Source organism: Strix uralensis, chromosome 1 (genome assembly GCF_047716275.1).
Source record: "Strix uralensis isolate ZFMK-TIS-50842 chromosome 1, bStrUra1, whole genome shotgun sequence".
NCBI classification, from domain to species: Eukaryota; Metazoa; Chordata; class Aves; order Strigiformes; family Strigidae; genus Strix; species Strix uralensis.
This window is the reverse complement of record NC_133972.1, coordinates 138,432,750-138,504,269: the sequence shown is the minus strand read 5'-3', so window position 1 is coordinate 138,504,269 and position 71,520 is coordinate 138,432,750. Positions and strand designations below refer to the sequence as shown.

The 71,520-nt window shown below is 39.6% G+C and overlaps 3 protein-coding genes across 4 annotated transcripts; 2 read left to right on the top strand and 1 right to left on the bottom strand.

Annotated features, from left to right (window-relative positions):
• Positions 1-2,564: 2,564 nt before the first annotated feature.
• On the bottom strand, positions 2,565-14,631 carry XKR9 (XK related 9). The gene is made up of 3 exons (XM_074893914.1): positions 14,201-14,631; positions 4,632-4,855; positions 2,565-3,562 (listed from the first exon to the last, which is right to left on the bottom strand). Exons 1-3 carry the CDS (start codon positions 14,473-14,475, stop codon positions 2,919-2,921), a joined length of 1,143 nt encoding a protein of 380 aa, XP_074750015.1. The 5' UTR covers positions 14,476-14,631; the 3' UTR covers positions 2,565-2,918.
• Positions 14,632-25,236: 10,605 nt separating this feature from the next.
• On the top strand, positions 25,237-41,692 carry LACTB2 (lactamase beta 2). 2 transcript variants are annotated; one of them, XM_074882785.1, is made up of 7 exons: positions 25,237-25,498; positions 26,051-26,214; positions 27,514-27,637; positions 31,658-31,836; positions 36,087-36,235; positions 37,801-37,878; positions 40,531-41,692. In XM_074882785.1, the coding sequence occupies exons 1-7, from the start codon at positions 25,377-25,379 to the stop codon at positions 40,603-40,605; spliced, it is 891 nt and encodes a 296-aa protein (XP_074738886.1). In that variant the 5' UTR covers positions 25,237-25,376; the 3' UTR covers positions 40,606-41,692. The 2 variants fall into 2 exon arrangements, with proteins under 2 accessions (XP_074738886.1, XP_074738878.1); XM_074882777.1 differs by having other exon boundaries at positions 37,801-37,882.
• A 3,951-nt stretch (positions 41,693-45,643) lies between these two features.
• Positions 45,644-68,828, top strand: TRAM1 (translocation associated membrane protein 1). The gene is made up of 11 exons (XM_074882766.1): positions 45,644-45,909; positions 48,922-48,985; positions 49,576-49,697; positions 49,869-49,985; positions 50,906-50,964; positions 51,357-51,441; positions 55,188-55,258; positions 57,452-57,556; positions 58,162-58,305; positions 59,289-59,449; positions 62,600-68,828. Exons 1-11 carry the CDS (start codon positions 45,787-45,789, stop codon positions 62,671-62,673), a joined length of 1,125 nt encoding a protein of 374 aa, XP_074738867.1. The 5' UTR covers positions 45,644-45,786; the 3' UTR covers positions 62,674-68,828.
• The last annotated feature ends 2,692 nt before the right edge of the window (positions 68,829-71,520 follow it).

Genomic DNA, 71,520 nt, shown 5'->3' with positions numbered 1-71,520 from the left:
TCCTTGTCTTCCCTGCTACAGTGATTCTGAGTTAGAATGACCAAATGAATGTGAAGCCATTTTCATAACTATGAAAATCAAGGGAATCAAGTGAAAATCTTGAACTCAAAGTCAAGAAGGAAGGAGGAGGTTAAAGTTAAAAATAAATAAATGTAGACAGAAGACAAGCTAACAGGATTTCCCATCTCTTGAGGCCCTCTGACTGGTGGCAGCAAAATGGAGACATTTACAGTATCTGTGGCAGGACAAGATCCGTTTAAGCTTTAAGAAAAGAATCTGCATGATTTCCCAAAGGATCATTTCCCAGTTTTAGGATATGGCTAAATTTATATCCACTAGGACTTGCAAGCATAATATAGGGATTGAAACTTAAGTAACTGGGTTTGGCGTGTATTTGAATTAGTGTGATACAAATAGCCACCTAGATGCCTTTCTTACCAATTCAACTTCAGTGTAACATTCTTCTCAGTGGCACAGAAGAGGGAACAAGGAGACACAAGGAGAACAGAAGACAGCACAACCTTCTGCTTTTCTCCCACGAAAGAAAATACGTGTTAGGAGTTGGCCAGAGAGATAGCAATGAAAAGGAATTTGTCAGTTCCCTGAAAGGAAAAAAAAAAGAATCACCAAGACAATTTTTTTTTTGTTTCACCAGAAACTAACCTTCCTCCAGAGCAACTCAGGCTCCAGATTTCTGGCAGGATGCAGACTACCTGGAGGCCTCAGGGGTGAACCTCCCACAGCAGGACTTCGCAAAAGCTCATATTTCCCCAGAAATCTGCCTCTCAGATAATGTACAAAGTTTGAGGTCTTCTTCCAAATAATGGTTAAACAAAATTTTGTCATTTTCTGCAAGATGAAATAATATTCTCCCTTTTCCACCCTACCCTTCTCAGGATTTCAGATGAACAAACAATAAAGTGTGGGAAGCAATATGGGGATAGTCTTCACTGTTTAGGATCCTATTTTTTCATAGCAAAGTAAGAGTACATTCAGCCTAAAACCAGGCATACATTTTGCTGCCAAGGGGATCATCACCAGTAATAAATACCCTGTTAGATAAAGGAGACAGAACGTAGGTCAATCATGGTGCATGAAGCAGGATGGAGCCTTGGGCTGCTTCTCTTACCTAAGCAGCTGTTCCAGGGCAAACAGATCTGGAAATCTCTTTTCCAATGTAGAGAGAAGTGAAGGTACTGTTTTATATATTTGTTTTGGGAAAACTATTGCTTAAGTCTCATGGATTGTGCTTTTTTAAGTCTTAACTTCTGGACCCACATTCTAGTTAACCCTAAGTGGAAATGAGGGATTTTAGAAATAAACTCTTCTTACTACGCTGCCTTTTCATGCGTATCCTCAGAGAGGCAGACCATTCAGTCCAAGCTATGCACCTAGAAATTAAATTCCTTGAATAGGATTAAGGAGATGTAAGTAGTTGGCCTGGTAAAAGAAAACTGTGAAAATGGAAGAGGAAAGAAACACATTTAGAAACTTCCCTGAGCTCTGCTGAGGCTGGAAGTATAACAAGAAAAAGGCAGTCTGCAGTCCATGGACTTGACATAAAAGGTGCAACACACAGCTCTTCAGCACCCTAATTATCAGCCAAAGCATCAGCCCTTCCTCCAAAGTTTTAGATGTTTGCTGTCAATCAATAATGCTAACAGATTTGGTTCCTGGCAAAGTTTATCATTTTTTCTTATCTCTGGTCTCTTTTCTCAAACCTTGTTTCCTCCCCTTGCCTGTGGCTACTCTAACTGCAAATGTGAATTATTGGAAGGGGAAAGGAGGGGAGAGAAAGAGCCACAGTTTTCATAATTCAGATTTAAAACACAGCAGATCTGAAAGACTTCCCTTTAGATTTTATTTCAGAAGAAGCTGTGGCTATCAACCTTATTTCCTTTGTTGTTGATTTAGCATTTGAACACAGGACTGAAATGTTGTCTAATTTCACCCTGTCTTCTACCAAAAAATCTTGATGGACAAGCTGGTTATTCCATCATTTCCCAGCCCCTGTGAGTGCAATGCATCAGAACAGTTGCTTCTTTTCTCTTCAGTGACAAAGATAAAAGAATGCACCACTGCATACCTTGCATAGCCTCCTATTTCAGTGGAAATCAGCATTCAAAATATTATATCTTAGAGCTCAAAGGAGAGAAAAGCTTCAAGGAAGACAGTTCTTCCTTTATATGCAAGACTCCTGTTGCCATCCATAAATCACTCAGGCTGCTATTATAATCCAGAACAACAAGCTGGCATCACCCCTAAATACAGAAGGTTGTGTGAAAGATTAGCAGAACAAAAACAATAAAGGAGTCATTAAAACACCTAGAAGATAAAATGCTTGACAATATCTCCCAAATTTCCTTGTGGCAAGACAGTGATTGAGCCATAAATCAAAGCTGTTCTTCTTCAGGGGATATTTAGGGAGAAGCAGTACAGTTTGTAACTATGCACATCTAAAGAACTGCAGCTCATACACTAATGGGGCAAAGCAGATAATGATCACCACCTTCAATTATTTCAAATGCACTCCTCTTTCAGCAACAGAAGAAAAGCAAGCCCTGTTTTTAACAGAATCAACATAAATGAATAGAATATGGTTTTAATGCTAGCTTTCATTTGATTAACTTTTAGCTTTTTGTATGTTTTATTTGCATTGCTGAAAACTACAACAATGAATTGTTTTGGAAAGATAGATTAAATTGCTTCTTTTTCAAAAGTAACTTTGACCAGCACATAGAGAAATATTCATGTTATAAAGGCTTTGTACAGCATCACAGAAAACAATAGTTATTCAGAGCCAATAACTCTGGTCCATTACATACTACTCAGTGATGATACACAAGAAACAATGACAGAGAAATAGACCGTCCAGCAAGTATTTGCTTTGAAGTCTGCACAAAAAAAACCTATACTGTTCATTGCATTATGAAATTTTGAAATCTACCAGTTTTCACTCTATCTTTTTGTCCTGCCTCTCCATCAACTTCATCTGGACATGCCTGTGGTCTGCAATAAGCAGTGGGATGAAAACACCTATAGTAAACAACAAGAAAAATAATACCTAACACTAGACTAAGAACAGTTAGGATGCTCACTATTGTAAAATGTATTTCCTTGATAATGGCAGGTTTCCAGAACATATATAGAAATAAAATACCCAGAGTTACAACAGTGTGAGTAGCATAATAAATAGAAATGCAAACTTTTGTTTTTCTCCCCTTTATGTTAAAAAAGGTAAAAATTAGAATGATTCCAACAACAGTTCTGTACAGATATTCCATCTTCTTAGATTTGCAAAATGTCGTATGTTGTTTCAAAGTCCAGCTGAAGCCACAGATCCAAAGAAATACCAGCAGAATTACAGAACTTCTAACACTTAGTAAAGTGATCAGTGAAATACTGAGTATCCAAGAAGTGATGGTGAGCAGTTTATAGAAAAGATACACTAACTTGGGAAGCACACGAAATTCATCTTTATCAGGCAGAGATTTTCGTAATGATATCTGATAATCAACTGTTGAAAAGGAGATACCACAAAAAGACATAATAATGGCAGCATCTAAACAAAACACAAGGAAGAATGTTAAATTGAAGAAAAATATACTTATTTTACATTATAATTTCTGGATAAACTTTCGGACAAATTAATGCTTTCTCAGCACTTTCTTTATACCAATTTTATATTTCTTCTGTGCTCCTGAACAAGTCACCTTAATTTTAAGGCTCAGTTTAGTTACCTAAATCTAGGCATCTAATGCTGTTTGGTATGCCTATGTTATCCTGCCCGGACTCTGGCTGTTAATGGTCTCACCAAAGTTCTGTGTCATATTTGCCATCTCCATACACAGATGACTTAGTCCCAAAGTATTGCAAATAGCCCATAAAAACTTAAGTTTCAGCAACTAATACTGTCTCTGGGTTGTCTATAATGTAGAAATCTATAACTAAGACTTGACCCTTCGCATGGTCATATCTGAGATTCGTCTGACCATTTTGTCTGAGTACCTATTGACTCCATGGACTATGAAGGAACACTAGACAGCAGTGCAGGTCTCTCCATTTGGTTAGATAAATTCCATCCCTGAGTAAGTCAATGTCTTGCCAATAATCCTACTAGTTTTAGAGCTGAAAATGGTACAGCTGCTGAGGGTTGAATCAGTATCTCTTAATCATACTGCATTCTGTGATGCCGACATATCCTTAGTTTTTTTCTGACTCTGTCATTCATCTGTAACGTGGATGATGGTAGTGACAGCACACAGGGCTGCTCTAAATACATTATTGATTTCAAAATGCCCAGTTAGCAGTTTTAAATGAAACTGTAAGCAAAAAGACATAAAACAAACTACTCTGCAAATTATATACTAATTGTATTCAATACCTTATTTTCAAGTGATGTATCATTATGTTTCTATTAGATATTATGGCTTGTTAGAGTGAAATCTTCCTTCTCATGGATTTAGCAGAACAAACCATCTGCTAGACAGAAATTATAATTAAATGCAGAGTAATTATACAGTGGAGTGTATGTTTTTCAAGGTACATTTAAAATATTATCCAATTACATGAGTTATCCTTTTAGGTAAGATGGTACTCAACTTGCAAATTAACAAGAAAGACAGACTCACATTGACAGAAATTATCTTTGCTATGTTCCATGAGGATGTAAATCTGGACAAAAAGTTGTGGTGTGGTCTCAAGAAAAGTGTTGAATACCCTGAGCATGTTAATATCAGTCACTACATCAATGGCTTGTTTTTGAATGAAGTTGGGAGGGTCAGTTTCTGATGCATCTCCACTGCTTTTTTGTTTAAACGCAGCTTGGCAGCCATACTTCAAAGCAAACCAATACCTATAAAAAAAGGAGACTTGATTAGACAGCGTTGTTTAGAAGCACAACTCAATAAAATCATATTGGGTAACAACGATTTTTCCCATTTCATTCTCCATTCACATTATATTTTTGACTGTAATCCATCACCTTCTACTAAGAGAAAATTTTGTCCAATATCTATCTGGTATCACTGATATCAGATAGTAATTTAAGCCCAGAGATACTGATGCAATGTAAAAACTACTAGAACAGAATGAGACTTGGCTGAATAAAGATTACAAGCTTTATTTTGTTAGGTTCTTATTTCTTTAAAAGTACAGCATTTCTGAAAATTCCCTTAGCATCTCTCCTCAGTTTCTCTTTGAGATACTCATTCACTTTCTTTGGATCTTTTTAAGGGTATTAGTGAATATCCTACATCTATAGGATATTATACTTATATAGGTGTACATCCACATCTATATAAGTATAATATAGATCCATAAGCCCCAACAATAATAGCTGATGAATTGCAAACATACAACAGACTTTTAAAAAAAATCACTACGGTGTTATTTTCTAAATACTCAGGAAGGTATTAATTTCAGAAATTGATTTTCAAGACACATGGATTCCTGGGTTGACAAATTCTATTAATAATCTGAGTGGTTTTACATGAAGAAGCCATTTGCCTTGGCGAATGAGTGCACCTGAATGACTTCTAGAACAGTTCTGGCTTATTTTCAATTAAGCCTAAATGAACACCTCCTCTAAAAGAGCAGTAAATGCAAAGATACATGGAATTAGTTAGTCACGACTGGTGTACATCCTCTGTTGTAAAGAACATGTTCTGTTCAGAATATCTCTAACACTTTGCTTAGAGATAAATAAAACGTAGCTCTTATTCCCATTTTCTAGACCTTTGTCTCAGGCCTGGAGGTGGACATAGCACCTCAGAGGGGAGAGAAAGCATAAGTTTTAATCAATAACAATTCTGATAATTAAGGGAGGAACCTGCTATTGTACACTGTAATCTTTACAGCTCTGTTTGGGAAAACAGGATAGTGGCTACAACCTGATGTAGGACCAGAGCTCCAGCTGCTGGAAGTTACAGTATTTCCACTGTCCCTAATGAACTCACACACACATACATGGCCCTGGTGAATGACCTGACTCATTGCAGTAGTTCTTTGGAAACCAAGCAAGGTAGGTAAGGCTATAATAAATGAAATGAGGCAATTCCAGAGAAGGGGTTTTCACAGCTTAAGACCTCTTTCCAGTTGAACTGTTCAACAGCAAAGAAAAAATCTTTTGGAACTAGTTAACAAATGAAAGCAGGAGAAGTATCCTCGTAAGTATGCATGTAGATCCTATCTTAAAGCAAAGCAGTGCTTGCTCCCTTCTGTTGTTTACTTGATTTCAAGTGGTCAGTAACACTGACTGTGCAGATTGTAGACAATGCCTTGTAATTCTGCAGTACCGTAGTAGGCACCGTAGTAGGCACTGTCGTTGCTAGTAACACAGCATAAGCTTTGCAAGGCCTCAGGACTCAGGCTTGCCAGGCTTGCTCTGTTTGAAGTTTTCATGACCTGTCTGTGACTTTGTTTTACTTGGTTTAGCTTGGATTTTCTACAGAAAAATTGGTGATTTCTTCCAATTGACCAGGTGGTTAATTTGGTTTACTTTTGTTTCTTTTTGTGTGGTACAGCTGTAGTTTTATATAGGTAACAGTAACAAGCAGATATTCTATATTGAATGAGATATTTATGACAGACATGATGTAGAATAGAGAAATATAGTCCTGGTATGATAACAGAGGTCCTGGGATGCGGAGGCACCAGATCCAGTGTAGAAGAGTACATGCATAAGTTGATAAGCAATGGCTTGACACTGGAGACTCCACGGCTATAAACAAATTACCAGTGGTCAGTTATAGAAATGCAGACCTGGAGCTGGATGAAACCAGTTTTAGGGGTAACAAAGAGAAAAAAGAAATAGTATCTAACATGCATAAAAGGCACCATAGATACTAAGTTTGGATGTGATGTGAAGCTGCAGAGAAATGAAGAGAAAGCAAAGTCTAAAAGCATGTTAGAAAACATACAAAAAAGACCCAAAGTGGATCCTAAGGGTGAAGAAAAAGAAACCATCAACATGAACATCATGTTCCTTCCAGCAAGACTCCAGACACTGGTAACACCCGTAACACCCCCACACACCAGAATGAAACTACTGACCTTAAGATCCAGAGGAGCAGAGGAAAGGTGAGCAAAACACAAGGAAAAGGGATAGCAACTAAGAAACACATGTAACAATTTTAACCATATTATTATTACTGAAACTTTTTATGCATAGAAGTATTCTTTCTTTTCCTATAATAAATACATCTACACTAATAATGACTCTTAGAAGTAACTGTTACAATTTCACTTATATTAATAAATTCTTGGTTTTATCAGTATATAAATCCTGTGTGTTTTCTCATAAGCGGGATTTTGAGCATAACAGCCTTCAGACATCACTTTCAAGCCTATTTCTGCCTATTCAGTTCCCAGATGTCTTGAGCTCCCAATATTCTTCTCCAGCAAACCCATTTTGACTCTAACTGGCAGGCAAGGACAGCAAAAACAGTCCCTTTTCAAGAAAACTCACTGTTATTCAGCCAGTTTTTCTCGCATTATAAACATTGCTAAAAGCTTTCCCCCTCAAGAGAAGAATTTAGTCATCTGGATTATGAAGATTACATCATTCATTCAGATCTATTTTCTTGAGAAATCAAGCGGAACACCACAGACCATCACTTGGTTATCTCACACAGCTGTATAAGCCCGCTAACATGCATGCATGAGAAAGGCAAGGTCCTATGCCTTGGCTTGCCTCCTACTTTCATTCCCTAAGGCTGAATCTGAGATGATTTCAAGATTTATGCTAAAGTGCCACAGGTTCCAGATTCCCTGATCATCCACAGGATCATACGCACTACGGACCCCATGAAACCCATGCAGTTTCATTTCCATTACATAGAAAACAGGGGTCACAAAAATCAGGTGTCATTAGACACCCAGATCTCACAGAATTATCTCATCCCAATATGACATTGGAGCACAGTCACCTTCTGCTTACAAAGGGAGCTAGGAAGAATTCCTGGCTCTTCCAGGTGTCCTCACCATCTTTAAAGACCAAATCCTTTGACCACAGGGGAGACAGTATCAGGGGATCTTCCACAGCTACAAGCGAGACAGCCAGGATTTGCAGGTCCTGGGTTAAGTGCATGCTAGAGGAATCATGACTTATTCCCTGGTATGTTAAAGCATGTCAACCATACAAGTGAGAATTGCAACCTGGAAGCATCAGTAGTAGGTGTAGAGCAGCTACGTTACTACTGAGGAGCCTTAGGGGAAGATCCTTTGCTCTTCTCCTTGCAGAGACTCATAGACTGCAGCCCCCATTCAGGCCATACGTTGATTCTGTGAGCTGGCTCTAGATCCATTATTTACTCCCAAAGGAAACTGTTTTCTGCTTTTATGTTTTTGTGTATTTATCTTACTGTTCTTTGAATAATAGCTCATAAGCAAAGAACTGAACTGTTTGGCAAGGCATCTATAACTTTTTCAGTTTATAGAACAATTAGTATTACAAAACATCTGGTTCTTGCATCCAAGATGTAAACAGCTGTAGAGTTTGTAATGTTTCCAAGAAAAAACAATCGGGTAGACTGATCTGTTAGTTGTCCATGGACTCATTCACCAGAGCCTGTGTTTGCCCAAGCAGGAAGAAGTGGAAACCAGCTGCACAAATTTCGAGCAGCAGAGCTCACAGCTGAGAAGGCAAATGACACGCAAGGCAAGAACCAGGAAAACCAAGAACCTAGTAAAGGACTATTTCAGCTGGATGCACACCTGAAATCACTTGTCAGTTTTCAGAAGCATATTCATCTGAGTATGGTATACTAGGTTTATATTGTTGCAGGATGGTATGCTATAGTATTTTTCACTAGTTGTAGCAATTTCAGTTAGTCCACATCTGACTTTGAATATTGTATAAAATACATTGTTTTTTCTAGAAAAGTCCAGATACTTTCATTGCTCTCTGACTATGTATTAGATGAGGTGGTGTTCCCTGAGCTCCACTTGCCTATGTCATTTACTGTAGTTCATGTGACACGTCCTTTATCCCTTAAGAGTATTTTGAGTTTACACTCCCATTCCCATCTGCCCATTTGGCATGCAGTATTCAGACATTTTTGGAAGGGCCCATAGCCAACTTTTAGGCCTAACATTGGACAACTGCATTCACAGCCAAAGGCAAAGTTCAATCTGTACTAAGGGATAGAACAGACTCAAATTTTCTCCTTTATCATGCCCACAGCTCACCTAAACACTGTGCCTGCTATGAATCTATCATAATTATATTCCTATATTAATATATCAATATATCTATTGTCATAGCAGCTCCATGTTTCAGTCTTCATAAACAGAAAAAAAGACTCTAATAAAAATACATTAATTAAAAGTATTGGATTGGTTATGTATTTTAAGTAGACATACATCATTTAAGTAGACACACAAGGTGAAACGGGTATGTGTAGTGCGTCATTGATACAGACAAATGCAGGATTGCCATTTACTTTTTCTCCTTCTAAATTCATTAAAGAGGATATTTTTTTCATTAATCCAAGGTATATAAGCTACTTGGAAGCCAATAGAGTAAAAAAATCACGATTTCTTTACAGCTGGAATTGTCATATGTGAGCAGTAAAGAATTATCAGTGTTTCTAAATATCATATTCACTTTGATGGGAAAAAAAAAGGTTTCTGCCTTTGTAGTGTTGCCTTGTGGAGAACACATATGATAGCACTCCTACTTGTTATAAACAGCTCCACTGTCTCTCTGTTCTTGAGAAGCTCCTACATTTTCATCATTTCATAAGGGTTGAAGTTTGCTTCTGGTCTTCTGTTAAATTAGGAAGGCTTTGGCTCTCCAAGCATGACTGGGAATTCACAGAGGTGACAGATACTTGGTTTTGTTGCTTCACAGCCTTCACATGTCATGGGCAAACTGCCTTGCCAGTGCTTCTGTGTCACCTGCTTCCTCTCAGATTTCTACTGAGGACCTTTCACTACAATCCCAGTACTACATTTCACATCCTGTCTCATCAAACTACACTGATAAAGATTTGGGTGCTGCTTAGAAATTCATGGAGAGAGAGTGTGAGAGAGACCTGGCAGCAGCGAATTCCAAATTCTGGTCATGCAGGCACAGTTTGCAGCATCATATAAATCCTTAATCAAAGGAAAATTATTCTCTGCTGCATGTTAAAATTAATCTTCTAACTATCAAAAGACTTGGATTAAGTCCATGAAACTGATTCAACTAAATAAATACTTAGGACAGTAAATTTATATTAAGAAAATGTGATCAAGCACATATTATTATGTAACCTCTAACTCACTTAAAGTATCATTACAAACTTTCCACTTTTAATTGACTGTACCTCACTGACTTGGTATCTTAAATACCTTTCTATTTATTTTGTCCTGTGGAACTTCTTGTTATACACATAAATTGCTAGAGGCGTGTTGCCAGCTTCGGTCCTTATTTTTGATCCATTCTTGGTTTGGGTGTGACTTAACAGGTGTTAAATCTATACCCATATAAACTGAACATCACCTATCTTGACTAAATTTTTCTCATCACATTTTAAAAACCTGTAATGAAATAGTCCCAGGCTCAGTGAAGCACTCACATTTACTTTGAAGTCTCATGGATTTAGAATTCATCTTTGCAAAAAGTCTTTTTCATCTGCTCTGTAGGAGTCTGAGCCGCGCTGGGAGAAAGTTAGTGCAGACAGAAGAATGCAAGGACGAAGACAAGGCCAGCAAAATAAGGCTGGCAAAAACACACAAGATAGCAGATAAGTGAGAAACACCTGTGGTCAGCAAAAGCACACAAGTCTGAGCAAAACAGGGTATGAGATAAGGGAGTTTTGGCAAGTTTTGGGCTTTACGTGCTAATTGCAATTAACCAATGCAAATGCTTGTAGAGGCGCGTGAACAGCGCGTGTAGATGACCTGTAGCCTATTAGAAGATAGATGAGTGCGTGTACGGAACTTAGTAGAATATAAATGTAACCAGAAAAGGAATAATAAAAAAAAAAGATGGACGACCTGATCATCACATTGGTGTTGCGTCGTTTCTGTTCCCGCATGGAGAAATAAGGACCCCGGCTAATGGTGACCCTGACACTGCTCCTGTTCAAAGGTACAAGGCATCTTGAGCCTACCTTTAAGCATCAAGAGACACAACAGCAGCTGCCAATATCACAATGGCTGCTGCCTGTATGGCCGCCTATTCTGACAGTGAAGGTTATTAACTGCTAAAATTTAGTCTTCCGCAGGTGTCCTTGACTGATGCTGCAAACTGCTACACATCAGTGGACTCCAGAATTCATATGGTGCCCCAGGGAAATGTCCCCTTTTTCCACATTCACTGACTGTATTACTGTCTTAATGTTGACTGTTATGCCACAGTCTGTTCTCAATTCTACCAACATCTGTGTGACCCATTTAAAGGGGTCGGGCTGAAAATAATTTTAGTCACCATAGCTAATATATACTTTACCAACTAAATTTTGCTCCTTGCAGAGAATAACATTTCATATGAAATATAATTACAGGTCTACATTCTTTCCAATGAAAGCCTCATTACATATGAAATAATTTTAAATTCATTTTTTCTCTATTTTTAATAGTTATATGTACATAAGTGTATACGCACATATTATTTCCATATTTATTACTTAGCATTGGCAACTAGACTGATTCCCATTGTGCTGTGCACTGTACAGACATAACAACATGAAGTTGCCTGTTTCAAAGATGGAACAAGAGGTATAAAAGACACAGGAGAGAGGGAAGAAGGAAAGAAAGAAAGGAAGAAATGAAGGAAGATAATTTGGTAGGATGTATTCACATCTTATAATTTCAGGCATCCTACGTTCACTGGTGAAATCATATTTACTGACTAGGCCCCTATTTTCCTCTGTAGTGAATGAAGAATATAGGTTCGTGCCCCAGATGACCTTCTGAAGAAAATCAACAAGTATGACCTGACTCCTGACAACATTTTTATCTATTGACTATAGAGATAAGCCTGAGAGACTCATTGTCTAAATTAACTGGATAAATCAGATGACTAAGAACGAGCACAGGAGGGACTTGTACATGGATACACGTAAAAAAAACGTATATAATAGGGAGTATATAATAGTTGACCACAAAGGTACAAGCCGGATGACAGCTTGCTGTTATCAGTTTATACTTTACAGTATGCATTATCACACTGCTGAATTTTGAGGAGTGGCTGAAAGAACTTTGTAATTTATACATATCAACTTGGAAACTTTTTCTAAGTGTAAGTGGAAGCACAGGAAAGACTATCATTTGTGCAACAGAGAACAGGTGACCAAGTTGACAACACCGTCAGTGCAAAGGGCAAAATCGTGTTTACTAGATAATAAGCCACTCAGAAAAGCTGGCACTAATTCTGGGAAGGAAGCTTTGAAAATTATAGAAATTCATGGTAAGAGGTATTCATTCAAAAGGGTATGAGTTCAGCTAAATCCAAGAGTTTCATGGATTACTTTAGAGTTAAGGTAATCCATTAAGATTTGCCTGTAAAAGCAGCATTTTGAATAGATACAAGAGCTGAGTCAAGATTACAGTATCTAGAGTTGTAGATGATCAGAGCTTGGATCTGAATTCTGAAAGTCTGTGTTGAAAGGTGACTTCTTAGCAGTAGGCACTAATCAGCAGGAAATTTTAGGGGCAATCTGGGAGCATAAAACCAAGCCAAAGGTGAAACCAGAATTACAGTCCTGAACAGATTACAGAGAATGAGGTCATGGAAGAGAGAGGGGAAGAAGGGAGGGTTTTGGCCAGACATTAGAAAAGCGGCTTCTGCCATTCTACACCACAATTACTGGCTTAACATTTATCATCAGTTATCAGAAAGAGAGGTCATGGCTTTAATTTCCTTTGGAAGAAACATACTCAGAGGGGCAGGTTTGTAAGTCATGAATACAAGAATGGCACTTCCAGCCATGCTGAAGATGAAAAGTCTTGGGGACAGACAAAAGGGAGAGTACCACAGTGGTCCCCGAGACATCCCCTCTAAAAGGCAGAACCTGGTAGAGTCCCTGTGGCCAGGTCTTGGGATATCTCACATGAACCAACTCATGTCCATGGATCTGGTTAGCAAATGAGAAACTGTCCAGAGAAATTGAAGATAAATTTTCTTTTTCTTCCAGATGTAGTATTTCTAAGTTTTTCTAATACCTGACACCAGAAAAATTAAACCTGTCAGTAAATAGTCCTCTGTGAAGTCTAAAACTTCAGGATTGTAAGAGGGGAAGAAGGAAAGTAAAGCTGATGAACAAAAGGAAAAAGAATATTGAGAGGCAGAAGTTAATTGTGACACCTAAAAGCTCCATCATTTTGCTTAATCCATGATAACATCAAGTGAATAAAACATGCGTATGAGAGGAATTTTTAAGCTGGTGTAAATATATCTTTCATCACTGTCCATAGCATAATATAGAAAGTTAAAGGAGGCATTTTAAATAAGTATTTTATTCAGTGCGTCTGATAAGTCTATATTCAGTCATGTTTCTTGCAATGTTGCATAGCCAAAATAATTAAAATTCAGGACTTTTTGCCAACATCTTTCACCTCAGTTTTAAAACGGAAATAAAATCTATATAATGATAATTTTATATCAAAGCCACCACCAAACGTTAAGCATATGGTATCTTAAACTATTCCTGGACATATGCCTTTTAGCAAACAAAGGTTCCTGTCACCATTAACTCAAGTCCCTGCAGGAAGTACAGCTGCAAGTATTCTTACTAACTATTCAACCATTCATTTCTCTCCTCAATCTTGGTGGTTTTTCTACATATGGTTAGACTCTCAGGTTCAAAAATAACCTCTTACTGCAGTTGTCTCACCCACTTAGTGTAATCATATTAATTCCCTTCCTAACATCATTTTGAAAACTGACATTTATCAGTTACAACAGTATTATTCCGTAAAGCAAGCATTTTATTAAATAGCCCTATCACAAGGCTGATGAAGCAAACAGAGTTAGGCTGTGAATGATAAAAATTATTACTTACAGTTAAACCGAAAGAAGGTCCACATTTCCATCAAAACCTGACATAATTTACCCTGGGATAAACAGACAAAAGTCCATTTGCTTACACGAGGCAGTAATTGTTAATACCAGAAGTGGTCTTTTCCCTGAAGCCATATTAAGCATTTTTTAATAAACTGTCCTAAAGCAATATGATTTCTCATTTTAAAATAAATCTTTAAATGTGCTTACCTTATAAAAATTCCACACTGAAAGAAATGAACTAGAAAAATCCATTTCAGCTTCCCAGTATCAGTACCTTCCCAGTCATTTTTAAACCACTCATAACTGAATATCTGAGTTATTAATGATGAAAGACCTCTAAAACACAGTATCAATATACTCCAAGAATATTGTCCTTGAGAGAAATATTTACTAGCTACCCAGAAGTCCACTCCAATATCAACTATATAAATTATAATTCCACCAACTAAAAAAATAAAATTCTGCTTAGTAAATTTCATCATGCATTAGACTGTCACTGTTCTCATTCTCTCCTCACTTCATGTAAAGGAAAGTCAGAATTAATCTAAATGCTTTCCTACAATGGAGTCTTTTTCCTGATGATACCACCTTCTCATAGTGTTTTATACAAAAGTAAGTTGGGTTCTGCATTTTTATTATGGCAAAGGGACTCGCATTTTTCTATATTCCTGATTTAAATATTCAATTGACTTCACTGATACATGTCTAATCTGGAAAAGCAAAATGTAAATTGTCTCTAATTGGTGGAGTCATTCTTCATTACTGGTTCCTAAAAAGAAGAAGAAAAAAAGATTAGCAGTAACAATATTTTCTTTTGAAGTATCATACAGCAATTCTCACGACCATCAAACAAGCAAGTACAAAATGCAGAATGTACTGAGATCTCAGTGAACAATCAGCCCAAGAGAAGCTGCACTTCTGAACTTGCTGAGGTCACCCACTCTCCCAACCACCGTAACTCTCCACTTACCAAGCAACTGTTGAGATAACTCCAAATAGTTGCAAAACATTAAGAAACAAGCTTACTTGTTTTTAAAACTAGTTTATGGAATAAAGAAGATTGATTCCTTCCCAGAACTTTCTTAACTTCTGAGCCCTTCTCCCTTACTGTGCACAGCACAAAACACTGAGAAAACTCCTGTCTTGAGTACACACCATTGTATCAGAGTACACATCATTATGTCATTTCCAACTGTGTTACTGCATTTGTGTGCATACATCTAGTGGTCTTATCATTTCTGTGTGTTTTTCCATATGCAGCAAGGAAGTGCTGAATAGGATTGCAGCTCTCCTGTTAAAGAGACTTACTTATAAGGAGCCAGACCTGCACCAGTCTACAACTCTTTGAAAAATGTCTCCCAAGCTGTGTGAGTAGTAGCTACATACAGATGACCTAACCACATAGTCTACTACAAATAGAATTAATTCACAGGCCGAACTACATTTGCATTGCCTAACACTGCAAGGATTCTTGTGACCTCTTTGAGTAGTCCTTACACATCTTTTCTCTGTGGATCTATGGTATTTGCCAGGTGTGATAGAAAAACTGTAAGGCAGTACATTCTTTGCGTCATTCATTTCCATCACTGCAAATCTATAAACATTCAAATTACAAAGGCCCTTATTTCATTTGCATATCTTAGGAAAAAGGTGCTGGCAGCAATCCCAAAGGATGGGATGCAGGACTTGCCAAAGCACTGGGTTTGGGCTGGTGCCACCGCCAAACAGCAGCAGACAATACACAGGGAACAGCTGCGCCAGGGAACTGGGGGCAGGGGAAGGGCATGCGGAGGCAGATCTCCTTTGGATTTTTGTGAATTTAGGCACACTGCCACAGAGGAATGAGACAACTGATTAATATCCCATGAACAAAACTTTTGAAAGGTAATGACTATTCTTCACCTGTGTTGACTGGGCTAGACTATGTTGTGACCCAGGTACAAATCCGAAAAAGAGAATGTAAGCTCTTAATTTCCTAATGAAGACAAGTGGGAACATAACAGCCTAAAAAAGGTGCTGGGTGTCTAAACATTATTTCTTTGGATCTAGGCATTAGCCTCTTGTTCTATCTCCTACTTAGTTTTCATGTCCTGGCCTAGAAGAGGTCAGAAAGATCAGGCAACCTTAGAGCTGGGATAGCTGGAATCCTTTCACTGTGCTTTCCCATCCTCTCCAATAAAATACTAGTAATCTCTTTCAAATCACTAATACAATTTATATCCAATTCACAGTCAGATTCGGGGAAGTGGACTTCAGTACAAAGTCCAGCATAAACTGAACTTCGTGTTTACAAATGTTTCATATCTGAAAACATGTGTATGAACCAACTTAAGAGTTTATTACTATGATTCATTCAAAAAATTTCAAAGGATATTGTATTTACTCTGTCTAAGAATGTCATGTCATTCTGCAGCTTTATGTACACCACCTTTGTCAAGCTGTATCCTTTTTTGTGACAAGAACATCATGCACAGTTTTTAGAACAGATTCAAAAAAACACCCCCCAAAAAAACCAGTCAGATTCACTATTTGGCTGTGGCAGGAAACACAACAGTAAAAGGTAAGTCAATAACTGGTTTCAAACAGAAAGTTCTTTGGATAGGCAATTTATGGCCAAAGTAGGTAGTATACCAAGGTTCACATTTAATGAGTAATACTGTACTAGACATTTGAGAGGCAAGGTGTAGCCTCTAATTTTGTACCTGAAATAAACAGGTAATTGGATTCCTCCCTCTTTACAACCTCCCTACCCTTTCGTATCTGAGCACTTGACAAAGAGGAATTATCTCATTATCATATTATCCCTAATAAGAAATGAAGTTTTACAGGGGATGTCCAGACTCCTCTGAAACAGGATGAAGAGTAGCTGTGACCCAGGTGATTTCTACTTCCGACACGCATACTGTCCAAACTGCTGCCGTGCTGGCAGTCTGCAGAAGCTATCAGGTAAACTGAGATAAATGAGGAGCCACACATTATCAAGAATGTCAGCTTGCTCACAGTCCCATGATTATCTTGAATAAGGAATCTAGTCTTGAAAGAGCCTTGGAATGGCTGGTAAGACTCAGGGTTTACATTTTACTCATGGTAACGTAAAAAATCTATCCAAGACTCACAAATCTGTGTTCCCGAATGTCCAGTGTCTTACTTCCAAGCCCAAGCACAAATGCCTGCTCACAGGTGCACATGAAATCTCTGTTGAAGCTCTCAGCCCTTAATATCCCCTATATTTTATGCACAATAGCAGTCCAAAGAGCACCATGGTCTCATGTACCAGGTACAATTAAGTGCCATGCAAACTAACGTACTTTTACAGAATCATTTTGTGATAAAGCAGAAACAATAAAATGTGATTAGCAAGGCCTTCAGTTCTCACAATACATTTAAAATACCATTACAAAATGCAGACTTACCTTAACACTGGCCATGGATAGAGATTTTTCACTTTAAAAAATTGTAGAATTACATATTCGCATCCATACCTTTACAAGACTTGCAATCCAAGAAAAGTTAAAGGGCTTACTGATATAACAGAAACTGAAACTAAAATCATATGGAAACCAGGTGACACAGTTAATGATTTGCTACCTGTCAAGAACTGTCATTCTTATGAATATATTTTAAAAATTCTATTCTAAAAATTTGGTTTAGAAGTCCCTATCTGTATTTAATACTAAGCTTAATATATTATAAATTTCCTTTCAATAAATTAATTTCACACTTTACTCCATAGAAGTACCATTTTACCTCTGTATGTTTATAATCTGTGTATGCACGTTCAAACTTAGACTTTAGTTTATTAGACCTGTTGAGCAAAAGCCAATTGGTATTTATGGAAACATACGTGTATATGTGTTTGTTTATATGTATATGTTTGTTTATATATATATTCCTTTATTCATTTATATACATATTTATATATCTCAAAGATTTATGAAAAAAGAACAATCCTTTTGGCTATAGTTGAATGCACTTTAAAATATGTACAAAAAGCTTTTCTGTGCAATGATGCATGAAGACACTGCACGCGACCAGGGACAAGTGATTAAAATTGTTTTCCTCTGGTAAAACTACAGGTGTTTGCAAAAGTCTGCTCCAGCTGAGCTGTCAGCACTCAACACAATTTTTATGCATGTTTAAAAGAGCTGCAGGGTACAAAGAGCAGGTGTGTGATTCAGCCTCTGTGACTGTCCTGCACAAGGACATACCCTAAGCCAGAGCAGTCTATAGGTTTTCTAGCTCTTAGGACAGGAGATACACTCCTCTCAAGAGTCTTCATAACAAACATAGTATCAGTGCTTGCCTTTTCTTGTGCTCCTTCCTGATTCCCCCTTATAGGTTAGAACATCCTAATCCTAAGCAGTTCTTGCAGTGCTTGAAATGCCATAATTTTGATGTCATCACTTGAAGAACAGAATCAATGAATCAATTTTCCAAAGCTAAAAAGCAGCATCTGAATCCAAAGCAGTACTGCAGAACTCCTGGTTCAACTGCACATGGCTCATTCCTGCAAGACAACACATTGGGAAGACACCTTAGGACATCAGTGGGGCAAGCATTACCCATAACGGCCTTCTGAACAAATGCAGCAGAAGCTTTTCTGCCTGTGCAGAATCATCTCAGTGATTATTCAAAGATAACAGGCCTACTGCCTGCATGCCCAACAAGCTTTTCATAATGGCTGTGGGCATCATGAATGCACTAATTAAAAATGTTATATTTCTTATAAATAGTTGTATATTGCTCCAAATTAAAATCCTCGTGACTTGAGAGAAGCAGCAGCTCAGCAATTACAATGACACCTGTTCTGTTCTATAAATGATCAAATGAATACAAGCATTTGTATTCTGTTAGAATATAGCTTTTCTGAACAATATTTCTTTCAACGTTGGACTAAGCTACTGTGTGCTCTTGCAGCGAACTGAATATCTGATACCAGCATAAACCTATGTAATCTTTGCCCAGAAAAGAGTGATTCATCTTGTCCATCCTGTCTTGTTTTCCCCTGACTTTGTTCCACTTGCATAAAATCCACTGGAATGGACTGGATCACTGGTTCTTCACAACCTTCACTTCACTGGGACCTCAGTGGATGAGACTGCAAGAGTACCTGCAGTCAAGTCTGGCAAACTGACTGTGGGCTAGACTATCTACATTTAGCAGCTTTTACCAAGACTGCCCCTCTCCATGGATCTGGGCCAGATTTGAAAAGCAACTGCCTTCCAGTACAACACAGATTTCCTTTAAATCCTAAACAGTCTCTATTGATCTTAGTCAATGATTAATATCATGCCTTCATGTATGAAAAATTTTGGTCATCTGAGATATGTTCTCCCTGAATTATAAAAATATACATAATTTAACAGCAGAGCAATAAATACGTTATATACTGAGTTTGGTATATACTTTTAAATTCTTACACCTCCACCCTATCTTTTTAAAAATTGTAATAGGTTTTGCAAACTATTTGCCCAAATAGTGACTAAGCTCCTACAGCTTTAAACGAAGACATCTTAAATCAGCCAAGTCACAAACTCATTGCTGTGACCTTTGTTATTATTTAAAAATGACAAAAACTCTATAGCACAGAGAGAGAGACAAGGTTTCTGTATCTGATTCTTGGAGTGTAAATCAAGCAGTTCATGAGCTAAATTAGTGGCTGGATTATTTATTTGTTTTCTAGTTAGACTTGCCATCAAAGAAAGCACGTCTCTAAATTGTGACAAAACTCCTGTGGCATTCAGTAACTATCTTGTTATTTGGTTCCACATGGGGTAGGAAGGACCTTTTTTCTCTGCTTTGATTAGTGTTAACAGGACATTGGATATTTTATCTTTGGAACAGTGACTTATTCCAGGCAGGAGGAATAAGCTAAGGTCTTCATTAGGACTAGCACAGAAATAATCAGGATGAAGTGCTGACCTGAAAAACCTGGGGATTTCTGAAGATTCATTGTGTAAGTGTCTTTATTTTTGATACTTAAGCTTTGCAATCAATTAATGGTTTTGCCATTGGTATTAATGGAAGTTACAGAAGAAAATGCTTGGCTTGAAGGAGTGTACTGGCCGATGACTTCACCTCAGTGTAACACATTCCCCTGCTTCTTCATGAATTACTCAATATACTTGTACAAGCTGTCAGCAGTTTTCTACCACTGCTGCTACATTGTACCCTGCTACAGCAGAACCCCTGGTCGCCTGTGCAGTGAACCCAGAAGTTGAACTCACATGGAGTATTTATGCTCTGAGCAGCATTAACATACAGAGTTCTAGGAGAATCTCACAGTCACAGAAAGGCTGAGGTGGGAAGGGACCGCTGGAGGTCATCGGGTCCAACCCCCCTGCTCAAGAAGGGCCACCCAGAGCCAGTTGCCCAGGACCGTGTCCAGACGGCTTTTGAATATCTCCAAGGATGGAGACTCCACAACCTCCCTGGGCAACCTGTGCCAGTGCTCGGTCACCCTCACAGTGAAAAAGTGTTTCCTGATGTTCAGAGGGAACTGTGTTTCAGTGTGTGCCCACTGACTCTGGTCCTGACCCCGTGACAGAACCAGAGGCAACAGCCCTGTGACAGAGCCTGGCTCCATCCTCTATGCACCCTCCCCTCAGGTATTTATACACATTGATGAGATCCCCCTGAGCTTTCTCTTCTCCAGGCTGGACAGTCCCAGCTCTCTCAGTCTTTCCTCACAGGAGAGATGTCCCAGTCCCTTCATCATCCCCCTTAATCATCTCCTACAAACCAGCTGATCTGGCTTTCTACATTTCCTACAAAATGCTGCCTCTCAATGTAGAAATCTTGCAGCCTACGTTCCCTCTGCAAAATCTGCTTCACTTCTTTGTGGTTTAAGGTCTCTTTACTTATCTCTGTAACGGGTAACAAACATAAAAACAATGAAATTGAAAGAAAAATTCTGCAAGTACCAATAAATATATGCATATCTTAAAATATGTTTTATAAATAGCAGGTATAATTGTACTAAAATAACATGAAAACCTACCAAGCAAAAATCCTCTCAACAATACTGTCACGTACCAATGTCTATGAAGATAAATATCTCAAGAAATTTTCTATGTACTATTCAACTGTTTCTAATTATCACAGAACTACATGCTTGTGCTTAGATCTATTAAGTTATTACACAGCCACAGTGGAGAGACAATTTATCCTCAACATTTATTCTTAAAATGGGGAAGAAAGCCAAATGCCAGCGCTCAAAGGTTGCTTGAGTGCTAAAAATGCAGTGACCTTGTGGGATTTTCAGAAATACCAAACCGCATTTTATGTATCTCATAGTTGTAGAAAATTAATCCTCCATCATATATCACATTGTATATCATCAGAAATTCCACTTTATGTTTATTGAAACTCTTTTTTTTTTACTGATAGTCTAATATTCCCTGCTTCAGAATATTTTTCCCCTCAAAATTTTGTCTTAACAACGTAAAACAGTCAGTGAACCAAAAGAACTTGGGGCTCCACACTGTGAGAAGCTGAAATGTCCTATGACTGTCTCAAAGCTTGCTTGTGTCTGTGCAGACCTCCAAGAGAAGCTGCTGCGGCCTGTGAATTGGTCTGGGGGATGTCGCGAAGAGAAGTGGGAGTGTATTGAAGGATGCACCCCCCCACTTCTTTGCAGTTGCATTGTCAGACTCCGTAGATAAGCCTCAAAGGGACAGAGGTGTGCTGAGCTGGCCCCATCCTGTAGCCGTTTGTGGCTCTATTGTGTAGGCCAGCCACCATGCCTGCATTGCTAATGAACTGACAAGAGGCAAAGGCTCCTGCCCTGAAGCCAGATGCAACAAAACCTGTGGGACCAGAGAAAAAAAAAAACTGAAGGCGAGCAGATATGTTAATCAGCCGATACGATGAACTTAAAAAGACAGCAGAAAATTTTCTCTGTGTGCATCTACCACTGAAGCTTGATTCGTGTGCACGCACCACCGAAGAACTGAAGACTGAGGACCAACGGGACGCCGCTGGATCCATGGTGGTGACTATTCTTGCAGCCCTATCCCGCATCCTTGCTTTATTTCTGTCTTTTCCTTCTGTCCTATCGCTACCCCTCTTCACTTCTTTAATAATAAAAAAACCTGGTTTGGGTATACGGCATTTGACCTCGTTTGTGTCTTAATCTCGCTCTTGGGATCGTATCGAAACCTCCCCCGACATTGGATCGGGACACACACTCATATTTGTTTGCAGAGTATAATAGAAAGGCTTTCACTACGTCACTATTAACCCCTGTATTGTAAGGGAAACAACAGATGGGTTTGTGCAGGAAATAAAGATGGTAACAGAACCGGTACGTCGTTCTCCAAAGGCACCCACTGCTGCCACCTACAGACGAAACAGATTCACAGCTTCTGCCTAATATTAGAAAATGTATTCCTTTACTACAGGACAGTAACTTCAATAATAAGTATTCCCCGGGAACAAGTCTACAGTTCCCCAAACACTTCTTAATTTAGAAAAGAAAAAAGTATTGTGATGTTCAAAATAACTGGCACCTTACTACTTCTAAGTTATCGATGACATGTAAAACTTCAGGTAAATCATTTCAGAAATTTTCTCTAAACTTTCAGAATTTTCTTAGAAATGAGAAGCCACTGAAATACACAACTTGTCTTTGCTTAAGTAGTACCTTCTAATGACATAGCAACTAAACTTTACCTAAGGACTGAAAATGGGTTGAATGTACTACCAAATAGGTATACACATGTGCTACAAAATTAGCATAGTATGGTACCTCATGATTAGGTAAGTTCAGGTCTAGTCACAGTTTCTTATAAAACAGTATACAGGAAAATGATATGGGAAGGGACTGGAATATTGTGTATAGGGGTGTCTTGCTTACTTCAGCAGCATACCTGCATATAGAAAGGCTTCTTTCCTTTGACCTGAAACATCCTTTCTGTTGGCTGTAGTTCATGCTTTGATGAGCTTGAAAATAAAAAACAAATATAATAGGTTTATATCTCAAATAAGTAAAGTTTTGATTTAACAGTTAATCAAAGAAATTGACTTGAAGGCCTAAATTTAGGATGGCCAGTATCTGTACTGTGGCACAGATTCTGTTTGTGGCTTTTGTGATACCTGGCAATTAACAGCTGCAATCAAAGTCCATGCCCAGGAGCAGATTTTTTTAATTGCTGCCTAATATACGCCAGCACAAAGCACTGCTGTCAAGCCTCTTGTGCATCACAAAGCAAACTTTGGCTGAATGGGTGACGGCAAGTTAATGCATACTGTTTATGTAGCTGAAGGGTTATCTAACACTTTAAGTGTACTAACTGTAGCTAAGTTAGCACTGATGAAACAGCCCAGAGGCAAGCATGCTGTTGCTCCCTGGACAGTGAAGATGCAGCGCTGCTGAAAGGCACCCGTTGTTCTCAGGCCTTGGAGGCTAGCTGAAAATCTGGATTTGTGAGTCAACGCTAGCAAGTGTGGCATGGCTGGGCAGGTAGCAGGGCCCATCCTCTGCCTGGCGCTGCCCAGGAAGCCAAATGCCATCAAGTGGATCTGTGGCAGACCAAGAACCGGCAATAGGGGAAGGACGAAAGACACTACTGTTAGAGTGGGGAACACCAGTTTGTCCATGCATGGCAAGATGCAGAACTTTGTTAGCATGCTGAAGCCTTTAATAGCTCATCTCCCAGCATGTATTGCACGTATTATTTGCCCATGGTAGCATTTAAGCAAACCAAAAAATTTAAACTTTGAAGTTTCATGAAGCTACAAAGCTCTGTTGAAGCCATGAAGTTTCGTTTTTCTGTTCCATGCTGTACTCCGAGTTGTTTGTATCCAACAAGTCTTTTGGAAGTTTGCCTATCAAGATGATATTTGGGGATTTCTGCCCCTTCAGAAGTCTGTTCTGTTTGTCCATGACCATGGATTCTGTTCTGTTTGCCCATGCAAATCCTAGAAATGGCCCCAGATCACATATAAGGGTTGCAACTCTATTTTTGTATCATGAAAAACTATTTAAGCAAAAATTATGCTACCACCAAACACTTTCTTGTGCTTTGTGTTGCTATCAGCACCTTATAAATTTACATTTGTTTGTTACAGGTAATATATAGGATCTTACACAGGTATAAAACAATCAGATAATATTTGAAATTCTAATACTGCTAAAGTTCCCCACAATAATATTACCTGCTTTAATTTCAGGTTAAATTACCTACCTTTATTCTTCATTTATAGGGACTTTAGGGAGAGAACAAGTCTGCCTGAATTTCTCTAACAGTGTCAGTTGAAAGGCAATTAAATGAGGGGTTTCAGAGGGGACACTGCAAAGCCAAACAGGTGAATTTCAGCACCTTGCAGGCTCTAGAATGAATGCTGTTTGCAAACACAGTATTGCTACTTTGATGACAGTGATAAAATTTCACAGAATGGCTGAGGCGGGAAGAGATCACTGGAGGTCATCTGGTCTGCCCTCCCTGCTCAAGCAGGGACATCTAGAGCAGGCTGCCCAGGACTATGCCCACACGACTTTTGAGTATCTCCAAGGATGGAGACTCCACAACCTCCCTGGGCAACCTGTGCCAGTGCTCGGTCACCCTCACAGTGAAAAAGTGTTTCCTGATGTTCAGAGGGAACCTCTTGTGTTTCAGTGTGTGTCCACTGCCTCTGGTCCTGGCACCAGGCCCCATGAGAGGACTGGAGGCAACAGCCCTGTGACAGAGCCTAGCTCCATCCTCTATGCATCTTCTTTTCAGGAATTTATATACATTGATGAAATCTCCCTGAGCCTTCTCTTCTCCAGGCTGGACAGTCCCAGCTTTCAGCATTTCCTCACAGGAGAGATGTTCCTGTCCCTTCATGACTTTAGTGGCCCTTTGCTCCACACTCTCCAGTAAGTCTACAATTTTCTTAAAAATGCTGAATCCTAGATAGCTCCTATATGGCATACAGAAGCATGTATAGCTCCTATATGTGCCGTAAGTGGCCACATTCTCAGAATACACAGCAGATGCAGCTGTCGCTACAACAAATTCCTTCCACCTTTAGGAAGAAGACAGCAGAGCCGGGTCCTACCCCTCAATGCGCAGCAGCGAGGCACCGACCTCTCAAAGGAGAACATCGCCTTTATTCCCCTGAATTACCACAGTTTTCGTTCCTAGAGGCCGAGTTTTAAGCGAAAACCCGCCCGCTCCCCTCCGTAGCCCAGGGGTAGGAGGATCCGCCTCAGTGAGGGCGGCAACTGAGCCGCCTCCCAGCCGCCCCGCCTCCCAGCCGGGCGGAAGGCTGCGCGTCTGGCGCCGGGAGGCGGAGTTGGGGGGAATAGTGGTTTCCGCGTTCGCCTTTCGGCGGTGGTGTGAGGGGAGCGGAGCCGGGCGTGTGGAGTGGGGAAGATTTGCGGGGTGCTGCTGCAGAGATGGTGTCGCTGCTGCCGCGCATCGAGCGGCTTTCGTCGCGAGTGGTGCGAGTATTGGGCTGCAACCCGGGGCCCATGACTCTGCAGGGCACCAACACCTACCTGGTGGGCACCGGGCCCAGGTAACGACCCTCTTCGGCGCCGGGGCCGGCCCCTTCCCCCGTCGCGCTCGGGGCCTGTGCGTTGCCTCCGGCTCGAGAAGCGGCTACCGGGCTGTTCCGAAATCCCTTAATTAGGGTAAAAAAGAGGAGAAAAACTTTAAAAATACGGCATTAAGTTTTCGGGACCGGTGCCCGGAGGCGGCTTGGGCAGGCGGGATGTAGGAGTTCGGCCGGGCGACGGTTCGGCCGAGAATTCCGTGAGGGACGGGGGTGGGTTCGTCGCCTCGGGCCTTGCAGCTCCCCGGCGGTACGAAACGGCAGCTCCTGCGACTTGTCCGGTAGATGGAAATGTGCGGACTCCATTTATTATTTATCCTCCTTTGTAAATTGTTATGCTACGGGGGTAGAATATCAAGGAGGGAAGAGATGGCGTCTGGAATATGGAGGCATCCATTATTACAACATTTCCATGCAATGTTGGGTTCTTTTTTTAGCATTCTTTAACTGTCACGTGAGCACTCTCAATTCTCTCACTGTTTTTTTTTTTCTCGCTTTGGCTTTTTCCATGTGTAGAAGAGTCCTTATTGACACTGGGGAGCCGGCTATTCCTGAATATATCGGCTGTTTAAAGCAGGCGCTGTCAGAATTCAACATCTCAATTCAGGAAATTTTAGTGACACACTGGCATCGTGATCATACTGGTGGAATACCTGGTATCTGCACAAATATCCTTAATGGTAGGCCAGAGATTTCAGATATTGTTGCAAATGTTAGATATTTATCAAGAAAAACTTTTACAGAGTGCTGTGCAAATCAGCTGGATTCTTCTGGAATCTCCATATAAACTATATGTAATTTCATTATACTGTTGCAATGTGTAGAATGAGAGCAGTAAATAATCTGAATATAGTAGTTGTAGTACTAACGTTTTTCTTCAATACCTGTGCATAGCTTCATAGTGAATTTTTCTTACGTGTGAATAATGACAACCTAGATAGCCATCAGCAGTTTGCATGATATTAAGAGATGTGAGAAAAACTTGATACTCATTCCTTTCTATATTGACAGTAATGACAAATTTACTATTATTTTTCCTTGTGTAAAAACAATAAATAACTCAATTTCTGAAAAAGAAACAAGCATAACTTACAGCAGACCATTAGTAATTGCTGACAAATTTGTAGGCCTCAGATCATGAGGAGGAAGAGGGCAGGGCAGTCAGCAGGTACATTCTGATCTAAAAATGTGCATTTTGTGTTGATAAACAGTAAGAGACATTTCTGCTTCAGTATCTGGGAAGAGAATAAGCAGCATGGATATTGCAGTTCTTATCATCATCGGACTTCATCACAAGCTTTGTCACAGGCTTTGTCAGATTTTGTAAAATTGCCAGATGCTTATGTGCAAAGAAGCCTGGCCATGACTGAAAACAACATTGGTGTCTTTGTGAGGATTTTGGTCTTGTCAACCCATGAGTATGGTTGTAAAGACTAGCAAGGGGTATAATTACCTTTATGGGTTGCTATCCATAGCTGTTTCAGCCAAGGCATTTGCAGTTCCTGCACAATTCAGAACGATAGACACTGAGGGAAGTTGCAGGTCAAAAAGCCTCCATCCACTGTTAGGCAAACGTTGAATGGTGCTTCTGTGAATCATAATGCAGAGCATGAGTGCAGAAATCTTAGTGATGTTGTAGAAACTTTTTTTTTTTGGCTCTTGATGAGTCAAGAAGGAACATTTGTAAAATATAATAATTATTGACATTATTAATTTCACTTGTGCTTTTTCGTCTTCAAAATTGCTGCTGGTACAGAGTACAGTATTCAGCTTCAATGGCTTTCACTATTCAGTGTTTGTGGCTCAGAAATAAGGTTGCTTCATAAACATAAAGTTACTGTACAGAATTTCTTGTTTCTTGTTTTTTATTCATACTGTGTAGTAATTAATAGTACTTGTTCAAAAAGTATGCCTTTCTGTGGAATTAGCTTTATTAGTGACAAACTCAAAACATCATTTTCTTTGCTTTCTTTAAATAGAGTCTGAATATCGCATCTGTAAGCTTCCTCGTGTCCCTCACCATGAAGAAATAATAGAAGGAGGACATAAATATTTTTATCTTGAAGAGGGAGATGTGATACAGACAGAGGGAGCCACACTCAGGTAAACACCCATTTCTGCAAGTTTGATTTTTTTCTACAGAATTTTGACACATGTATGTACCCTAACTTCTAATGATTGGCAATCCATACATCTAACCTTTTCAACACTTATGCATGTAGACTTCCTATCATGAACCAGCAGGATATGTTTATATGAAGAAATTGTTTTAATGGATGAAGATTATTGGGAATTAGCCTTTGGTTTTTGGCCTCAGCAGAGAAATTAAGAACAATTCCCTTGAAAAATATTTCCTCTGAGAAAATCAAATAGGACTTTATATACTTTCTCATCACTCTTTGTCATGGTTTAACCTCAGCCGGCAACTAAGTCCCACACAGCCGCTCACTTGCTTTGGGTTACTTGGGAAGACAAGTACCATAATTCCAAACATCCCCCCCTTCCTCCTTCTTCTCCCAGCTTTATATGCCGAGCATGATGTCATATGGTGTGGTATATCCCTTTGGTCAGTTGGGGTCAACTGTCCCGACTGTGTGAGGTGAGGAGAAGAAAAGGCCTTGGCTCTGTGTAAGCACTGCTCAGCAGTAAAAACATCGCTGTATTAGCAACACTGTTTTCAGCACAAATCCAAAACATAGCCTCATACTAGCTACTATGAAAAAAATTAACTCCATCCCAGCCAAAACCAGCACATTCTGCACCCATTAGTCCATACCATTTACATCATGCTCAGGTCCCACACTCTCCAATACAACCTCATTAACCAGCACCCCCTTTCCCATCCTTTGATAGAGTACACAGATATCATTCCCTTAGTCTATGGACCACCCCTGTAAAATGTCCACAAAATGTCCACTGAGTTCATTTAGTCCATGACTTTGGGCTCCATCTGTTACGGTGGTCACTCGGGACAGGAGAGGTGGTGTGTTGCATGGAGTTACTGGACACTAAAGCCCTCTCAGGTCAGGTCGCTGCCGCACTTGGCACTGCTTCTTATAAGACTTGTCCTCCACTGGTTTGGGTGGTTCCTGCTGTAGTAATTCCCAACACATGCAACTCAAATCCCAGCTTACAACAATTTAAAGGTATTTCCATTACAATCTCCACCCTGGTCCCTTTGAGCCATGTTATAGGGTTTAACATTGCAATGAACTCCTCCCCTTGTCCTGCTCTGGCTTGGATTTACCCCCAGATGCAATCCCTTAGGGGTGTACTTGCTCCAAGTGGAGCCTTAACAATCTGCCCTGGTCTCTTCAGGGCTCGCTGCAGTGTAGACTTACACACAGCCACAGTGGCCTTGAGGTGCACCTGTTCCAGCGTGGCTTCTCCATGGGCCACAATGCCTTCAGAGAAATAGCCACTCCAGCCTGTCCCTACCCACAGCCACAGTCCCTTCAGGAGTGAACCTGCTCCAGCATGGCCTTACCCATGGCTGCAGGGATGTGCCTGCTTTCTTGTGGGCTTATCCATGGCCACACACTTTGAGGTGCTCCGGCGTGACCTCATGCACAGCCACAGATGCTTTGAGGGGTACCTGTGCTGGGTGCCAAAAAGGACTGTCGCAGTTTAACCCCAGCTAGCAGCTAAGCCCCACGTGGCTGCTTGCTCACTCCCCCCTGGTGGGATGGGGGAGAGAACTGGAAGGGTAAAAGTGAGAAAACTCATGGGTCGAGACAAAGACAGTTTAATAGGTAAAGCAAAAGCCATACACGCAAGCAAAGCAAAACAAGGAATTCATTCACCACTTCCCCTCAGCAAGCAGGTATTCAGCCACCTCCAGGAAAGCAGGGCTCCATCACACATAACGGTTACTTGGGAAAAAAAACACCATAATTCCAAACATCTCCCCCTTCCTCCTTCTTCCCCCAGCTTTATATGCTGAGCATGACATCATATGGTATGGAATATCCCTTTGGTCAGCTGGGGTCAGCTGTCCTGACTGTGTCCCCTCCCAAATTCTTGTGCACCCCCAGTCTTGTTACTGGTGGGGTGGGGTGAGAAGCAGAAAAGGCCTTGACTGCTCAGCAGTAAGGAAAACATTCCTGTATTAGCAACACTGTTTTCAGCACAAATCCAAAACATAGCCTCATAGTAGCTACTGTGAAGGAAACTAACTCTCTCCCAGCCAAAACCAGCACACTTACTAAAATTGATATATTGGGGAAGTTTATGGTAGTCTGGATGGATTATTTAGCATGCATTTCTTTTTACTTTAAAAATATTTCTCAGACACTAAAACTTTTAATACTTAAGGGTTTAAAGTTTTAACGTTTTAACCTGTCAGGTTCTTTGTAGGGTGCCAATTTGGAAGGGCTTCTTCCGAGAGAGCAGCATGTTGCCTGTCTTGTTAGCTTGAATGAGTCTGAAGCAGAAAGCCACTCTGCCTCACACAAACACACACACAAAGAAAAGATCTGACTGCTCTTTTCCAGAGTTCTGTCATTAACAATGCATTACTCTTCTAAGGACAAATTTTGCTTGTTTTCCTCAGTTTAGATGTGAATTATATCCCACTTGTAGAATATGCCAGCTGGCTGATTGGAAGAAAAAATGTAAAAACAAAGGATATATTTGACCAAAAGCATTTTATTTAAAAAAAAAAACAAACAACATAGAGTAGTGATAGATCTTCATTAGTCAACATAATACTCTCCAAGTGGCCCATGTTTGGACAAAATCAATTTAGACATGGAAAACAACTTGCTAAATTTGAATCCAAGTCAGACAGGGGTGGCACATTTGAAGTTTGGGGTAATGCAGCCGAACTTTATGCTAAAAGCAGGTGTTCTCACCTGGTCAATTCAGTAAGCACCTTAAGGATACTCTTAGATCCACCACTGGTTCCAAAATAGCAGTATCTGCATGTTAAATTTTAGTTAGCGATCTTCAGATTTTCAAGGTGTGCCAGGCAGCGTTGGGTTCTTTTTCCTTTGTTTCTCCATGTTAGTGGTTAAGCTTCCTGGTAATGTTTCATCAAGAACTGGAGGATACCACTTCAGATGAGGGCAAGATGCAACCCATCAGCTTGATTTTTATGTTGCCTCCGCAGGACAATGGCTCACTTGCTTTCTGCTGAATTCCAGTAAGAGCTGAAAGTCATTGCAGGAGATGGTGCTGTGCTTGTGGCCTCCCAGCCCTGCACAGATGTGGCTGGGTGCTGCTTAGCTTGGCCTGTACACCACGCTTGGCACCAGCTCTGTCGGTTCCTGATCGCTGCTTTCATGCATCTGCCTTTAAGAAGAAGATGCTGCTGAATTTCAGCAGGGATGCTGGTCTGAGTTGTGTTACTTTCACTTGGAATCAGCCTCAGCATGAGGCCTTCTGCCTTTCAAAAATCATAGTGAAAGGACACTGTGGTGCAGCTCCTTAGCAACTCAGGTTGCTATGTACATATCAATTATCTGTTCACCCTTCGCTGCGTTGGAATGCAGTACTCCTTCAAGCTGTGGGGTCCTAAGTCCTTACCATTGAGATGTTTAACGATCTGCAGGTAGAACAGCTAAAAGACCATGATTCCTTGTATTTGACAGCTCAGCTGCACTGTGTCGTGGGGCTTTCAAGGAAAAATAAATTTCAGGAGACAGAAATTTATCAAGGTTCAGTCCAAAAGTTTATAGTTAATTTCTAAAAGAATTAGCAACATCATCCTTGCCCTCTTTTGCTAAGTGCAAGGTGTATGTCAAGAACTTCACACGTTTCCATCTGGAGATAACATGTCAATTTTTCTTTTTTAAAACTTCAGAGTGAAGCCCTGTGTAACACAAATGCTACATGACTAGCCAGCTCCCTTAATGCCCTTTTATTATGATGCATCATGTAAGTAAAAGCATGTTAGAGATGGTGAGCAGTGTTCTCTACATAGTATAAGAAAATGGACTGGGATTAGACCAAATGATACCCTGTTTGCATCGACATTTCAGCCTTTTTTGGTCTATTTCTTTCTGGTTCTTGTTGTGGGCTACTTCGTAAGTGTATGATTTTTATCATGTGTTTCTAGCTTCTGAAAATGAAGCATATATGCAGTATGAAAAACATGCTTTTTTGTTGTTGTTCTTTAAACAGAGTGTTATATACGCCTGGACACACTGATGATCATATGGCTTTACATCTAGAAGAAGAAAATGCTCTGTTTTCCGGTGACTGTATTTTAGGGGAAGGAACAACTGTAATTGAAGACCTGTATGATTACATGAAAACTTTGAAAAGGTTGTTACAAATGAAACTAAATTTAATATATCCAGGTAAGTGGTTCTATTTTTAACTGCTCTGTTTTACTATATAATTTTTAATATCTCCTCTAAGAATTTGAGAACTTTTATTAAAATTACTAGTGTAACAATTCACGTTCATTACGTAATATGTGTCTAGTGCTAAGCTAAGATGACTTTATGGCAAGACTTGAAAATTTTTCAATGGTAGATACCTTTCCTTCCTGAGATTTCTCCATTTGAGGGTGAATCTTGTGCTTCTGAGCCCAGAGCATACAGAGGCCAGAATCTTTCACTGTTGGAATCATGCAGCAACTTTGGTTTTCTTATATTACTCTATCCACACACCTTAATGTTACCCTGCAAGCAAAAATAAGAGTTATTCTTTTGGTCCTTTGCATCCCCACATACACTACAGTGTGAGTAACCTAGTAATGTTTTTTGAGGGGTGTCTGTCCTTTGCAGCATAAATCAATCTCAGAAAGCTGCAGAACTGTCAGATGGTTGTCTTAGTTAATGACTTAGCTTAAATTTGAACAAGAACCAAGAGGTCAAACGTCATGTTCTAAAAATAAGTTGCTGATTCATTCAGTCTATGACTTTGCTTTAATTTTTTTCCTCTATCTCCCCCAAACCTTGGGAATGTATTTACTTTTCATATAAAGCACTTATCTGTTTGACAAGACTGGATTTTAAGAATTCATTATGTAGCTAAGGTTTAATCTCCTTATTTGATTTTTCAGAGCTACATCTCAGGATTTTTTCTGATTTATTCTGTTTCATTTTCTTCAACTTATTCTGAGCAACTGTGTCTACATTCTCAGTTCTATCTTCCTCCATTAACCATCTATGTTTAGCCTACATAACCAAATCTCTTTCGTGTTCATTCTTAAGATATGCTTGTTTTGAAGTAGGTGTTCTTTAAGTGCTTTAAGATCTAATCATAAAAATGCTATTTAAGAAAAATACCACTATAGATATTCCAGGGATGTGGAGGCTGACATAGACAGAAATAGTGACTTGCTCATAGTTATTGACTTAACTACTGGTAAAACTAAGAATAGCCTTCAGAATCTCAGTCTCTTGATGAATTAAATGTTCTATTTTATTTCTTAAATACCTACAAAACAAAGTCTGTTGCTCTAATTGAATTTCTGCCTTCCAAAACCCCATATATGCCAAATTCTATTGGGTTTATCAGTTTTATCTGTTGTATTTCCCTCTCTCCCTAATCAATATTTATCTAGATTACACATTCACAAAGGTTGAATATTTGTGCCATTTATCTGTAACTATTTGCTACACTGTTGTAAGTATGTTCATGCTGTAGGTGCCATTAGGAAGCCAGTTGGATATTACGCATTTTCAGTGATGAGTAGCTAAGTATTGAGATGGTTTGGAGCTAATCCATGCATCACAAAATGTGCGTGCAATTGTGTAAAAGATAACTATTGCCCAATCAGAACAATTGTTTATATTATTGGTGTCTATTACAGTAAAATGGTAACTATAGCAGAAGGTGGTTTGCTTTACCAGTTCTGTATAAACTCAGTACTTTGACTTTGTTGCAGTTTTAGGTCTTCATAATTCTTGAACTGTTTGTCTGTTCTCCATCCATGCTTTAGCACTTAAATTGCAGCCTCAGATTAGATGTAGAGGAGCATGAATTTTTGTAACAAGCTGACTGCTGGCTAGGTGTGAGTAGCTGAATTTTGCCCAATCCTTCCCCTTCCATGTTTCTTTTTTATTTTAATGTGAAGATGACTTCAGGCAGGATACTCATGACAGTCTATTTACAGCCGATAGTTGATGAGAATCCTTGGGTCCAGAAAAGGGCATTTTAGTCAGCAGAGGGCTCCCCATCCTGTAATAATAAACGATGCTCCTTGATAATACAGAAAAAATGGTACTGGAGTTAGGAATCTGTGCAAGATTTCATAAGCAAATTATTTTTATCCTTTGAGCTTTAATTTACTGTAAAGTAAGAGAACTCTATATTACTTCACAGGGTGTTATGAGAATAAAAACTTACTGTTTCTGATCATCTGGGCTATACAGAGGTCTGAAATAATATAAAGCTGTCTGATATAAAGTCTAAACTATTGGAAAGGCAGTCATATTTTGAGAGATCTATTTCACAAACTCAGAAACATTTTACATTTATGCAGATATTTATTTATTGGTGAAGTTAATTGTGTTGCTGTCCCTGAAAAATTATGGATGGGAAAGATCCACATGTGGATTTAGTTCCAAGCTTTCTGACATAATTTTAATGTATGCATATGCATACGCAATGGCTGTGGATCAGATGATGTAATGGATATGAAATGTTTTTAACTTTTTAAAACGTGTCTTCCATTCCAGGTACTGACATTGGTCTTGTAGTCTAAGTCAATTAAATCACTTGGAAGAGCAGAGACTGGTTTTAAGACTGCCTTGTGATTCCGTGTGCAGGCCTTAATTTGAATACTTTAATATGACTTCTGTCATTAGAGAATGCAAGAGAATGGACAGTTACCGTTAGAGTCTCTGCTCTATATATCTTGATGTTTTTTTCTAAATTTAAACTTTTGTTTTTCTAAATGGTAACATATGTACTAGAGATACTGTTATATGTGTAATTTATTTTGTAAGGAATAATAGCTTCAAATTAAAGATGTTTGAAACCATTAAATATATGTGCCTATGACAGAATAATTGTATATTTACATGTTACATATCTTTTATTATTATTATACTATCTTTACACTCTATACAAGGTAAGCTTCAGTGTGTATTTAGTAATTTCAAATCTGCTGAAGTGAGTGTATAAGTTGAGATACACATAAATATTTTGACTTGCTGAAGGATAGGTTTCCTTTGACACTTATTTCACAGATAGTCAAAACATGAAAAAGTAGTTGCTCTTTTTCTGTAAGCTGCCTGTCCTCAGGCAGAATAAACTCTAGTTTTAAAAGCCTTAAAACTAAAAATCCATTTAGTCAGTTAACCCAAAAGTACAACTAAAGAATATGATGATTTTTTTTAAATATTCAGAGAACCTCAAAAGAAAATGCCTGATTTGGATGATACCAAATGACTTCTAAGAGAAAGCTATGTTTTTCACAGTAGTTTCTGTTCTCTCATTTTATAAATTATTTGGAGTTTAGACTGGCAGAGCTGGAAGTTTCTGCTGCTACTTCAAGTGAGGTATACAGGCAAAGAAATAGGAAACCTTGCTATAAAAAGCATGATGAATATTCATGTAAGTAAATTTCTCTTATAGGTAAAACATTAAGTTTAATTTCTGTGCATGTAACTCATGTCTGAAAAACATTTTAATTTCATCTGTCATTTTAGCGTATCATGAGGCAGTATTTGATTTTTCCACAAAGCTTAGTGCTTTACCAATTAAGCCTTTTTCTAATTTGATTCAAAGACCTTTCAGTAAGTTGAACATTTCTGATCTGCCACAGTAAGTCCAGGAAAAAACGTGTGTTTTTTTTATTAACCAGCCAGATAAAAAGGTCCACACACAACCTTCCTTGTGCATTGCTTATTTCTGCTCTGACACATTCCTATTGGCTCACTGATTTGTCTTCAATTAATTTTTTTGATCATACTTATGAAAGTATGTTCTTAAGGGTATAAAGTGTGAGTCAGTTTGGAAGATCTGTCCTGGAACATTTATCTGTCGCAATTAAAGATGTTACTTCTGTTGCCCCTGTGTTTGCTAGATAGCCCCACAACAGGACAGTAGTACATGAGTCCTTCACCTCAGCCACTACTGTTCAAAGACCAGTATCAGTTGAAATCATCAGTATCTTTTGGGGAGAGTGAGACAGGGAGACAGAGGTAATATAATAATCTGAATTTCATCTTTAAAATCTGTTCAGCAGTGAACTCCTTTCCTTTTTTTTTTTTTTTTAATAGCCTGAAGTAGTCTTCCCTTGCTTTCCTTATCTCATCTGAAGTATTCCCTCTCCCCATTCACACTTTTCAGATCCCAATGCTTCCTTTCCATTGTAATGCTTTTCAATTTCAGACTGTGGTGCAGAAATTCAAACTTAATTTTAGCCTATTTATATGCAAAAAACCCCAAACCACCAAACCAAAAAACATGCAAAGAGTGTCTTGCCATTTAACATCAAGGTTACTCTAACAGGGTAGTATGTACAGGTGCTGCGCCTTTCTTATGACTTTTAAGTCTACCAGAGTTTACATAAGAATGAATCAATTATTCAATAGCATGCTTAATTCCAAATTTAAGTGACAAGTGCTCTGGTACATGTGTTTTGATTTAGGTCATGGCCCAGTAGTACGTGATGCAAATGCTAGAATCCAAAGCTACATTTCTCACCGAACAGCACGTGAACAGCAAATTCTAAGTGTTTTCCAGAAGAATGCTGGAAAATCATATACATCCTCGGAGCTTGTAAAGATAGTATACAAGGTAATTGTTGATAAAAAGTTTTTAGATCAAACTAAAGAAAATTGAGGTTATGTTCATAAAATTGTATGTAACAGTTTAAGTGTTTGAGCGAAGACCATGGTGGCTTTTTAAAAGAGAAAAAAAAAAATCTGCTTGTTCAGATTTCATAGATGACTGTGCATTTAAATTGTATTGTTTAAGCACTTCATTGGAGTGGGGCCTGGATGATTCTTACAAACTTCTTATTTCACTACCTAGATGGTCCTAAGCACAGTTTCATAGGACCAAGCAAAAATAAAGTTGTAGTGCTTGGTTCTAAGTGAAAAGTATGAGATGACTGTTAATTGTTGATTTGTCAAAGTGTATTTGGAGTCTCCTGAAAGATTGTTTAGAAATTCTAGTTCCTGGTTTATCCATCTGCAGGAGGGTGCAGGAGGACCACAGTTCCACAGAGATGGATATTGTGCTCAGAAGTTGGGTAGCTTGTGTCGTTAGGCAGACATGAGAGTACTTATTTGCTATTTCATCATTCTTCATGTAACCTCAGTAATTTGTACATGTGATATGGGGGTTACCCCTCCTAGCAAGTAGAGATAAAAGTTACAGCATTTGCTTCAGAGGAAGATGTCTAAATTGCCTGTGGCAGTGGCCTGTGAATAGGTCTGTAACAGCTTCACAACTCATTTCTCCTGGTTCTGCTGATCCCCAGTTTCCAAAAGAATTGACTACACCACATTGAACATTTTGCAGTGCTGATGTACCCGTTACCTGTGGCTGTTTAGCTCCTGCAGTTTTCCTGCCTGAACAACAACAGCTTTTAAGTATACAGCCATGCACATGTTCCTCTAAATCACAAACCACTTGTCACTATAGGATAAGAATTTTCTCAGTACTACTAAAGCTTTCATATTAAAAATGAAAGTGTATTCTTTTCAAGCTTTTTAAAGATTCACAATTTATTGAGCTAGTTTTCTAGTGAATTTTCCTGCCAGACTCGTGTTATTTGGAGGAGAACTTTTTTAATTTTCAAAAAGAAGGCTTTACTTTTAGGATGATAGGGCTGGAAAGGAGGATTTTGAGAAATCTAATTGTTTTTTACCTAGTGGGCATTAGAAAATTTTAAGAGACATTTTGTCCTCCTCAAGCTGTTGTATTTTTAAATTGTTCACTCATTTATAGATGCTAATTGTTAAAGGATATTTAAACCCATGCAAATATTGTTGTGGAATAGAAGTGATAGGTATCGGTGGAGAAATGCATCTCTAAATTTGTCTTTAAAAATGCTGACCCAGTGCAGACCAAGCTCAGAAGAGCACAGTCTTAGTGTTGGCCAAAGTTTGCATAATACAAATGGATAATGCAAAAAAACAAGGGAAGTAAACTAAAGTGTGTTTTTAGGCTACTAGTTTAACTGGTGTAAAATTGATTTACTCATTTCAGTTTGTTGTCATTATATAACTAACTGAATGTTCAACATAGCAATTCAGAAGAGGAAGATCTATGTTGAACTATGAGTTCCATATATTGAAAAAAATAATTGGGAGATATTTAAACAAATACAAAATGCGTATTTGTGTTCCCATTAGGAGATCCCTGAAAATTTACTTCCAGCAGCAGAAAATAACCTCCTAGTCCACTTGAAGAAGTTGGAAAAAGAAGGAAAAGTGTGTAAGTTGTGGGTAGAGGGTCATTTTCATTTTGATTTTCTATATACTGTTGTCTCATTATATTTTAGTGCATTATTTCCCAGGGGGAAAAAAAACCTGCAATTAGTTGTAGTAGCTGTCCTTCAGACAACTGAAGTAGAATTATATACAAAAAGCCTCTGGCTATACAGTATTTCCAAACTTTTAGAAAATATTTTATAAAGTACTTGTGACATGCTTAGAGCACAGATTACTGCAATGCATATACCTTTACATTTTCATTTAAAACATACCATGGAATACATTCCTAATGCTAGTGTTTATACATCTGTGTATTATCTGAAATTCATAGCTAAACATGCATGTACATAGCATTTTATGGGATTACATTTTACGTTTCTGCCTTTCCTAAATGCATATTGTTGCATGTATGTGTTCTAGGGATGGTTAAAATCATGCGGTGTAAATTTTTACAATTTCCGATTAGTGCAGTACTGAAGTAGAGCAACTATATTTAGTTTATTGTTTTTACATCGTGCCTTTACTTTTAGTGAACAAGGTGAAGTATTCTGTTTCTGTAATGGCATGCGCATGTGGAGAAGTTATTCAGCCAGAAGCTAAGGAAAATACTTCTGTCTGTACATTACATAACTGCACCCAGGACTGTCTACTTAAATAATTACATGAATATTTACAACTGTTTCAAATTTTCAGCATTTACCGATCTGAATAACAACTTGAAATTAGTGTATTTTTTCCAACTTAGACCTTCTGTTTATTTTAAGGATAAATCAGCTACTACGTACTAATTGTGTGAACAGTTGAGACTTAATTTTTGTAGTAATGATGACCTGCTTCTAGAAAATGTCTAGAGTCGCATGAATAGAGTCATTACTGAAGTTCAGAAAATGATATCTTCAAGTATATTTTGTGCAGAATGCCATGAAGGCTTACCAGGATGACACTTACTGCACCAGCTTTTAAATGTGATCTCAATTTTTGGTTATTAACGTTATTGACCTACACATTTCTCCAGTTTGGCTCCACAAGATTCCTCTGGGGTATCAGATGCTGTTGTCTATTTATCCCTTCCTTTCACTGCCAAAGTAGCTCAAGCAACAGCATTTTCTGTTTAGATGAAGTAGTGGATAAATTAGCTTTCTCTGTAAAGGTAGACTTGCAGTCTTCCCTACAGAAGACTGTGTGTATGCATCTTAAAAGTCCAGGAATTAATTAGAGTGAGCTAGTGACTTTCATCTCTTAAGCCAGGGGGTCTTCCCTTCCCCTTCTCCCAGAACACCTTTCTCATGCTTACTGAACAAAACCAGCTCAGTTTTCCTCAGAAATCACCTTCGGAGACAGCAGATAGGGATCTTCAGGCTGTTCACAAAGTAGCAACTGCTTGAAATTATTAGAAAGTTTAAATAGCTAGAGGAGATACTAATTGGAAGAATTATTGTGACTCTCCTACTCCAGTTGGAGGGCCTTGCTTCAGCTGTGTGCTCCTGCTCTCCATGAAGCACAAGAAACGTGCTTTAAAGTTTTTTGGTTTATTTTGTTTTTTAATCTTCAATTTGAGCTCCCAGAGAGGGAGGAAAGCAATCTCATCAGAACACTTGGGGTTTTTCAGTGCTGGTCTCTGTTGTGTGAAAACAGTTGCTTAATTTCTAAATACAAGCTTAGACCCAGATCTGTGATAAACCCTTAACATCATGTGACCTTTGTCAGTTTTTCAGTTCAAATTAAGGACACCTGGGAAGGAAAATGGATTCTTTTGGTTCTGAGCATGTAGCATACAATGTTTGTGTACCAATAGTAGTTGTTCATTTGGTTTTGATATGATGTCCTTTCCACATAGTCCCGAGTTGCAGTATTTCAAGTATTGTTCTCATTATGGAAGACTCAAGCTGCAGTCATAACACTGTCTGCTTAATTTTCACAAAATATTTTTCCAAAGAACCATGTTGTCAGTATCCGTAACGTAATATGCCTGTCACATTCAACCTTACAAGAGAGTTACTCAGTACAAATTACGGCCATATGCTGTCTGCTGCAGTCATTAATTCACCACTTCATTCTAGAAATTGCAGTTTATGTTGGTACATAACTTTTATAACTTGAATTAGGAGTGATACTGCCTTTACAGATTTGCTTTTCTCACTCAGAAAAATAATGTCTTGAGCATGGTACGATATGGGCATGTAAGCTTTCTCCCATGTTTGGATATAAGTATCTTGGTCATTGTTTCACGTTTTTAAAACACAGCTGATGAAGAGAGAAAAATAATTTGACTGTTCTTAATTTGGCAGCACAAATTTTTTTCCTCTGAAGTTCATAAATTTCAGAAAATGCAACAATTGTTCTGCTACCTCAAATTTCTTAATATCTAGAATTTTTAATATTCTGAACTTTCAATAACTGGGATTATTAAACACTTTTTTATTAATCATTGTTTATATTGCTAGGTTACACTGTGAAACAGTTAATGTTTATCACCTTCCATTAAAACCCAACACTGGCCTGAAGGAAAGTATTCCAGTAGTTTTAATAAAAAATGCCATGTATAGACATGCATATGCATGTACAGGTTAAGTTTGAGATAGTCTATAATGTTTATATATAGCATCTAAGTGTTACTTTGTGACTAATTTGGTCTTTTTTTCTTAACAGCACATGACACGTCTCCCAACTTCAGATGGAGAAACAATTTATAAATTACGCAAGATTGCTCAAGAATATTTTTAATCTGCACAGTTGCTGCATGAAAAAATAGAATGATGAGCTCAGATGATATGTAAAATAAATACTAATTCTTCCTTTTTTTTAAACAGTGGCAACACCATTTCAAACCAATGTTACAGTCAGTTAAATAATGTTTTTCATATTCTTCTTTACAGGAATTTTCAAAATGACCTGATAAGTACTGAGCTAATAAAATGGAATGAGTGTGAAGAACTGAATGTTACCTCTGCTATAAAATATCCAGCTTTATCAGTGGTGGCAGAAAACAAATAGCAGGGTCTTATAAACTTAATATTACAATATTATAAAGCAATATTATAAACTTAGTAAATCAGATATATAAAAAATCTCTAGTAACAAGAATAGAAAAAATGTTATTTTAAACCTGTTTTCATTTGCTTGTGATTTTCAAAAAGTGATTTTCTAACAAGTTATCTGTACATTCTAAAAACCAAGTTATTTTTGTTAACAGATGTAAATACTGGGGTTTATATTCCTTTTCTAATTTAGCTGCCTGTGCATATATTTGCTGGTTGCTCACTGCAATAGGTTTTAACAAACACTGAAAGTAATTCCAGACTTCTCTGTTTTCTGGCGGAAACACCATTTCTGTGGAATTCAAAGTATACATTCATTTTACCTAATCCATGTCAAAAAATGTGCAGAGTTGGAGAAGACGCTTGAATTCTTTACCTTATAAGATTCTGCAAGAATGTGATTAAAAAGCTGTATAAATTGAGATATGTATTACCATATGAAGTTGTTTGTCTATCATTTTGTAACTAACAAGCTGTTAAATCCATTTAAACTACAAATATTTTAACTAAAGGTTGTACTTGGTTGTAAGATACTGTATAGTGTATTAAAATACAATATTTGAAGATTAAACTGCAAGTTCTGTTCTCTGTGTAGCTTAAACTTCCAGAATAGTGTACGAATGTTTGCATTACTTTGTGTATTCGAAGTGTGTGAAGTTTTTATGATGTATACACTTCTTTTAATTCTGGCTCAACCTTAAAAAAAATCAGATGTGAGATGTTTGAAAGTACCAAAGAGAAATATATATCCTTGAAAATCTTCCACTGTTAAATCCTGTACCTTCATTTGTGAGACATCCATATGTTTGGGTATTTAAGGCATGTCTTAATAATTATTAAGCCTAATGGGTTGTTAGGCGTTGGAATGGGCTGCCCAGGGCAGTGGTGGAGTCCCCATCCCTGGAGGTGTTTAAGAGTCAACATAGCGCTGAGGGATATGGTGTAGTTGGGAACTGTCAGTGTTAGGTTAATGGTTGGACTAGATGATCTTCAAGGTCTTTTCCAACCTAGACAATTCTGTGATTCTGTGATTATTTTATGAAGTTATTGACGTTTGTTCTAATCAGCTGAGCCAAATCCAATACAAAAGACTCCCAGGAACAGCAATCCAAAACAGAAATCATACTCTGGAGTAGTAACCAGCCCCCTGAAGAGGGGTAATAGTAACTTATTGCTCTATGAAATAATGCTTTTTGCAAACCGTTGATCAGATTTTTGGCCACGTAATGACTCTTGCTCTCTTTTAACTTTCTGTGCACTGTCATTTTAGGGTCTTTTTCAGGTCTCCTAGTTTTTCTTTTTTATTTTCTGTTTATTTGTATTTTTCCATTTCAGCCACTTTTTTTTTCCTCCTCCCACAAACCTTATTTTTTTTTTTTTATTTCTTTTGGATTGTTTCTCTCTTCATAATTACACAGAAGGTTTCACATGGACTTCATTAATAATTGTTTTCCTGTAACTATTTCATGAATTTATAGTTACTTTTTCCATTATTAGGAATGAAAAGGTAATTATCACTGTTTTCTTTCTTAAAAACTTAATTCACATGCTCCAAATGATGTCATTTTCCTTCAGGAAAACAGAAGGATCAGTGAAATGGCACAATTTTCTGTCGTGAGGTCTGAGAACCAAGCCAGGAGGAAACTGGTATGAAGAGGTGATTGTCTCTCTACCTTTCTGAGCTAAAGAAGAAATCTACCAGCAGGCAAAATGTCACTGAACCATTTTCTTCTGTTTTACTGTACTTCATTTTTAAATACAAAGAAGTGGCTTTAGAATTCATTTAAAAGTATCATTGAAATTTGCAAGCAGCAAAGAAAGTGAGAGGATACAAATTAGAGAATTCCATGTTCTGTGCTGTGCTGCAGCAAACAGCTGACATTCTCAAAAAATGAGGGAAATTGCAGTTTAACCAGAAGGAGTTAATTGTAAATTAATAGTAATGTCATTAATTGTAAGTCAGAAGGAGTGTTTATTTAAAAATAGAGTGGTAATGTAAGCTATATGCCATGTATCTATAAAAAATGAGCATTTTCCTATTTACATCCCTTGTATCAAATACATTCATCTGTGCAAAACGCTTTAAAAGTCAAGAATAAAAACAGAAGGGACAATTTTTGTCTCATCAAGCCAGAAGGGCAAATGTCATTCGATGCATGAACTTTCTAAACAGCTGGGGACAAATTGTATTTCCAGCCTTCCTGCCAGCTAATTCGAAGATCCTGTGCATCGTCATTTATTAGTCTTAAGACCTAGGAAATAAGTTTGATGGTAGTTAGGACCTTTTGGGGGTTTTCAATTCTGTTTCTTGCTAACTTGCTTATTTACACCTCATTTAAAATGTCATTCTTGGTTATATCTTTAAGCATGTTTGATGACGAGGGAATTCAGGAAAGGTTCCCAAATAGGAAGGGCATTGTTCTGTTTGTGTCTGTTACTGCAGGTACAGCACGTCCCCCACAGTCTTGCCACCTGAAACAGTGTATTGGGTTTGCGGGGCAAGGTTTTGGTAGCGGCAAGGGCACAGGGGTGGCTTCTCTGAGAAGGTGCCAGAAGCTTCCCCCATTTCAGACTCTCAGGAACTTCCTTCCTAAATGATGCGATCATTTTGAAGCCTAGTATTTCAAAGTATGGACATCTAGAAAGAAACCTGGCAAACAGACCAGTAACCTATTGGCAGGAAGCAGACAGGGCTGACAGTCTCGGGTGTTGTAGATGATCCCACTTTGCCTGAAGAGCCCTAAGAAACATTGTGTGGCAGAAGAGGAAACTCCAGTAAAAGGAAGGTGTGAAAACTGTTCAGATGAGGCAACAGGTTGCCTTGTTTTCGATTTCAGTACAGCGGTTTGCACAATATCATCAGAACAAACAAAAGTTGAAACCAAGGAGCTCTGTGCCTGCGTGAGAGGACTTCTAGCCAGACACTGGAGGCACGTGCTGACTATAGCGTGAGACAAGGATGTCTTGTCCCAGTTAAGTCCTGTTTGTTATGTCTGTGGAGATGACCTGATTTCTTTTAAGGCTGAGGTGGGAAATAGATGCAAGACTACATTGCAAAAAGGATTCTCATTTTCATCCCAACCCAGTGTACTTCATGGGTTCTGTATGTTACACCCATGACTACACAGTATGCAATCAGGGATATACTTTCACATTGTTGCTGTTGAAATAATGTTCTGCTTAGAGTTAGAAAATATTGGTGTGGCCAGGGGATGAAGAGATTTCCAAGTTATAAAACATCTTGGGACTGAAATATGAATGCTTGTTCTGTTTAAACTTTTATATTTTTAAAAAAATCTCCAGCTGTGAAAGGAAAAATTTCTGTAGGTTTTTCTGTATTTTTAAGTACCCCAGATCATCTCCAGATACCAAATATCCCTGTCTCCTGATTTAATAAATATGTGCAAAACCTCTGAGCATCTTCACAGCTGATGAAAGCATTTCATAGTTGAAAAACCTGGTCATCCACTAATCAGTCTGCTTCATGAGTAGGTCCCCTCAAAAACCTGGTCATACACTATCCACTGCTCTGTATAGTAGCAAGAAACCAACCTATTAAAAAGAGTTCATACAATGTATTTGGTGCACACTCTCAATTCTGGCACAGCCAAGCCATACTGAATAGTTGCATCTTAGTCTCCTACCCTGTATTCATTAGCAAAAGCTGTTCTAACAAGACGAAACCTCAGCCATAAATTACTCCTTTTCTTGATCTTTCTTCTGCATGCATCCACTGAGAGTACCTGTCAGCTAGAAGCTTTAATGAAAGTAGCATGAATTTTGGGGGGTTTGAAGAACAGCTCAATTTGGCCTGGATGTTTTCTGCATCAGTGTTGATTTCTCAGATCTCATCATTCATGTTTTTAACCTGGTAACAGCCTTCTGCGACCGGGCTGGTTTTTTTAATCCCCATCTAGCCTCCCTTTTATTGTCTCTTCTTCCATACTTCCCGGTTAGCTTTTCTTCCCTTCTGCTTTCTTGTCACTGGATTCCTCGTTACTGTTCCTCGGATAACGTGTGTTATTCCTGGCTGCACAGCACCATGGAGGCAGGCGGGCTGGCGGGAGCCTGCTGTCGGCACAGCCAAAGCCGGACCTTGCGGCTGCGCCTCGGCCGGGACCGCAGCGAACCCGCGGAGCGCGGCTCCCCCACGGCACGCTTGGGGGTCCATCGGCGACGACAAAACTCAGCCAGAGCCCCAGGGGGAGGAGCGAAAAATCACAGGTGAACCCGCGTGGCGGGGGGTGCCGGGGAGCGGAGCCTGGCTCGGCTCTGCAAGCACAGACCGCGGCGGGGGGCAGCCCGCTCTGATCGGCCGCCGCCCGGCAGGGCGCGAGCCCCGCCTGCCCCACAGCGCGGCCGCCTCCTCCGCCACCCCGGCGGCCCCCCCGCCCATTCTCCGCCGCCGCCGCTGCCTCGGTGGGAGAAGGAAGCCGAGCCGGCGCCCAGCGCGGGCTCCGGGCTAACGCCAGCGCGTAGCCGGCCGCCGCGGCCGGGCCCGCAGCGCCGCGGCCCAACTCTGCTGAGGGGCCCCGGCTCGCACTGCCGCCGGCGGCCTCCCGGGGGCGGGGAGGCGCCCGCCGCGCCGCCGTTGGTGGGTTTGAACCGCTGGGCGCTGCCCCTCGCCGCCCCCGGGGCCGGGCGGGAGGCGCCCCGCCCGCCGGCCGACAGGGGCGCTGCTGGCGGCGGGGGCTGCTCCCCGCGGCCGGGCCGGGCTGGGCCGGGGCGGGGCGGGGTGAGGCGAAGCGGCGACTGCCATTCCTCGGCTGCGCGGCCGCCTCCTCCCCCTCCGCCTCTTCCTGGCCGCGGCGAGAGGAGCTGTGCTGGCAGCGGGGAGGCGGCGGCGGCGCCCAGCTCCCTGCCCGCCATGGCGATCCGCAAGAAGAGCAACAAGAACCCGCCGGTGCTGAGCCACGAGTTCATCGTGCAGAACCATGCGGACATCGTGTCCTGCATGGCCATGATCTTCCTGCTGGGGCTCATGTTCGAGGTGAGGCGGCGTCGGCGCCCCCGCCCCCGGGGTCTTCGTCCCCCTTCTCCCCCTCCGCCGGGTGCTCTCGGTGCTGGGCGGGGAGGGCGCGGGGGTCCCGACGCCCCGGGGGCGGGTGGGCGGCGGGTCGCTGCGGCCGCCGCCCCCCCGCCCCAGCCAGCGTGAGCACCGCCCGCCGCACCTGCCCGCCAGCCCACGCCCCCCGCGGGCCGCGCGGCCCCGGCTGTGCGCGGGGAGAGCAGCCGCCCCCCCCCCCCCCCCCACCCCGCCACACGGCCGGAGGACCCGACGCGGGCGTCCTTCCCACGGCTCATCCTCGCCTCGCCGGGCCCGGCCCCTCGGCGAACGCCCTCTTCCCCGTCTCGGCCCGGAGAGGCGCAGCCGGTGGCTGCCGCCAGCACCTGGCTCCCGTCTCCGCTCGCCGTCTGTGAGGGGAGGCCGTGACCCGCAGCACCCCCCAGCGCGGCGGCGCCGCCGTGAGGGGACGGGGAGCGGGGCGGCGCGGCGCGCTTCCTCCCGCGGCGGCGAGTTCCTGCTGGCGGCGGGGTTACGTGGCAGTCGGAGCGCAGCAGCCGGGGGAGGAGTGTACGGGGGGGGGGGGGGGGGAGTGAGGCCCAGCCGCCACAGACGATCCCCCGCTCTTTGTGTGCGCGGCCTGGCCGGTCCCCGCCGGCACTACGGCTCCCGGCAGCCCGCGCGGCGGGGAAGGGGTCGAGCGGTGACGTGTACATACGGCCGCCGGGCGGGAGAGGGCGGTGGGTTCCCCTTCTCACCCCCCCCACAACACCCCCGACACCCCCACACGCGGGGCCCGGGGCCGCGCCTCGCCCGGCGGGGCCTCAGGCCCCGGTCTGAGAAGCCGTTAGCCCACAGAGGGTCGATCCGGGCGTCCCGGCTGGCTCCGAAGTTACCCCCGTCTCCTGGCCCCGCTCCCGCCCCGGCTGCGGCCGGGTTTGACAGGAGCCGGCGATGGCTCTGCTGCTGCTCGGGCGCGCTTGCAGGGCAGGCGCTCTCGCGGGGCCCCATGTTGGATGGAGATGATCCAAAATGTGCTTTTTTGGCTCTTCTCGGTTACTTTCCGAGAGAACCGGAAACGTAATTTACCCGTGTGACTTCCGAAATGTTCTCACTGGTGTCCCGTCGAAGTAAGACAATTCTGGTTTTGCTGGCTAAATATTTATGGCTTTTCAGTGTTTTAGCCATTTGTTTAGTGGGCTTTTTTATTATATGGATGTTTTTCCAGAATAATTTTATCCAGCCATTGATACTGCTGGGCACTAAAGGCCAGTGAAGTTCGGAAGGAAAAAATACATATGGAAAGAAAAAACAGGGCAGACGAAGAAAGCTCTTATGTTTGGGTTTACAATCAAAAATCATCAAGACAGTCCTTATATGGTGGTTTTCTGGGGATTGAGGTTAAAGAGATGGACTTCAATCTTTACCTTTTATGTCTATTTCTGGCTTACTGTATTTATAGTCTTACCGGTAGGGTTGGAAGTTTTGGGGGGATGGGATGTGCTGAGGTCTTTTGCTTCCAGTTTTTTCTGTCCAGGGTGTTTTCTACCCCAGTGTCGAAGGGCCGTATGCCTTTGTTGGTACAGATGTGGTACAGCTGAGAATTGTCCATTTTTTTTAAATGCTTTGGTATAGGTCTTGGAAATCACCTCCTGTGGTTAACGTTGGTCTGGGAAGGCATTTATACTGCCTGACTTGTGCAACTGAATTAGGACTGTGAGTAGCTGACAGAGCCTTCACAGGGCAGTTCAAAATTGGCTAATGTTTTGAATTGTCCTCTGAAGGCTTCCTTGGTGAATAGGGAGCCCTAGGCAGCTTCACTCATTCAGGCAAACTAGGTAGATTCCCTGAAGTTACACGGAGTGAGCAGTCCACTGTGTATTTGGGGATTCCTAGAAAATCTAGGGCTTGTTTACAAAGCACTAGTTTTTAAAATAAATAAATCTTATTTCTTGTGAATGATCATAAATGCTGCTAGTAACCTAATAATTATCTTCAGATACTGAAGGTATCCTTCCAAGATTCATAAAGGAGCTTGGTTTTTTGATGGAGTTTTTTTTGTTCTTTTTTTGTCGGTCCTAGAAATGCAACAAGGATGCTAGGTTTTTACAGCGGCGAGAAACAATCAGATCATAAATATTGGAAAGCATGATTATTTTCCCTTCTCTGTTAACACATGTTGATTCATGTTGGGATTCAACAAAGATGTGCTAAAATTGAAAATTATTTTATGCTTATTGACAGACAAGAACTTGTGCTGCTGCCTGTTTATTGGGGTTTTTATAGTATCGTCACTCCCCCCCCCCCCCCCCAAAACCTTTAGAACAAACTGCCCCCCCCCCCTTTCATCCTGCTTTTTCTTACTGTCCATCATAAAGGAGTAGTACCACTACTGCTAATTTTCATTTCTTTTGTTTTACACTTCTTGCTAGAGGATCCCCAGGGTCAAAAGAATGCTAATTGTATTGAGTTGGTATGCAGCTAGCCTGAAATGGTTCTCCATTCTTTATGCCTTTTCTCTTGTCCACGTTTTCAAAATCGTCCACAGATTTTTGAATATGATATTGACCTTCAAATTTTGTCAAATTAAAAAGTAGTTTTAAATGGAGTTTATTCTCAGCCATTGCTGCATGCATCATGGTCTGGGGGTTACACGATATTGTGCATTCTGCTAATGTAATAATACATTATGGACTGGAGAAAGAATCGCAGCATGTGTTTTTGTTTTAATGTTGTAGAAAAGACAATTTGTAAGTAGCATTTTCGAGGAGGTTTGATTCAGGAGACTGGGTATTCTGTAAACAAACCTGTAGAGATCACGCCATATGTTCTGCCTTTAGAAGGTCAGGTGAAGTGGTGTGATAATGTGAGTTGATCAGTTTTGTAGGAGGGGGCAAACGTGCTGGGGAAGGGTGCTAAAACTATGGGCAAATGTTTTCAGTTTAATACAGTTTATTTCAGTGAGAACTTACAGCACTTTTTTTTTTTCTCTTTCAGTTTACAGCAAAAGCAGCTGTCATTTTTGTTACACTTCAGTATAATGTTACAATTCCTGCCACAGGTACGTATGTTGCAGGAGGCTAGTTATGAGATAGTGTATTCAGACATTATTAGTATGCTGTACTTTCTAGACTGAGGGTAAGGGAATTTGTCAATTTGAATAGATAATGAGCAATTTTCAAGGACTTCACTTTATTTTTAATAAAACTCCATTTTAAATAATTAGGTTAGAAACGATGTTTCTGTTCTGCTGGATTCATCATTAGTCCTAAAACACCATCTGACTGGTAGATAAGTTAACATTAATTCTTGGTCTAGTTTTGCAAGTGACAATCTTTACTAGTCAAAGCGGAGTGATACTTTAACATAATTTTATTGTCCCCTTTCAATGCATTTGGGTAAGCTTCCTAAGTGCACTTAAGTTTTCATTTTTATGGTACATGTTTCCAGAATCAAATTTAGTTCGTGATGTGATGGAGAAGATGACTGTAAACAATCGAGTGACCTAGCTCATGATGGTGGTTTAATTTGACTTCTATTTGTTCAGCTGACTACAAACTACTTCTGTCTGAAAGGTTTCACTTTGAGAAGCAAACTTATTAGCCATTAAACTATATTGGTGCCTAACAGCTAATTCTGTTTGTCTTTTAGACGTACAATCTGCAGAAACAATCTCTCTTTATCACTATGGCATCAAAGACTTGGCTACAATTTTCTTTTACATGCTTGTAGCAATAATCATACATGCTATAATTCAGGAGTACGTACTGGATGTAAGTACAAAATATTAATTCCTTTCATCAAGATAATTAGACTTTAAGACTGTTAAAAGCAAACTTTTACACAGCTTTTAACTGTGTAACTGAGGCTTAGATGTTGTAAAGCAGTTAACAGGTAATTGTTAAGTACTACAGCATATAAATAACAATGGACTTTCATTTCAGAAAATTAACAGGAAAATGCACTTTTCAAAAACAAAGCATAGCAAGTTCAATGAGTCTGGACAACTTAGTGCATTCTACCTTTTCTCCTGTGTTTGGGGAACAAGCATTCTTGTCTCTGTAAGTATGCTGTCTCTTTTGTTTGTATTACGAGATTTCAAAAATTTTGCTTATGATGATCACAAATAAGTTTTTGGCTTATTTTTCAGTTTTTAGCTGGTTTTAATATTAAAGCAGGGACAAGTTCAAGGATTCTCTGTAGGTTGTAGTCATAACTGAGTATAAAGTCCCGTAATGTTACTGTTGCTCAGTCTGAGTTGGTTTACTGTCAACTGAATAAGGTAAAACTTTTTAACTGTATTATGGTACTTCATTCTCTGTAATTTTTCTGTGTGGGCTTATTATCATAAAATAAATGTTAAAAAAGCATCATACATAGTATTTTGGCAGCCTAGGGAATGGGTGTATGGACAGATTGCTGTAGACTCAGGTGAGTGTGTGCTTTCAGATGACGTGCTCTTTACTAGTGGCTGAAGATGTATAAACTTAATGTATAAACTTAATATGTATAAACTTAATGTATAAACTTAAACCTTTCAAAAAAGGGGAAGAGTATGATTTTTTTTTTTCCCTTTAACATAATGATTCCTGAAAAAACTTTCCTTCTCTTAGTTAAGCTCAAAGTTTGTCAGCAGTTTATAAGGGAAGACTTATGGCTGTAGTGATGCTGAGATAAACTCCATCTCATAAGGACACTCTATCTTGAATGAATGCTTGGTTTGTTTGGTTGCTTTTTTATTTTTCTAAGCCAATACAGCTGTCTTTTGGTTTTGGGGCTTGGTTTTTGGTGGTGTTTGGGTTTTTTTGTAAAAGGAAATATTGATCTGCAGCTTTGACCTGTGTGTGTAGATGTGTGCATGTTTGTATGTACACGTGCATGTATACATAAATACATACATGTATGTATGTTCATTATTTCTGACTAGGAAGTAGCATCTTTGAGGGTTTATTGGGGTTTTTTGTGTTGTGTTTTTTTTTAGGAGAACTATATATCAGATCCAACCTCTCTGTGGAGGGACTATCCGCACACTCTGATTCCGTAAGGCCTCTTCCTCAGAGGATTCTTGGGGAGAGGAGGGAGTGTTTTAAGCTTAGGGTGTGTCATGTACAATCTGTGTAGAATAAGTAGTCTGTAAAACTGTATTAGTCACTAATGTATTTTTGCTCATTTATGGGGGAACTTGGTTTTCTCAATTTGTAGCATACAGAGTTCTCTTTCTGTAGGCTATTTTTTAAAGAATTACATTTTTGCAAGCTTTATTTATCGTAACAATTTCATTTTTTAAAAATCTTTTGAGTTGGCTGGCAGGAAGGATCTCTATTTTTCTTTCTTTAGAGACAGTGATTAAATATGTTCACTAGAAAGCTTCTGAAATGTTTTAACTTCATTAATGAAAAGTAATATTCTTCAATTCTTGCTGTATTGTACAGGTTTCAAATGAAGTTTTTCTACATCTTACAGTTGGCATACTGGTTTCATGCTTTTCCAGAATTGTACTTCCAGAAAACTAAAAAAGTAAGTTCAAAATGTAAATCAAAAGAACTCCAAAGCAAGCAACTTGGAACAGTGGAATAGTTAATTTCTTTTGGACTTCCAGAGTAACATGTTATCATAGATTTCCTACCCTGTTCTTACTTGTGTTACCCACTTTTCCTGATGGAATTTTGGGCGCTCAAATATCCATGGTAAAAGGTAGTGGTTTTTCTTTTCAGTTAAATCCTGTATTTCTAATTGCCATAACATTGCTATATATCTATTGTGTAAATAAAAACTACTGGTGGTTCTCATCTACTAAAAGAATTTTCCCTTGAGCAAATGAATGTGAGATTTTCTTTTCAAACTCTTTCTTTTGTTTGTTTCTTGTAATTAGTAGTGTGAATAGTCTCACTGAAATCACAGTTGCTTCATGAATCATGATACAGGTGTAGAATATAAGCAGTGAATAATTTCATAAATCCAAGGAATATTAAACTCTGGGATTTGATTTAAATACCACTGTCCTCAGCAGAAGTTCTGGTTAGTTGTGTATTGAGATCTTTTTTCAATGCTCAACTTCTAACGGCATCCTTTTCCCCCTGAGGATTTTCTCTGCTGGGGTTCTCAAAACACCGAGTTTACAGTAGATCTTTTCTTGTAGCACACTTTTTGCCTTCCTGGACCTATTATGTAGTCTTTTTGCATAGGCTCATTTTGCATATGTAGTTTCCTTTTTAAATTTTTCTTTTTTAAACTCTTCAACACGGCTTCACCAAGGGCAGATCATGTTTGACCAATTTAGTGGCTTTTTACAGTGGAATGACTGCATCAGTGGATGAAGGAAGAGCTACTGATGTCATCTACCTGAACTTCTGTTAAGGCTTCTGATGTGGTCCCCCACACAGCATCCTTACCTCTAAATTGGAAAGAGATGGATTTGATGGATGGAGTGTTAGTTAGGTGGATAAGGAACTGGCTGGATGGCTGCTTCCAGAGAGTTACAGTCAGTGGCTCAACATCCAGCTAGAAACCAGCAACGATTGTGTTCTTCAAGAGTCTGTACTGGGACCGATGCTATTTAATATCTTCATCAATGATGTAGTCAGTGGGATCGAGTGCACCCTCAGCAAGTTTGCAGATGACACCAGGCTGAGTGGTGCAGTTGATTTGCTCGAGGAAAGGAATGCGATCCAGACGGATCTTGACAGGCTTGAGGATTGGGCCTGTGTGAACCTCGTGAAGGCCAAGTACAAGGTCCTGCACCTGAGTCATGGGAATCCCCAACATCGGTACAGGCTGGGGATGAAGGAATTGAGGGCAGCTGTGCAGACAGGGACTTGGGGGTACTGGGGGGCGAAAAACTGGACATGATCCAACAATGTGTGCTCGCAGCCCAGAAAGCCAGTTGTATCCTGGGCCACATAAAAAGAAGTGTGAGCAGCAGGTCGAGGGAGGTGATTCTCCCCCTCTACTCTGCTCTCATGAGACCCCACCTGGAGTGTTGTGTCCAGCTCTGGGGCCCCCGACATAAGAAGGACATGGACCTGTTGGAGTGAGTCCACAGGAGGCCATGAAGATGGTCGTGGAACACCTGCCCTAAGCAGAAAGGCTGAAAGTGTTGGGGTGGTTCAACCTGGAGAAGGGAAGACTCTGGGAAGACCTTGTAGTGGCCTCTCAATATTTGAAGGAGTCTTATAAGAAAGAGGGAGAAAGACTTTTTATCAGGGCTTGTAGTGACAGGATAGGAGAAAAAGATTTTAATCTGAAAGAAGGTAGATTTAGATTAGGTATAAGGAATAAATTCTTTACAATGAGGGTGGTGAGACACTGGAATGGGTTGCCCAGAGAAGTTTTGGATGCCCCATCATTGCAAGTGTTCAAGGCCAGACTGGATGGGGCTTTAAGCAACCTGATCTAGTGAAAGATGTCCCTGTCCGTGACAGGGTGAGTTGGACTAGATGATCTTTAAGGTCCCTTCCAACCGAAACCGTTCTGTTGTTGCTCTGTGACTAGACTGTGTCTGTGCTGCCAGAGTTCTGCTCTATTCAAGAAAATGAAACTGACGTGTTACGTAACCAGAAGTCTTTGTTCAAGAGCCTGGAAGAGGCTTGGGAAAATAGTAATGAGATGCTTTGTTTTCATACTGATCAGACTCAGTATAAACACTGAAGTTTTGCAGATACACTGCAGCTGATGTTCCCATATTGTGCTAGTGATACCTCTTGAATTTGTCTTCATATCCAAGTGTTGAGGTTTTTTTAACATAACTTCAAGAAAGCTGTCACAAGTGGCAGAAGTTCTGTATGTTGAATAGTAGTGTTCTGCTGGGTCACTCCTTGGAATTTTGGCCTCTGACTTTTGCACTAAGTTTTAAGAGTAATAGTTCATTTGTTTTAGCAAGTTCATAGTTGATATTTCTTTCACGACAGTTTAACCTCTGCCATCTTGGCTTCTCTGCCTTATTCCTTCTTTTGAAGGAGCTGGCTTTCACTCAGGTCTAACTGTCTGTACTGCTGACATAGACAAGAAAAGAAGTTCTTAACTTAGCTTTCTGCATAGCAGTGTATACCTCTACCTGCATTATTCCAGTAGGCCTTCAGTCTCTGACAGTTTGTCTAAGCAGGCAGCATGGGCTGTTTAAATGTTACCTCAGTTCTGAAGATAAAGTGCAAAAGGCTCATCCTGGTAGTACTTGGAGAAACTGAGCATTTATACTGACTATTCTCTCATTTGTCTGAAAGAACTCATTTTTTGTTTTGTTTCAGATCATTTAGAGTAGGTCTTTATCAGTTTTCTTGCTCTTTGTGTATATGTGTGGTCTTTGCTGTTGTCACAAGTGTTTGGTTCTGTGCTTTTGTTGGCTTTGAGATGGAGTATTGCATAACATAGGATAGATCTTACAAGATAAAATTTTTAGGCCTTTTTTTAATTACATGTATACAAGATAAAGCTGAAGCCCCTTGCTTGAAGTTTAGGGAACCTTTCCTAAAACTGGAGAGTTTCTTAAGCACAACTGAATATACTCTGCATACCACTTCAAGACAGACTTTTATTGTGACGTAGCATACTTCAGTGATTCTGTTCACAGATGGCACCTTCTGCTTTCCGTGTGCTGTGTGTCTATACTTGAATTCATGTCTCTTCCTCTTTATTATTTCATATCCATGAAGTGTTCAGTCCAATAGGGCTGGCTAAAGCCTGACTTGAACTGTGACCATGTGGCTTAGCATGACTGGTTAATAACATTATTCTCTGTATTTGCTAGCAACAGTGTGCCAGAACCTTGGATGATCTTGGAATTTTTAAAATAGATGTCAACACTTGGAAACCTTTTCATTTTGGTTCATAGACTGTTATTTTATTTCTGTAGCAATCTGATGGGCAGCAAACACATGGAACTGTAGGAAGTTAATCTGATGATACAGTAATACATACCAAATAAATATTGTAAGGGCTAGTACAAATTCACAGTACTCGCATCAAATAAAAACGGGACTTTTTAAAAAGCATCTTTGATGCATTTTCTCACAATAGCATATGTGTAAGACACTGGATGTTATTGGTAAGTAAGCAATAAGTTATGTGTGGAATTAGATGATTGAAGTTTAGTAATTCAGTGCCAGAACAGGCCACATTAAGGTAGCTGATAAACCAAGCAGAATTTCCAAGACTACAGAATGGTTTGTAATAATATATAACATTGTACAATAATGTTTAACGTTGTGTATAACGCATAATTACCTTACATTGTGTATAACGCATAATTACTTTTTTCTTCCTCATAGGAAGATATCTTTCGCCAGATTGTCTACATTGGACTTTATCTCTTCCATATTGCTGGAGCCTATCTCCTGAAGTAAGTCATAGAATCATAGAATGGTTTGGGTTGGAAGGAACCTCAATGATCACCTAGTTCCACTCCCCCGCTGCCATGGGCAGGTACACCTTCCACTAGATCAGATTGCTCAAAGCCCTGTCCAGCCTGGACATGAACGCTTCCTTGAACGCATCCACAGCTTCTCTGGGCAACCTGTTCCAGTGCCTCACCACCCTCTCAGTAAAGAATTTCTTCCTTATATCTAATCTGAATCTACCCTCTCTCAGTTTAAAACCATTACCCCTTGTCCTATCAACTGCGCTCCCTAATAAAGAGTCCCTCCCCATCTTTCCTGTAGGCCCCCTTTAAGTACTAGAAGGCTGCTATAAGGTCTCCCCAGAGCCTTCTCTTGCAGGCTGAACAACCCCGACTCCCTCAGCCTGTCTTCATAGGAGAGGTGTTTCAGCCCCTGATCGTCTTTGTGGCCTCCTCTGGACCTGCTTGAGCAGGTCCATCTCTCTTATGTCAGGGACCCCAGAGCTGGACACAGCACTCCAGGTGGGGCCTCAGAAGAGCAGAGTAGAGGGGGAAAATCACCTCCCTCAACCTGTTGGCCACACTTCTCTTGATGCAGCCCAGGATATGGTTGGCTTTCTGGGCTGCATGTGCACATTGCTGGCTCATAGTTAGTTTTCCATCCACTACTGTTTCCAAGTCCTTCTCCACAGGGCTGCTCTCAATCCACTCATCACCCAGCCTGTATTTGTGCATGGGATTGCCTTGACCCATATGCAGGACCTTGCACTTGGCCTTGCTGAACTTCATAAGCTTTGCACGGGCCCACCTCTCAAGCCTGTCGCGGTCCCTCTGATGGCATCCCTTCCCTGCAGCATGTCAACTGCACTACACAGCTTGGTTTCGTCGGCAGACTTGCTGAGGGTGCACCAATCCCACTGTCCACTTTGCCAACAAAGGTGTTAAACAGCCCTGGTCCCAGTGGTGCCCCCTGAGGAACGCCACTCGTCACTGGTCTACACTTGGACTTCGAGCTGTGGACCACAGGTCTTTGAGTGCGACCCTCCAGCCAATTCCTTATACACTGAGTGGTCCATCCATCAAATCCATGTCTCTCCAATTTAGAGACAAGGATGTCATGCAAGACAGTGTCGAAAGCTTTGCATAAGCCTAGGTGGATGATGTCAGTTGCCTCTTCACTTATCAATCAATGCTGTAACCCCGTCGTAGAAGGTCACCAAATTTGTCAGGCACAATTTACCCTTAGTGAAGCCATGTTGGCTGTCACTAATCACCTCCTTATTTTCCGTATGCCCTAGCCTAGTTTTCAGGAGGATCTGCTCCATGATCTTGCTGGGCACAGAGGTGAGAATGACCAGCCTGTAGTTCCCTGGGTCCTCTATTTCCCTTTTTAAAAATGGGGTTTATGTTTCCCCTTTTCCAGTCATCAGGAACTTCACTGGACTGCCACCACTTCTCAGATATGATGAATAGTGGCTGAGCCACTTCATCCGTCACTTCCCTCAGGCCCTGTGGATGCATCTCGTCAGGTCCCATGGACTTGTGCACCTTCAGGTTCCTTAGATGGTCTCGAACATGATCTTCTCCTACAGTGGGTGTTTTTTCTTTCTCCCAGTCCCCACCTTTATCTCCTGTGTCTTGGGTGGTCTGGCTGGAGCACTTGCCAGTGAAGACTGAGGCAAAAAAGACGTTGAGTACCTCAGCCTTCTCCATATCCCAGGTGACCAAGTCTCCCTTTCCAGAGAGGGCCCACATGTTCCCTAGTCTTCATTTCATCACCAATGTACCTATAGAAGCTTTTCTTGTTGCCCTTCATATCCCTGGCCAGATCTAATTCTACCAGGGCTTTAGCTTTCCTAACCTGATCCCTGTCTCCTTGAACAATTTCTCTGTATTCCTCCCAGGCTACCTGTCCTTGCTTCCACCCTCTGTAGGCTTCCTTTTTGTGTTAGACCTTGTCCAGGAGCTCCTTGTTCATCCATGCGGGCCTCACGGCATTCTTAGCTGGCTTCCTCTTTGTTGGAATGCATCACTCCTGGGCTTGGAGGAGGTGATCCTTGAATATTAACCAGCTTTCCTGGGTCCCTCTTTCCTCTAGGGCCTTATCCCATGTCAACTGTAAACTTTTGCTGGCTTCATTCTCTGTCTTGAACATCTAACAAAATGTCTGAACATTTGTTTTGTTTGTTTTGATAGACTGACCCATCTTGGACTTGTTCTTCTAGTATTGCATTACTTTGTTGAATTTCTTTTCCACATATCCCGTCTCTTCTACTTCAGTGATGAAAGATACCAGAAAGGGTAAGTAGTCATTATCTTTTAAATTCATGTAATTTCTGTCTCAAAGCCTTGTGCATTTAACTAACCAGAAACCAAAATAACAAGGAAGTTCAAACAGTATTTCCTTAGAGGCCATAGTTCTCCAGACTAGTTTTAGTATTTATATCTCTAAACCAGCTATTATTTTACCTCATTCACCTATTTAAGTAAATGTTATTAGTGGTATAAAATGAAATAAAATCTGACACTATATACTAATATTTTTAAAAAAAGGTTTGTAGAAAAAGGAACAACATAGGTTGCTAATACAGCCTGTTCTATAGGAACTACTAGCATGCTTCTGTTCTAATAGAAAGCACTTTCTGTTGAGTTGAAACTAGTTCTCAGAACATACTTTGGTTTGTGGAAAAAAAAAAAAAAAGATTGTGAGGCAGGTCTTTTCTTCCTTTTTGTCTTCTACAAGCACTAGAAACGTAAGACTAGGATAGGTGCAAAATAATGAGTTTAGCAAAGTTCTTAAGTTCTTAAATTTCAAATGGATTCATGTTATAAAGAGTGAACATTTGCATTGTTGGTACTTGTGAACGGAAAATTCATTTAGTGTTTGTGGTGTTTTTTCTTTGTAGATTTTCACTGTGGGCAGTTCTTTTTGTTTTGGCAAGGCTTCTCACCTTGATTCTCTCAGTCCTTACTTTTGGCTTTGGACTGGCAAGAGCAGAAGATCAGCAGCTGAATTTCAGTACTGGAAACTTTAATATCCTGGCTGTTAGGTATAGTAAACTTGGAACGGTTCTTAAGCATGAGCTATAAACCCGTGCTAAATACACAATATAAATGGTATGGTATTAATGCTAGTAATTATGAATGGTTAGGTGTTTTCATGCAGCCGATGGGATCAATAGGAATAGCTTATGTAACAAACTTGTAAGGCACAGTGAAATGAAGCATTTACAATCTACAGCTGAGAAATCTGTACCTGGTTACTTGATTTTTTTGTCAGAAAAAAAAACAGAATTAAAGGGAGTAGCTAATTACAGAGATTACTTTCAAATATTTTAGTTAGTGAGTTGAATTCTAGATACAATTGCAGTGAGTTTATCTATAGAGGTCAAGACATTAGGCCCAGAGCATCTTTGGTCCTGGTTGAAGATTCTTACCTCTTTCTCTGCCTTTATTATGGCTCCTGTTGCTGCTGCGTGATGCAGAATGTTCAGCCAACCACCTGGCCTTTTTATGAATTAAATCCAGAAAATTAAGTTATTAAAATATTGACAATGTCAGCATTATCCTGCAGAATTGATACTCAGAACTGCAAGACTCTTTTAAACAATTTTCAGCTGTTACTACCTGCTACCTTGAAAGTAATCCTGAGAAAGGAGAAAAGAGGAAAGAAGTCTAGTACTTCCCAGTTTTGATGGAGGGGCAAAGACTTCCCTCTCACTATATCTAGTATATCTAGTTTTGTTCAGCTGTTCAGCTGAAGCCCAGTCACCTTATGTGAGCTAACTCTTGCATGGCTTAGAAAATTGATGTTACTGGATGGGGGGAAGTCACAAAAAAAAATCCAGACAAAACTGAACTTTTACAAATTCGTGTTATCTAGAAGGAATCACTCTAATGTGTTTGAAGAACCTGTGTAAAAAGGCGGTTTATGACATGCAAAAAACTATCTGAGGTGGTGTTCTACTTTCCTTTTCTATTTAAATAATGAGAGAAACTTACTGATAAACCTTTACCTGTGTTTTGTTTCTAGAATCAGTGTGCTGGCCTCCATCTGTATGGCTCAAGCATTTATGATGTGGAAGTTCATTAATTTCCAGCTTCGGAGGTGGAGAGAACATTCTTCTTCTCAGCCTCAGTCAGTGAAAAAGAAGTTCGTAACAGCTAAAGGAAAGACCTCCAGAAAAGAAAGAGGTTAGTATTTTCAGTTTTTCTGTTGCCTTGACTTCTCAAAAACAACTTTAGGTAATGGAGAGCCTTTTTTTAATATAATTGTTAAAGAAACATTTTATATCTAACTTGCAAGTGAGATGACTCAAGTTACAGGAACAGTATTGGTGAATATTATTGTGGGGTTTTTTTTTAATTAAAAAACCCACTATATATTAATTGTTTGTTTTTTCTCTTCTAAGTGGCTGAATGAAGGAATTACCATTTCTTAATGCAATGTGAGATTTTTATTATGTCTAATTTCATTACTTGAGCAAAATGTGTCATGCTTATGTTTTATTCTCTTATGAAAAGAGAACAGACGCATTTTTAGATCTGTTCTCATAATCAATTACTTCTAAATTTTTCTTGGAATGAATTTCAAGCTTGTTTTTCATTGCCACTAAACTCTGAGTTTTTAGGGCAAGGAGATGGTTTGATGATCCATCCAGTAAATAGGCTTATGTTGGACTGTTTTTACTAAAAATAGAATTTTGATACATCTTTTAAGGGGAAGTAGTAACTACTTACTACTCTAAACCTGTGTAGAAGCATGTGAAAATGAACTAATGACTCCAGGTTTGACTTCTTGATTGCATCACAACTATTTTTATGGAGAGGGCATGAAAGGAGAACTGAATGCTTTTTCCTCCAAGGAAAATTATGTGCTCCATTTGGGAAAAAAAAAAAAATCCACACACTTCAGTATTTCTGTTGTACCAACAGTTAAACTTCTGTGTATCTAATTGCTATCTTGAATAACTTCTGCACTTTTTTGAAACTGCTTCAGTAATTTCAAAAGCTTATCTCAGCATGATAATCTGCTACCAATCATGTATTGCCAACATGTTCCAATTTTTGATATACTGAACCTAAGGCGTTGAAGACCATTTGCATTAAGAACTGAGATTTGGTCAGAGATCAATTCAGTGATTTTTAATTTTTTTCAATATTCTTTTTTATTAAAATGATGTGGTTTAGGGTATTTCTGTACTCCCTTTTGATTATTTGTATTTATCACAACTCAGCTTTTGTGTGTTGTTGAAGTTTTTTGGTTTTGTCAGAAAATCCAGTTGGACTGTTTTTTTAATTGAGTGAAGGTAGCTTCCTGTGTAGGTGTCCTACTTAATCAGAGCTTTGTGTTCATTGTGTCTTACTGTGAGTTTTTTTGTGGAATTAATGACAAATATCTTTAAAGCATAAACTTAAATGGTATTTTAATCAGTGAACTAAAAATGTAGTAGCTTTTTAACAACTCTTATCATTCATGTAATTCGATGAATTTGCTGCTTTTCACCCAACTTTAATGGAGACTTGCAAGTGGTAAACAAATAGTGAAAAAAGCAGTTAATTGGAATTGTGGTCGTATTCAGAAAATAATTGAGCTATGCCTGTTTTAAAGACTGGGGAATTTTACAGCTTATTTTAAATGGAAAGAAAAGAACTTTAAAATCTGAAAGGTTAGTGTTATTTCACATTCTTCTGTTTTGAAGAATCCTCTAATGTTATCTGTTCAGAACACTTGCACAGTATGTAGCAAGGCAATGTTTTCAAAAGAGTAATATATGCAATTAAATGGTTTTAAAATGGTCTTTTTTTTTCCTTTTTTTGTGTGGTTGGATGGATTTTTGGGAGCCAGGGTACAATAAAATGTGCTACTTTTAGACTATGCCAAAAGCAAGAAATGACAGTAGAAGAATCCTACTGGTGATGTAGGTGGGGTACCCAGGCACATGCTGACTCTTGTTCTTTATTTTACTTACACTTGTTTTGACTTAACTGGTTAAGAAAATACGATTTCAATTAGCTGGCTTGGATCTAGCTCATTGTTTGTGAGCTTCTTGATTTGAGAATAACACAAACTTTTTGAAAATTATCCAAAGACCACCTTATGTAGGCTTAAAATGGTGGTGTTGCTTACAACCAAATATGTTGGATAGGCTTTGACTGTTTCTGTGTGACTAATTGGTCCTGTGTCTGGTCTCATTCTTATGTATGTTTCTGATTTTATTATTTTCTTTTAGTTGCTTGTTTGAATAAATGGGAGCATTTAGGTGTAGTGGGGGATAGAGGAAGACTAATGGTTGCTTTTGTGGATTGGCCACACGGTGGTGATCTGCAACACACCTGCAGATGGAAAACATTAATTTAACCAGTTCTAATGGTTGCTTGAAGTCACAATGATACTGTAAGTTGAAGCAAAGATGTTAAGCAGCAAGCATTATAGCTGGATAGGCACTCTGCTCTTCAGATCTGTTCTATAAAGTTAACTGTCAGGCAACATCTCTACTTCCTTGGGTTACGGTGACACTGAATAAAGGAGATACTTTTAATTCACAATGGTATCATGTTGCTCCATTTTACTCTTAAGTTGTGTGCATTATAAATCCACAGATTGTGGGTCATTGTTCTAGGGCAAACTTTTGCTATCAAATTGTCACTGTGGTACTTGAACAGATTAAAACACTTGAGACCTTTAAGTTGGCTCATAAGTGGGATAGACATAGAGAGTTGCAGCTGGTAACACATTCTTACTTTGTATTGTTAAGATAAGTGCCCGGTCTTGCATTTGAACTCCTTCCCGTGTACACATACTCCTCTCAAATCTAACTAGTGTTTTACTTCTGTCCATCTTATCTACGTAAATATCTTCATCAGAACATAAATGAATTCTAAATCTTAAAGTGTATACTTAAAAAAATAGTGTGTGTATTTGTATATAAATATTTTCTATATATATGAAATGTTTGTGAAGGAGTGTAATTTTAGGAAGAATTAAAATATGAAATAGGTGGGATAAACAGTAAAGACCTATACCAGGGAATTGTGTACATACTGTGTGTCTCCAGAATTTCACAGGACAGTCTCATTTACAGGTTGAGTATTTTACTTTTTAAGAGAATATCTTCTAAAATCTTATAGCTGGTCTTGATTTTCAGTCTACATGTATATAATGCACACATTTCAGTGTCAGGAAACTGGACTTTATCATAGCAAACTTTAAATTTTGCACTTTGTAAAAACAAAAGATACATCAGAAAAGAAGTTAAAAGACTGTTTGTATAGGACCTACAAAAATGTAATAAAATATAAAGTGTCTTGTTGTATTTGAAAAATGTTTCTTCTTTTTTCTAGAAAATGGAATAAATGGAACAGTGACCTCAAATGGAGCAGACTCACCTCGTAGCAGGAAGGATAAATCCTCGTAAAACTGGGTTTTATTACGTTAATTGACTAATGTCCCCAAAGAATCTGCTTTTTACATGGATGGCCCTTCAGCACTAGAGATGTTACAGATTAAAGAAAATACAATTCATGTTTTTTGATTATTGCTGTTGTTTTGAGAAACATTTTTTAAAAGCCATTTTGACTAAGAAAAAAGGTTTATCTGTCTTCAAATACTTGGGGGGGGGAATACAACACTTTTTAAATAACATTGACACTTTTTTAAACATTTATTGTGATGAAATAACTTCACTTAATGAGGATCACTGTTGCAATGTATTATTTCCTTCCAGTTTTTGTAATCTTGATGATATATACTGTTCTACCAACTTCACTTTTTTCAAGTTCTTCAAGAAGTATTGCAAAATTGAAGCAAAAACTTAGTATGCATTTTCAGATACTGTGGCTTTTCAGTTAATTGCCTTGATTCAAATTTACAGTTCAAATTGGGATTCTGAGACCACACCAATAAACCTCTTTATTTTGTAGTTATTAGCTACATAATGTCTGCTCTAAGAATTGCCCCATATCATTAAAACAAAACTGAACTAATTGGAAATGTTGCAGAGTCTTATTGTTTGTTGGTTAGAAATCTCTTACAAGGAACAAAAAACCTTTTTGAGATATAGCTTTAGCACTTGAAAATTAGAAGGGAGCGTGTATGGTCATAGAAAGAGTTGATTTGAGTAGCACCGTTAACTCCTGTCTGTGCTTTTAAAGTGTACGTATCTTGAAGAATTAGTGTGTATTGGACCTTCTTTGAAAACTTGTTTGTCTGATTTTTAGAGGGCGGAGGTTCTTACAGTGTGTTGTTGTGATTGTTTTAGGAGGCATTTAATGTTCCATGGAGAGGGAATTTGTTAGATAAATGGATCAAGTTATGAGAAACATTCCTTTATTCTAACTGCTTTGCTTTGTTTCACCTCTGTTAGGAAATAGTTTGATTTCTTCTATATATATTTTTATGAAAAAATATTTAAAAGCTACAAGTTCTTAAAATTGATTTATTGTGCCCTTTGCTACAACTGGAAAATCTTCGTTTAAGATTTTCTCCATTATCTGTCTTTCACAATTGTATTAAATGTGAAGCTTTGTCCAGTTAATTTCCCCGTTTAATATGCAGTTGATGTTTTCTCTGTACCCTTTTGTAATGGGTATAATTCAACCCATTTCACTTGAGAGAATGAGTTAGAGATTTAATTCAGTCTTAAGAAGTTGCTAAATTAGTCTTTCAAGTTAACCCAAGTATTGGCCTGCTTATGGATTGAGAGGAGTAATTACGAGCAATGAAGCTGATAATAACAATTTTTAATTAAAACTATTTTATTTATAGTTGAGTTTATACCCAACAAAATAATAAATCTGTATTCTGTATCTTCTACAGTTCGGTTGCTTACTATACAGAATAAACATTTCTAGTATCCATTCTTCAATCATTTAGTGCTATTTGGAGTTACTGCAGTACAATCGACTGCAGTATAATTTATTATATGTTTCAGCTAATTTCCGTCACAGTTCCTGAGCACTTGCTTCACAACTCCTGAAGTGGACTTGACAGACTTGGACTTGGTTAACTTGAGTACTCTGGGGCAGCATGCCCTGTAATATGCCCAGTCCGCTTCAGTGGAAGTAGCTATACCATATCTTGATTTGAAGAAATAAAACTCAAGTGGTGAAACTGTGAATCTATCTGATCTGACCATGAAACTGGAAAATTGGAACTCAGAAATTTTGAGGGAATTGCATACGTTCAATACTCACTGCACAAAATCACGTTTCATGTCTGTTGTTTCTAAAAAGACCACAGATTCTGTGTGCCTTGCTCTCAAGTTGTACCTTAAGCCAAAAGGGGATAATTTTTAAAGTTTCTAGTGTGGTACTCGGACTCTTAAATCAGTTTGTTTGTAAGATCTCATTGTCCAGGGGCTGTCAAAATCACAAAGGGTGGAGGAACAAATTATGAAGGGAGCATTTAAGGTACTTCTTGAGATCTTTGAGACTTATTTGGAGTCTGAGGGTTGTAATAGTTGTTTCCCTAAGGCAAACTGTTTCTTGTAAACCTCATTCTTTGGCACAGTAGTCTTGAAGTGTAAATTTCAGGTTCTCTTCCAAAAACTTCAAAAGAGTATATTCTTGCCTGTTAATTCTGGTGGGTTTTGCCTCCTTTTGGCCTTATGGATGTTCTTGGCCTTTGAACTCTGAAAAAAGCACTTTTGTTTCCACAATGGCTTAATCTTCATCCTTGCCTTATAGGAGTTGTTGCTTTCTACAAAGTAATAGAGAATAATTTCAGTTGTTCGAGAATTTGCATAGAGTATTGAAAGGCGGTTTCTTTTCTCATAACTAAAAATACGTATTTATCATTTCGGATGAGGCAAAAGCAGTAATTTTTTAATTTTCTACCTTGGGGTGGAAACCCCTGTGAATTTAGAAGATTTTGAGACTTCTGTTTCCATTTTGATATTAGTTGTTTTGGCATAAGATTATTGTTTGCCTGGATAACTTCTTTTGAATTGCTTAAAACTGATTTTCAAATGTTACTGCATTTTGGCTCTTTGTAATCTGGGATTCAGTAAACTGGAAGAAGATTAGTTGTCTAATCATGTTTTCTTAATTATGGAATCAGGAAAATTAGAAATGGAAATGACTGAAGAGCTCGTTATTATAGTCCTATGCCTGATAAAATAATTTTTGCTTAGGCTGTAGTAATTTATCCTGATCAGTTACCAGGTCCCACAAAGAGAAGGCTTTGTGCATGTAGATGGATTTGAATTGGGTAATTCGTATAGACTGTGGATAGGGTTTGTTGGGTTTGGTTTTTCCCTTAAACCACCTTCTCCCTGCCTCATCTTGTCAGAAGTTTTCAAGACTTACAACAGACGATTTCAAGCCTTTCCCTCCCCACCCCCTCCACCCCACATGTATGTTTGGTTTATGTGCCAGAATCTACTATAAAAACCAGTATTTTACTAAGTAATTATATGTAACTTAAAAGTACAAACAAGGAATGCAGAGCAGCTGAAATTTATTTTCCAAGTTTTTGCTTTTATCTGGACACTTTCTCCTCTTGGCTAGTTAGAAAGATTGATTTCTCCTTTGTGAATTATTCACGGACATGGTTCTTTGGTCATGGGATCACCTGAAAAGCAGTATTTCCAAACTTAGGAACGGTCAAGGGATTTGTTGTGCAGAGAACATGCATAGGCTATTTCTGCTGATGTTAAAATATGCCAAAAGTAAATTAAGTATGTTAGAATAATGCATTTGGAATTTTCGTAATACTTGTTAATTTTAGTTATGTTTATTACCCAGAATTGTAATAAGCAGTGTGGTACTTTGGTACAAGTAATCAGACTTCCATAAAAAGGGTTAACACATGTCTGCAGTCTTTTTGCTCTTTGCAGATTTCTGACTAGCTGCACCTGAGTGATTTGGTTGGGGGCAAAGCTTGGTATTTAAGGAAAGAGCACATTTTCATGATCATGCTAAGCTGAAAGTAATGTAGGTTGCTGCCAAAATTGGGGTGCTGTCCCTTACCTTGTCCAGCACAAGACTTTCTTGGTTGCATGGTGAACTAGATGAGTGACTGGTGTGACTGAAAACTGGCTTGTTTGCTTAGGGGCTTTTCTGCTGGATTAGTTGCCTGTTAGTAATCCTGGAGGTACTCCAGTATTCATATATAAGAAAGAAGAAGAGATGCAGGGAAAAGGTGAATCAAGTTTTAAGGGAGCTATCCCTTTCAACTGCACATTTGGCTGAAAATTACACTAGATTAGTTTGAGTTGAGAGATCTTACTGAAGGGCTTCCAGTCATCAATACCAGAAGGGAGCTAGTCTTTCTGGTAGCTCCCACATGCCAAACTTATTAACTGTTAATGGATTTTTGTCAGATATTGAGTATTTCCCCTTCCTCCACAATGTGCTTTACTGTACTTAGATACCTTTTATCTGTCATAGTGTTGGGATTTTCAAGCAGTGCAAGATGATACTGGTGGTGTAGAAACTGGAATTCTGAAAATGTAGTTTTTCTTGGATCAAAAAAAACAAGATCACTTTCCTTAACAGCCAGGAAACTGCAGCTTCTTTGGTGTGGGATTTTTTTTTTCCACATGAACCCTTTATGTATTGAAGTAGGTCTTCCAGAGAGCTTTGCAAGAATTGCACTGTATGCCTGTCTAGGCATGTGGAGGGGAGGGTTGTTTCATTTCTCTTATGTTGTTTTCCTGTCTTCAAGAAGTTCACCAGCTGATTCCTAGGTCATACTTGGGTTTGGTTCCATTTGTGACTCAGCCCTTTCGGCCTGTGTTGTAGAAGATGGAGCCGGGCAGCTGCAATAAGGCTCCCTATGCAGTGTTGGTCATTGCTGTCCTAATTGTTCTCTGTGGAAAATGTCAGTATTGAAGGGACCTGAACATGAAACAGAGTGAGTCGTGATACTTGTAATGTTTACAGGCCAGTGAGAGCCTGTATACGGAAATAACTGTGTTCCAGGGAGCTGTCATTTAGTGCCTGGGGACTGTAGTAATAATTACCTTGTTACACAAATACTTAGGTTACTTCTGGCACAGGGTATAAGAATGTCCTACAAAATTAAGGCTTGGGGAAAATTTAGGAGATCCTTTAAAAAGAATAAGACTATTCAAGGGACTGGCATCAGCTATCATTTATTCATCGCATTTGAATTTCTCACATTGTTAGTTGTGGATTATCTTTAGAGCACTGGATTAGCCTATGCTTGGGGGTTTTTTATACTGTAGGTTGTTGTGGTGGATGTCTGGTGGGTATCCCCTCTTCTCATTGCTCCCTGAACTACTCAGTTTAGGATCTGATAAGCCTAGTTCTGTACACGTTAAGGAATTTGGCGTGCTCTTCAGAACTGAAATAGAAGCAGTGCCGGAGTGTTTCTGGAGCAGGCATGCAAGAAATAAGCACATCAATATGTCGGGTGTCATCAGAACCCACTTAATGGGAACTGAACTGTTCAGGATGAATACATTAGGATACAATTTGTATTGTGATGTAGTGTTTGGATATAGCTCACATCCAGATAGCAAGTGCCTTTGTGGGTGAAATGGAACTGCTGTTGGCATCTACAACTGTTGGTTCCCCATCTGTGAACGATGAGTGAGGAGTGCTGGGCTGCAGTAGACTTTGTTCTGCCTTTTAGAGAATTTCTTTTGATGTTGACAAGACAAAAGGCAACAATTTATTTCAGGTTTAAAAAAAAGTAAAACATGCTACCTAGTTTTGAATCCAATATGCTTGCTCTTGATCTCTTTCTGTGAGTACTGTCACTTTTATTTTAGGTTTCTGCAAATATTTTACTTTTATCCAGCTAAGGATGGCAAATCTGTGATGTGAGTGCCAGAAATGACAACTCCTTTTTCTTCTTTTTATGTTTGAAACTTTTTGCAGAATCAGAGCAGCTACAGTGTAGCTTTATAATTTGATAGCTTTTCAGTATTCATTCTTTTTCTTTATTTATTGTGGTTAACATTAAAGGTCAGGCATTGTCATGCAGCACAACACAGTTGTCACTTTTTTATTCCAAGCACAAAGAGTGTAAGGCAATTTGATATACTGAAATATTAAGTCTTGACTGGTTTAGCAGAAATTGGTATTCCTGGATGGTTTTGTTTTTCATATTGCAGTTCACTATTACTGCCTTTCTCATTTAGGAAACTGGGCACTTAAGATCTCTGAATCTCTAGACTAGTTTGCTGTATATCACTTGATGAATTATGGTCTAGAACTTGAGCTTTGTGTCTCCTTATATTGGTTATAAATGTTGAAGAATGTATCTTGCATTGTAATTAAGAGAAAAACTCAGCCCATGGTGATAAGAATACTGTAATGGAGTAGGAATTTCAATTCTTGAACTCCATGCTAGAAGCCAAGCCAAAACTATCTTGTGTTCTCATGCAGGTGATTCCTCCTCTTTGTTTCTTGATTAATCATTATCTTTGTTTTGTTTATTTAGATTGTAAGTTCTTTGTGGCAAGGGTTGTCTTTTGTATGTGTGTGCGCGTGTGTGTACCCAGGACAATATGGCCTGGAGCCCCAGTCTGTGGAAGCTGTAATAAGCAATCACCTTGTTATTGTTTTAATGGATATCATAATAAAGAGTATTGAATTAAAACTGTGCTTGAATAGTCTGTTACAAAAATGGAGGCATGTAAATTGCACCTGGCCTTGCTTACAGCAGCATCAGTAGCAGACAGATATTGGTCAAAGACAAATACAGTGTTCTCTTTGGAGATACTCACTTGAACCGGTGAATACAAAGCCAGGAAATCTTAGACTGAAGAGAAATGGTGTGTAACTCAGGCTGGAGCTGGAGCTTGCACAAAATTATCGGGATTTCAAGACTGAGTTTCTCACCTTCTGTCCACTTGAGAAACTGCATTGGTCCTCCTGCTTGGGAAGGTGGGGCTTGTTTGCTCTAAGGCTTGTACACTGTTTTGTATCCTTTGAGTAGCACTTTCAAGCTTGAGAGGGTAACCACGAACTCGGAGAATACCAAAAACTGCACTGGGCAGTGATTGCTGTGGCCTGGGAGTTTACAATACAAATTCAGGTGTCTCCCCTCTCTTCAGCTAAGCAACTTCTAGAGCCTTCATAGACTTCACTGATATGGAAGAGTAAAATTTCATCCAATCTGAAATAGGACCTCTACACTGATCCATTGGTGATCTAGGCCAGATGGTAGGGAACTGAGGACCGTTAGCCAAGTTAGGGAAAGTCAGACTGGTTTTAGGAAACTTTTACCATGAATGTTACCTTCCCATGCGTTTGGAGGGATTGACTACAGATCCCAGGATCTCTGTATTCAGTTCACCTCAAGATACAGCAGATGGTTGCTTTTGAAAAACTATAGAACTACTTAATCATTCTTAAAACCTGCACTTGTAAATCCTCAAATTAATTGAAAAAAAATGTTAAGTGAAGATTAGTCTTCCATGAAGGCACATCTGGTCCTTGACTTTGTTGTTAGATAACGTAGCTTAAAAGGAAATTGTGTTAGAAAATCAATAGAAGACAGAGAATTTTAAGAACCAGAGCTACCTTACCAATGGGTATACCTGTCAGGTGACTCAACCATAGCTGCTGAGAACAGGCAGATACTGATACGTAAATGGCATCTAGGATGACTGTAATAAGTCCTGCCTTACCTTTCCCCTGCTGCACCTCTCAAAATCATCATCCCACCCTGCTGCCCCTTTCAGAATGATCTAGCAAATATGGTGGGAAGTGAAGCAGATGCAGTCTCATGAGCCAGATCATGTGATGAGTTTGGGATGTGGGAGAAACCGCCACTAGAGGCCACCACAGTCTGTGTCAGCTCTTTGCATTTGGGTGTCCAGTAGCCAGCAACGATACATCGAGGCCCGTGGTTTTGCTGCACTTTCAGCAAAAATTACATGTTTCCTTTTAAGCAGCATCTCTGCTGTAACTCAGAAAACAGAGCATTGAATTAAATTAGACACAACTCCTTGTAGTTTTGCATCTTGGTGGTGACCTAGTAATAAAACCCATGTTATATTCTGCAGGGCTTGGAAGATGTCCTTATTTGGCCAGAAGCTACTTCCTCGCTTCTGGTTGAGAGAGCAGGATGTAGATCTCCAGTATTAGAGCTTTTTCTTAACCCAGAAGTGCAACATCTTAGATTAAAAACAGCATTGAAAATGCAAAGTAAGCCTTAGATTACATCTACTGTCTGTGTTCAGTTTTGTAGGCAAGTATGCAGTGCTGTGACAGATACTGATTTCTTTGCTTAATCCCTGGGGCGGGTAAAAGTGCAGAGAACCTGCTCCCTGTTTTGACAGCATCAAAAATTGGTGGAAATACAAAGTTATTGTTAGAGGAGTTTATAAAATTGTTTCTTGCACTGAAAAGAAATTTCGGGTTTTATCTGCCAGTAAGAGACCCTTTTTTGTAGGAACATTGCTTGTGGATGTCTCCCTTTAGATGCTGCAGGAGCCACATGAAAACTTCACCTGCAGTAATCAAAGCAGTTTCTCAGAAAATATAAATAAAATTTGTATCTTATAGATTTTTGTCTTCCATAATAAGGAAATGTCTTGTTCCTTTAGCATATGCCCCCTTTTATATAGAAGAAACAATTCTGGGGTGACACTGGAAAACAGTGTGTGATACAGTAATTTTTGTTCTTGTCTTTGGGGTAATTTTACCCTAGTTTTCCCAGAAAAAAACATTGTGCACTGGCTTTAGCTGTTCTGGGCCCCAGCAGGACTGCTTTTGCTGCTGGAAAGCATTGCAGTGCAGGGTAATCTATCTCTGGAAGAATAATAAGAAATATGGCTCTCCTTCAGGAATGTCTTGGGACTTTGGTGGAGTCTGGGCAAAATTTTCCTGAACATCTGGATTTGGGTAGTCCTGGTAAGAGATGGCAAACTAGCTGAATCATGTTATGAGCTGTGAATGTTCTTTGATTTGTAATTCATTAAATTGCCAGCGACAGGTTGAGTGTCTGACTGGCCTGATCACCAGCTCAGTATTGCTACACTGACCTCCAAGACGGATGGCGTGCAAAAAAGTCAATTTGTGTGATTCCGCACCTATGGAAATGCATTTGAAAACAGGTTGCAAGACTTTCAGTGCTCACACCGAGAAAGTATGATGTTGAGCGCTCTCCTCTTGCTCTGGCTATCACTTTTGAGATGAACGGCTGCACGAGACCTGCAGGAACACAGCAGGAGCCAGGAGCTGTGGTTGTGCTGGGAGCAGTTGATTCCCTCAGGACTTGAATATGTACCCCCATTTCCCCACCACCAAGCCTGCCCTGCTTCAAGAACTTAGAAGATTTGAAA

Coding starts and splice junctions, on each gene's coding strand:
- XKR9 (XM_074893914.1), bottom strand. CDS start 14,475: ATGATGAAATTTACTAAGCAGAATTTTATTTTTTTAGTTGGTGGAATT. Junction 4,856..14,200: donor CAGTGTGGAATTTTTATAAG/GTAAGCACATTT, acceptor CTTTTTTTATAG/GTATTGGTTTGCTTTGAAGT. Junction 3,563..4,631: donor CAAAGATAATTTCTGTCAAT/GTGAGTCTGTCT, acceptor TGTTTTGTTTAG/ATGCTGCCATTATTATGTCT.
- LACTB2 (XM_074882785.1), top strand. CDS start 25,377: ATGGTGTCGCTGCTGCCGCGCATCGAGCGGCTTTCGTCGCGAGTGGTG. Junction 26,215..27,513: donor CTGCACAAATATCCTTAATG/GTAGGCCAGAGA, acceptor TTCTTTAAATAG/AGTCTGAATATCGCATCTGT. Junction 36,236..37,800: donor TTGTAAAGATAGTATACAAG/GTAATTGTTGAT, acceptor TGTTCCCATTAG/GAGATCCCTGAAAATTTACT.
- TRAM1 (XM_074882766.1), top strand. CDS start 45,787: ATGGCGATCCGCAAGAAGAGCAACAAGAACCCGCCGGTGCTGAGCCAC. Junction 49,698..49,868: donor TTCAGGAGTACGTACTGGAT/GTAAGTACAAAA, acceptor CTTTCATTTCAG/AAAATTAACAGGAAAATGCA. Junction 55,259..57,451: donor GCTGGAGCCTATCTCCTGAA/GTAAGTCATAGA, acceptor TTGTTTTGATAG/ACTGACCCATCTTGGACTTG.